The sequence below is a fragment of the Erythranthe guttata genome, chromosome 3, assembly GCF_056151865.1.
Source record: "Erythranthe guttata isolate IM_541 chromosome 3, IM_541, whole genome shotgun sequence".
In the NCBI taxonomy this organism is placed as follows: domain Eukaryota; kingdom Viridiplantae; phylum Streptophyta; class Magnoliopsida; order Lamiales; family Phrymaceae; genus Erythranthe; species Erythranthe guttata.
In genome coordinates, this window is record NC_142535.1 from 8,654,309 (window position 1) to 8,726,397 (window position 72,089).

At 35.9% G+C, this 72,089-nt stretch overlaps 1 protein-coding gene, 1 non-coding gene and 2 pseudogenes across 2 annotated transcripts; 2 read left to right on the top strand and 2 right to left on the bottom strand.

The window, feature by feature from the left end:
* Positions 1–28,504: 28,504 nt before the first annotated feature.
* On the bottom strand, positions 28,505–30,568 carry LOC105953565 (F-box protein At5g03100-like). Its single transcript, XM_088815190.1, has 5 exons — positions 30,545–30,568; positions 29,720–30,014; positions 29,152–29,621; positions 28,918–29,061; positions 28,505–28,843 (listed from the first exon to the last, which is right to left on the bottom strand). The coding sequence occupies exons 1-5, from the start codon at positions 30,566–30,568 to the stop codon at positions 28,505–28,507; spliced, it is 1,272 nt and encodes a 423-aa protein (XP_088671316.1).
* LOC105953564 (pentatricopeptide repeat-containing protein At1g06270) lies at positions 30,307–31,777 on the top strand. Its single transcript, XR_016030281.1, has one exon. It is a non-coding gene; the product is annotated as a pentatricopeptide repeat-containing protein At1g06270 (transcript).
* Positions 31,778–32,169: 392 nt separating this feature from the next.
* On the bottom strand, positions 32,170–33,300 carry LOC148771714 (aluminum-activated malate transporter 8-like; annotated as a pseudogene).
* A 413-nt stretch (positions 33,301–33,713) lies between these two features.
* LOC105953563 (uncharacterized) lies at positions 33,714–38,220 on the top strand (annotated as a pseudogene).
* Positions 38,221–72,089: the final 33,869 nt, after the last annotated feature.

A 72,089-nucleotide genomic window follows, 5' to 3' on the forward strand; every position in this document is an offset into this window, starting at 1 on the left:
GTCAGATGTCCTACTTCAACTACATCTGATATCATACTTCAAGTACATCAGATGTCCTACTTCAACTACATCGGATGTCCTACTTCAAGTACATGAGATGTCTTATAGCCATGAGAGAACTCTCGAGTCGCTACTACGTCGCAGCGGGACAACTCCCCGACGCCTACACTTAACCTCGAGACAGCTCTTGAGTCGTTACCACGTCGCAGCGGGACAACTTCTACGACAATAATATTTAGCCTCGAGACAACTCTCGAGTCGATATAACATCTGGGCGATACAACTCCCCAGTTACTACTTACCCGTGTGACAACTCTCGCGCTTCAACTAAATTGTGGTGAAACATGTCTCAAAATGCTCGGCCCTACCACCTCGCGACGAGACAACTCGTTCGAGGCTACCACGCGCAAACGCGACCTCCAACGCCCAGGCCTTGCGCTGCAATGCCGCGCACGCCCTTGCCGCCGCGCGCGCCCGCCGGCCTTGCGCCCCAACACCGCGCCGCGCGCCCCCTAGCCTTGCGCCTTTAGCAGGCGCTAGCGCCGTGCGCCCTCGCCGACGCGCGCTAGCGCCGCACGCCCTCGCCGACGCGTTCTAGCGCCGCACGCCCTCGGCGAGCGCCTTCGCCGACATGCGCTAGCGCCGCGCGCCTATCCCTCGCGCATCATCGCCTTGTGCTCCCACGCCATGCGTACCATCCCCGCATCACGTAACTCCTCCTGAGCTGGGGGGCTAACACACCCCAAGGGTTGGACATCCCATCCCACAGGCTGGGTATCCCCTCACCTCTCTACATCAATTTCAGCGTATAATCGCGGAAGCTTCAACTTGTGCTACCACTGAAGCAGTGGCACCATACATCGTCATAGCAGGAGCCAACGCTCCTCCTCGTGAGGCCCCACTGGGTCCTCAACATGATCAATTTCTACTTACTTCTCGAACGGTTCAGATAGCCGAAGAAGACCTTCAGTGTATGATCACGGAAGATTCAACTCGTGCTGCCACTGAATCGGGGGCACCATATATCGCCAAGGTTGGGCATCTCACCCCAATGGTTCGTGATCCCTTCATCCTAAATGGGGGGCTATCCCATTCTAAAGTTGGGTATCTCATTTCAAGGGTGGTACATCCACTTACCTTTCAACCCCAAGGGGTTTCACATCCCATCAAGTGTTTCACGTCCCTACTTCAAAAAATAGAAAAAATGGTCTGACGCGCACGCGCGAACCAGCGGCACAACCGTGCACATCCACCTCAGACCATAGGTCTCGAGCGCCTCATCCTACAGTGGGCAGTTATCCCCATCCTAAGGTTGGGCATCACCCTTACCTCTCAACCCCAAGTGGGTTCACATCACATCGCAAGAGACGAGGATAATCTTCCTACTCAAAAAATAGAACATCCCCAAGGGGGTGAATATCAACCACCAAAAAATAGAAGAAAAAAGAAGAAAACGAAAAAAGAGAAGAAGAAAAAAGAGAGTAAAAGAAGAAGAAACAAAAGAAGAAGGAAGAAGATGAAAAACAGAAGAAGAAAGAAAAAATAAGAAGAAAAAGGAGAGCTGCAGCCGAGCCGCGCGCGGGAGCCGAGCAAAGCCGCGCGCGCGCGGCTCCATTCAAAAAAAAAAAAAAAAAAAAAAAAAAAATCTCACACGCGCGCGCGCCTTCCCATGCACGCGCGCGCGCCTCCCAAGGCCACCTTGGAGCGCGCGCTCCCACCTAATTGGGCACAACTTTTTCTACTCTCCACCAAATTGCGCGTAGATTTCACCTCGCTTCACCAAATCGCGCGAGAATTTCAACGCGCTCCACCAAATCGCGCGAACTCTTCAACGCGCCTACCAAATCGCGCTCGCTATCAAACGGATAAATAAAAAAAATATTTTCTCCATGCCATGCCAACGATTAACGCAAGACTACAGCACAGATCTACTCTCAATACGATCCGGTACTCCTTTCTACTTGGCTCCCACATCGTCTCGAGAGTGGGGGGCTTCCGAGTCAACTCCCACGAGGAGCAAACTTGCTCAGTACTACCACCCGCAACGAGACAACTCCCACGAGGAGAGAAATCGCTCAGAGCAACATCAATCCACACACTCGTCAGTCGCGCGTCATCCAATGATTCTACAACTTCGCTGCGAGACAACTCCCATGAGGAAACAACTCGCCCGAACTTCACTATATAATCACAAGCTCAAGTTAGCACGATTACAACCCTAGAAACACTTAGAAATATTATGGGAATCTATATAGCCTGGCCAGCTTGATTACTCAGATTTATCTACTTGTTTTCGATGGGTACTTTATTAAAACGTGGCCACGGTCCAAACATACTTAAGACCCACGAGGTCTAACAAGGGGCACGACCCCCATAAAAAAAAAATCTTGAGAGTCTGATCCCCTCCTCAAGTACATCACGCACAAGGCTATATGTAAACACATATAAGCAACGCGTCAAAACATTGACAATGTCGAAAAATAACAACTCCCACGAGGAGAATACTAGCTCCGTGCTACTACATTATCGTGAGACAACTTCCACGAGGACGTAACTCGATCAACTCGATTACCCCAGAGACAACTCCCACGAGGAGATTACTTGATCCGTGCTACTACATTATCGCGAGACAACTCCCACGAGGAGATAACTCGATCAACACTATTACCCCGCGACAAGACAACTCCCACGAGGAGATAACTCGCTACTACATCGTCGCGGGACAAAACCGACGACTCAATTAACTTACATCGCGACAACCTTGTCGCGCTATGCGCCAACGCGCATTCATGCCCCTCCGACATACGCTCCAACGCGTTTTCGCACACCATTGACTACTACAATTTTTACTCTCGACACGATCCGTCACCCATTTCAACATGGCCCCCACATCGAATCGAGAGTGGGGGGCTTAATGATATGCATAATTGGGCCAACCCAATGGGCCTACAAATTACTTACCTACTGGGCCACGAGCCCAATATCGAAGACCACTATCACCGAGGCCCAATCACCTTCAAGTAAGGTTTGGGCCCGACAATCTCAACTAAACTATAAATAAAGGTTTGAATTCATTCCTTAAGGTACGTCCTATTAACCGAGCAATACGACAACTGTATTCTCTGGACTATTTCTATGATCAGCACGTCTGACTTGAGCGTCGGAGGGGTTTCCGCCGGATCAACCCCCGGCTTAGTTCATGTGTTCTATGATCGCAGGTACCTTAGGATCATCAAGTTGTCAAGCTACTGATCTGCTTTGCTCTCCCAGTTCGTTTTCTACACCACCCTAGGTGAGCTACATATTAGCATCATCAATTATTATTATTATTATTATTATTATTATTATTATTATTATTATTATTATTATTATTATTATTATTATTATTATTATTATTATTATTATTATTATTATTATTATTATTATTATTATTATTATTATTATTATTATTATTATTATTATTATTATTATTATTATTATTATTATTATTATTATTATTATTATTATTATTATTATTATTATTATTATTATTATTATTATTATTATTATTATTATTATTATTATTATTATTATTATTATTATTATTATTATTATTATTATTATTATTATTATTATTATTATTATTATTATTATTATTATTATTATTATTATTATTATTATTATTATTATTATTATTATTATTATTATTATTATTATTATTATTATTATTATTATTATTATTATTATTATTATTATTATTATTATTATTATTATTATTATTATTATTATTATTATTATTATTATTAACTATTAGGTTTAATTCGACGAAAATAATTCGGTTTAATTCGACGAAAATCAATAACTATTTTCTTGAGTGAAGTCGCATTCTCAACCACATACTCAACCAGTTCAACATCAATATCACCGCCTGCAAAACCTTCTATCTGAAGCACTTCAACACCAAGATGTCTATTTTGTGCTTTAACAGTATGAATCGTTCTTCGCATAAATTTTTCAGACCATTGGAGCTATCACCAAAAAAAAAAAATTAAATTAATTATATTTTTTCAGTTTTTTCGTTCGATTCGAAAACTCAACTCACCTTCAATACAAGCTCACGTAATGAAGGTGCAACACTCATTAGGGGAGTAAAACACAGTAGACTTTGATATCCACTTGGGCGCATAATATCGAGTACAAATTTCTTGAGCTTAGGTAAATCTGGACATTTTGCAAGTACATAATCCTGAAACAATAAGTTTAATCTCAACAATTTCAGACAAAAAAAAAAGAATTTATTAAGAAAAGAAAAAGAAAAAAGGATATAATACTAACCTGAAATATAGATGTGTGAAGTGTCAGAGACTCGAGCTGAGAAAGAAAACCCGATAATTGGTTCATATAATCAATTAATATCACAGGACTCATTGCCCCAAGGGATAAATTAATAAGAGACTCGATTATCGTTCTTTTCACGTCTTATCGTTCGCTTTTACCCAGATATTATTTTGATTTAATTTTAATGTCATCTTGATAATATAATTAAATATTAATTTCTAATTTATATCTATATAATCTATATAATCTATATATCTATATAATATATAAAAGTTGAATTCCACACCTAATTGATTGACATTTGTCAATTTCAATTGGTGACATGTATTCAATTTCATCCTATGTGGCAAATTGATTGGTGAAAACAAATCATTAAAAAACATGTCACCATTTTCCAAAATTAAAAAGATATTAAATTATTTTATTATATATTTATATCATACTATTTATAAAATGCTCTAAATATATAAACTTTCTTGGAAATTTTAAATAGTTTTATTTTTAATTTAATTTTAATAGTAATTAATTTAATTTAAATTCGATTTAAAATCTTCACTTATTATAATTGTATGATTAATAGTGTTTCGAAAATTTTGTATTTTAATTCATAAACTTGGATTTATATTAAAAAAAATATTACAGAATAAATTATTTGATATTATACATTTTACATGAACATGACTATTGAATATGCATTTTTTTACTAATTTAATATTATATACTAATATTATCTGTAAAAAAGAAAGATACATGTTTGAATTTACTATCTTGCGAAAATTGACTCTATTTATTATGCCATGTGTAGAGTAATGTACTCCCAATTATCTACCATATTGAAAATTATACTACATGAATTTCATGTTATTATTTAAACAATTATTGTTTCGTGACAATAAATTTTACGATTGATTTAACTTTTTAAATTATATACTAATTAAAATACAAATTTTATCATGATTATACTAATAAACTGAATAATCTAAGTTAAGTTTAATCAATTGATAAAGAAAAACTAATTGATTTTATATATTTCAAAATATAATAATGTTATTCTAAATCTTCGGTATTAAATTCGTTTATCCACTTTATTTAATGCCTAACATTAAGAATATCAATTGTTTTGTTTAAAATGTATAATGGCCGTATATACTATATATTGTATTCCACTTATAAGTATTTCATTATAACTCTAATAAATATAATTAAGTAAATATCTAGAGCAACTCCAACCCAAAAGTATCAAAATGGTTTTGCAAATATTTATGTGCTATTTAATATTTTATTTTGATATTTATCTAAATCATGTATTTGCTCCAACCATAGGTATTAAATAGTAGTTAATTAAATATATAACTCATGTTATTTTCTAAATGGACACAAAGGTGGTTAAATTCATAACTCATGTTTGATATTTTATTTTGCATGATTGCATAATGTATTTTTACATTCTGAAAGGTGAAATATCAAAAGACCTCATTTCATAACTCTATTAAAATTAAAAATTACTATTTTGGAGTATAAAAATGGTGGTTAAATGTTTTGATAGCTCATTTAATAATCCCACTCGAAGTGCTCTTGCCGTAAATAGTTTATATTAATAATTCCCCTAATGTTTGTTTACGTCTTAGATCGACCCCATTGTGGTATGATTTTTCAAGGAATTTTTTTATTACGTGGAATATTCCTCTAATGTTTATTATACCCTTGCACACACGACATTTCTTTATGGTACTTTTTAAAGACAAAAATTACCCTCAGGTGAACTTTACACGAAATCTTTATTCCTCTTAAATAACACTTTCACAAACTTTTATTATTACCATGACCACCCCTGAGGGTAATTTTTTAGTTTAAAAAGTACGATAAAATAAATGTCACGTCTGCAAGGGTAGACTCCATATTTTTTGTGACACTACATGGAATAAAAAAAATTCCGTAAAAAATCACACCATAAGGGGGTCGTGTAAGACAGAAACAAACATTAGGGGGATTTTGGTAATCACCGATAAGTGGGGGTGTTTTCTGTAAATTAGCCTAAGTTCAGGAGGATTTTCATAATTTAACTTATTAACAATGATTACTGTTCTTTTACGTCAACGTTTGCTTATGCCCTTATAATATTATAAATAATTTTAATGTCAGTTTGATAATATAATTAAATATTAATTTCTAATATATTTAATATGTGATTTTTTATGGTTCAGCTACCACACATAAGAAATTTGATATAAAGGTTCGACATTGAATAAACTTGGTTTTTTTATACTAAATAATAGATCATTGCAAAAAAAGTTGTTGCGAACTCAGAAGTTGTGCTTAATATTAGGATTATGATTAACATTAGTATTAGAATTATAATTAAGGTTATGATTATGCTTAGTACGATAATTAGCAATATGCATTAGTATTAGGATTATAATTATCATTAGGATTAGAATTAGAATTAGAATTAAGATTTGAATTAGAATTAACATTAGCGTTATTAGTATTAAAATTATTGGAAAGATGATTAATGTTAGGAATAGGATTATGATTATGATTAGGATTAGAACTATGATTAGTGTTATGAATAGGATCAGGAATACGATAAGGATTTGGATAATATTAGAATTACAATCATAATGAGCATTAACATAATAATTAGCATATCTAGATTAGCATTAGCATCAAAATTAGTATTAGCATTAACATTAACAATATTAACATATTAGTATTAGTGATAGTATTAATAATATTATTAGTATTAATATTAGTATTAGTAATAGTATTAGTATTGATATAGTATTACTATTAGTATTAGTATTAGTATTAATATTAGTATTAATATTAGTATTAGTATTAGTATTAGTATTAGTATAAGTATTAGTAATAGTATTACTATTAGTACAAATATTAGGATTACCATAAGTATAAGTATCCGTATCAGTATTAGTATCGGTATCAGTATAAGTATCAATACCACAATATGTATCAGTACCAATATCAGTATTACTACCAGTATCAGTATCATTATTAGCATCGGTATCAATATCGGTATCAATATCAATATCAGTATCAGTACCAGTACCAGTACCAATACCAATATCAGTATCAATATCAATATCAATATCAATATCAGTATCAGTATCAGTATCAGTATCAATATCAGTATCAGTATCAGTATCAGTATCAATATCGGTATCTGTATCAGTATCAGTATATGTATATGTATCATTAGCATTAAATCATTAGCATTAAAATTAGTTTTATCATTTATATTAGTATTAGTAATAGTATTAGTAATAATATTAGTATCAATATTAGTATTAATATTACTATTAGTAATAGTATTAGTATTAGTACTAATATTAGTATTAATATCAATATAAGTATCCGTATCGGTATTAGTATCGACAATACCAATATCAGTATAAGTATCAGTATTGGTATCAATATAAGTATCAGTATATGTATCAGTATCGGTATTAATTTCAGTATCAATATCAGTATGAGTATCAATATTAGTATCAATTTCAGTATCAATATTAGTATTAATATCAGTATTATTAGTATAATATTAGTATTAGTATTACTATTTTTATCGGCATCAGTATCAGCATGAGTAATAATATTAGTATCAGTATTAGTATGAGTATCAATATTAGTATTAGTATTAGTATTAGTAGTATTAGTATTAGTATTAGTATTGGTATAAGTATTACTATCAGTATTAATATCAATAATAGTATCAATATTGATATCATTAATGGTATTATTATTGGTTTTGGTGTATACATCTTATCTCTTTTGCAATATTTATAGGTTGTGTTGTTGTTTAAGTAATGTGCATTACTAATTGAATGTTGTTAGTGATAAACTTGCAGGTTATTTGAATATCTATTGTGGTACCTCTATGCTACTGTGTTGTTGTTAAGTTAGTTATTTTGCAGAGGATTCACATGGTGTAGTAGATTGCATTCCATGAAATAGATTTATACCATATGTTTTAAATTATTTCACTTAATCTTCATATCGTGCTTTGCGCCATTTGCATATTCTTCTTTGTAATATTTAATTCAATTTCATGTGTTACAACTCTGAATTAAGAGATAGTTTCTTTTATTTCCTTTCATTTTGTTTTACTTGAATTGGTGTTGTTATAAAGACACAATCGTTTGAATATTATTATTTTTTTCATTTTGGAACTGACATCCGTGCAACGCACGGGTGAAGTACTAGTAATATATAAAAGTTGAATTCCATAGCTAATTGATTGACATTTGGCAATTTCAATTGATGACGTGTCATCAATTTCATTCCAATTGGCGAATTGATTGGTGGAAAGAAATCATCAAAAAACATGTCATCATTTTCCAAAATTAGAGGTAATTAAATATATTTAATTATTTTATTAATATATTTATATCTTACCATTTATAAAATGCTCTAAATATATCGACTTTCTTGGAAACCCTAAATAATTTTATTTTTGAATTTCATTTTATAATTAATTTAATTTGAATTTAGTTAAATTCAATTTAAAATCTTCCCTTATCATAATTGCATGATTGGTGGCGTTACGAATTTTTTTTAATTTTAATTCATAAAGTTGGATTTATATTAAAAAAAAATATTGCAGAATAAATTATTTGATATTATACATTTCACATGGGCATGACTAGAGAATATGTATTTTTTTACTAATTTAATATTATTTATTAATATTATCTAAAAAAAAAGAAAGATACATGTTTGAATTTACTATCTTGCGAAAATTGACATTATTTGTTATGCCATGTGTAGAGTAATGTACTCCCAATTATTTATCATATTGAAAATTATTTAATACATGAGTTTCATTTATTATTTAAATAATTTTTTTTTTCACTGAATCCAGTGACAATAAATTTTACGATTGATTTAACTTTTTAAATTATATACTAATTAAAATACAAATTTTATCATGATTATACTAACAAATTGAATAACCTAAGTTAAGTTTAATCAAATCATTTAAAAACGAATTGATTTTATATATTTGAAAATATAATAATTCTAAATCTTTGGAATTAAATTCGTTTATCCACTTTATTTAATGGCTAACATTAAGAATATCAATTGTTTTGTTTAAAATGTATAACGATCGTATATACTATATATTGTATTCCAGTAATAAGTATTTCATTATAACTCTAATAAATATAATTAAGTAAATATATACAGCAACTCCAACCCAAAAGTATCAAAATGAATTTGCAAATATTTATGTGTTATTTAATATTTTATTTTGATATTTATCTAAATGTATTTGCTCCAACCATAGGTATTAAATAGTTGTTAATTAAATATATCTAATTGCCACATGTTATTTTCTAAATGGATACTAAGGTGGTTAAATTCATAACTCATGTTTGATATTTTATTCTGTATGATGCATAATGTATTTTTACATTCTGAAAGACGAAAGATCAAAATACCTCATTTCATAACTCTATTAGAATTAAAAATTACTATTTTGGAGTATAAAAATGGTGGTTAAATTTTTTGATAGCTCATTTAATAATCCCACTTGAAGTGCTCTTGCCGTAAATAGTTTATATTAATAATCCCCCTAATGTTTGTTTTCGTCTTACATCGACCCCCGTATGGGTATGATTTTTCAAGGAATTTTTTTATTACGTGGAATATTTCAATAATGCTTATTATACCATGCACACACGACATTTTTTTATGGTATTTTTTAAAGAAAAAAATTACCATCAGGTAAACTTTACACGAAATCTTTATTCTTCTTAAATAACACTTTCACAAATTTTTATTATTACCATGACCACCCTGAGGGTAATTTTTTAGTTTAAAAAGTACGATAAAATAAATGTCACATTTGCAAGGATAGACTCCATACTTTTTGGGACATTACATGGAATAAAAAAGATTTCGTAAAAAAAACACACCATAAGGGGGTCGTGTAAGACATAGACAAACATCAGGGGGATTTTGGTATAATCTACGATAAGTGGTGGTGTTTACTGTAATTTAGCCTAAGTTCATGAGGATTTTCGTAATTTATCTTATTCACTATGATTATTGTTCTTTACGTCTTAATATGTGCTTATACCCTAATAATATTTTAATTAATTTTAATGTCAGTTTGATAATATAATTAAATATTAATTTCTAATATATTTAATATGTGTTTTTTTATGCTTCAGCTACCACACATAAGAAATTTGATATAAAGGATCGAGATTGAATATAATTGTTTTTTATATTAAATAATAGATCATTGCAAAAAAAATTGTTGCAAAATCAGAATTTGTAATTAATATTAGTATTAGAATTATAATTATAATTAAGATTTTTTGAATTAGTATTAGTATTAATACTAGAAATAGGATTCAAATTGTAATTAGGATTAATATACTATTAGGATTATGATTAATATTAGTATTAGAATTATAATTAAGATTATGATTATGCTTAATACGATAATTAGTGACATGCATTAATATTAGCATTATGATTAGCATTAGGATTGGGATTATAATTATAATTAAGATTATAATTAGAATTAACATTGGCATTATTAGTAGGGTTAATAGCATTTCGCCACCTGGACTTTGCCCGTTTTTGCACTTTACCACTTTAACTAAAAAAAGTTGCACGGGCACACCCAAACTCACTTTTTTGACGCACATAACCACCTACGGGGAATATTCCGGCGAATCTTCTAATATTCCGATGCACGCGCGATGCACATGCTTAATGGAGGGTTTTTTTGGTCATTTCAGCTCAAAAATTTTGTGGGCCTCTTTTTACTCTTTCTTCTCCTTCCTCTCTTATTCTCTCTCTCCCCCCCTCTCTCTCTCACACCCACACACATACAGACATCACCCATTATCATCTTCTTCTTCTCTTCTTTCTTTGTGCCTTTGTCAAGAATCAATATTTTCCAAGAGAAACTCCGGCGACGAAATGGCATTAATTTTTGTTAGGAGATTTTTCTCCAGCAAAGACCTCTGTTTCACGAGGCTATCGTCGTTCTGAACCCGAATCCATTTTCCGCAACGGCCTGGACCCGGTGAACAAAGGGGCGTTGCCGTTGGAGAATTCCGGCGACGAAACGGCGGGGCCGTGAAAAGGTACGTCGGGCGACAAGGAAGAACGGTGGTACATGCGGTACCACAGGCTATCTGGCGAGAATCCGAAATTCGATTCAATCGCTTCCGGAGTTGAGTTTTTCGTCTCTCTCATCCATGGCGAATTTCAGCAGATTGATGTTGTTGTTCTTCTTCATCTCTTGATTGGAGATTTTTATGCTCCATTTTGAAACAGGCGTGCGACGGTGGGTGTTTAGATCCCATTAAAGATGAAGCCACAAAGCTTCAATTAATTTCGAATTTGTGAAAGTTTCAAATTAAGTTCAATTGAGTCCTTGGTACTTTCAATTTCACCCCTTATGATATTTTCAGGTAAAAAGACGAAAAAACCCTTGTATTTTCGCATGTGCATCGCTCGTGGGTCGGAAAATGAGAAGATTCGCTGGAATATTCCTCTTAGGTGGTTATGTGCGTCAAAAAACTGAGTTTGGGTGTGCGCTTGCAACTTTTTTTAGTTAAGGTGGCAAAGTGCAAAAACGAGCAAAGTCTAGGTGGCAAAATGCTATTAAACCTTATTAGTATTAAAGTTATTAGGCTTATGATTAGTGTAAGGAATAGGATTATGATTAGAATTACGATTAGAACTATTATTAGTGTTATGAATAGAGTTAGGAATACGATAAGAATTTGAATAATATTAGAATTACAATCATAATTAGCATTAGCACAATAATTAGCATATCTAGATTAGCATTAGCATCAAAATTAGTATTAGCATTAACATTAACAATATTAACATATTAGTATTAGTAATAGTATTAATAATAGTATTAGTATTAATATTTGTATTAGTAATAGTATTAGTATTGGTATTAATATTAGTGTTAGTATTAGTATTAGTATTAGTATTAGTATTAGTATTAGTATTAGTATCAGTATTAGTAATCGAAAAAAACTAACAATAAGTTTGTGCTGTCTTGTTTTTATCAATAATCGAAAAAAACTAATAATAATATGACTTAAATTTGATTACATGAAATACATAGTAAAATAAATGAGAACTTCAATAATATGATGATTGTAAAATAAATAAGATCGTAAATCATACCTATTTTATTGAAATTATTAATTACACTGTATAACATCATATGACTTATATATGTATAACATCAAGGAGTTCATCACTGGGGTCTAACTCGTTTGATACACTCACAACACCGCCAAGAAGATATGGTAGAGTCGTTCCAATATATTGTATCAAAGAGATACATAAAAAATATGCCTGAACTCCTCGCAATCCACACAACTTATTATGAGAAATTCCTTTAAACCATCCTCAACGCATACGATGCATGGATTGCATCCGTTCGTAGGTACAAAAATACAAAAAATAAAAACAAAAACTTAGAAGTTGATTTATGCTAAATCATATGTATAAAAGATTATTATAAACGCGAATAATATAAAATTAAAGAATAACAAAACCTTGATGAAACGGGACATGCTCAACTTCATTAACATTAATCTCTTGTACCTCACCAATGTGGTTACAATCATCACATGTATAATCTTCAGATTGACTATTAGAATTAATTTTTTTCCACATTCCGTCCATACAATATATGTGGATCATATCCTTGCAATGTATCCAACAACGCAAGCCTACTTTGAAGCCGACGTCGCCGCATATGACACATACCTTGCTATCACTGGATCTATAAAAGTACCGAGTAAACAAACATAATTAATATCGGTATTATTTTGTTTTCCTATAAATTGGAATACAACAACAATGTATAAAACAAGTAAAACAGACACATTATTCCTAAAAAATGATGAAGGCAATTTGATGCGTTTTTCGATATCAGAATTTTTCATGTCTCCTTGTAGTACCACATCTTGCATTCCTTCATAAATTTAGGCAGATAAATCTTTTCGCAAACGACCTGATTCGAACATCTAATAGAAAATAAAATTAACAATTAAGTATGAAAGATAAAGAAAATTGGTAAAAGTTAAACGGAATACCGTACAAAAAAAAATATTTAGGGTATAAACAATAATATATAAAATAATCGAAAATTAACTAAAACAATGAAAGAATGGAATTAGTGTATAAACCTTTTTTCTTGTTGTGTGCTTTGTTATATGAATGAGAAATAATGGATGTGAAATGAGGTATTTATACTTATGTTTTATGCAATAAAAGGTAAATAATATACATCTTTAAGGAAATAAATTATGCACTAAATTGATACAATTAAAATTATTTCATCTTATAGAATGTAAAAATAATAATTCAATATATTATGGATTGAGAAATATATTGTTACTAAAATTGTGTGATGTTTACAAATTAACCATAGTTAAAGAAATGTTATTTAATGATTACCATAAAAAATATATATATCATTACGGAATATGTCATTTATTATGATATATAATTACATATATATATATCACGAATTTTGAGGATTAATTCATTGAAAAATAAAATATTCCATAATTCTAGACCACTTAATATATATATATATATATATATATATATATATATATATATATATATATATATATATATATATATATATTACGTAAAAGACCTACAATTAGACTTAATTAGTTTTAAACTAAATATGATTAATTTCTTTTAATAATTGTTAAATGACATGATTAATGATTACGATAATAATATATATAATATTACGGAAATATGTAAATTTCATAAAAAATGTCATTTATGGCATTATGATATATTCTAATATGTCATTATGGAAAGTTATAATTAAATAGATATTATATATGTAATATATAGTGACACATGGATCATGATTAGGATTCATACGTTGATGGTGATATGGATGACACATGTCGTAATTCTAGATCATGAGGGTTTCAATTTATATATTATATATATTTCCTCCAACGGCTGAGAAATTCTTATGACCTATTTCCTCGAAATCTTCCTATGATCATACTCTGCTATCAAAATTCATTCAACCTTCGCTGGTCGTTCTTCTTAACTTTACGTCACGTGACAATTAAACTAGGCAACAGGCCACACAGCGGCGAAATCAGAAAAGTGTTCAAAATCAAAATTGAGTATTCTAATTATTTTTAAATAATAGTACTTAAGGTTAATTATAACCACCCCTGAGGTATGGTCAAATTACGAAAGCCCCCCTCCTGTTTGGGTAGTTACAACCATCCCTCAACTATAAATCTTCTTACACGTCCACCCTTGCGGTTTCAAATTTAGTGGAAATTTCGAGATTATATGGAATATTATCACTTTTGTACCCATTTTATCCCATTCGAACTCTACTTTTTGAAGCAAGATGATCATAATATGTGTTTTTTGATTTGTACATATCAAATTGTGGTGCATCAAAAGCTGTATTTCAACATAAAATGAATACAAACTAGAGCACATACCACGAAATGTAGATAATTATGTTGAATTTGACACCATGAGGGTGGAGGTGTAAGAAAAAAACATAATTGAGTGAGTGAATGTAATTATCCAAACAAGAGGGGTTTTTTTTCGTAAATTGACCGTACCTCATGGGGTGGTTGTAATTTACCCTAATAAAAATGGTAGACAAAATGTTTACTGTATTTCACGGATAACGCCCCCAAATTGTTTTCTAATACACACATAACAATAATATGTAACAACATCAAAATAAAAAATATAATTTATAAATTTTAGGATAATTTAGAAAATATTTAGATAAAAAAATCGTGAAAAATGTTAAAGAAGTGACAAACAACTAATAGTTGCAAGTAGCAATCGTCAATCGTGTATTTCAGTAGCATATTTGCATTTTTTGAAATATAAAACATACCTACATAGTTGGAAATTTAGAAAACAATTTAAGTATTTGGATGTAACATATACTGTCAAAAAAAATTATATAGTACATATATATATAATAAAAAAATGTATACATTCGATAAAGAAAAGTGATATGTTCCAAAAATTTTAGGAACGAAAATTTAGAGGAAAAAGAAAAAAATACAAGAAAAGATAGACAATCAAAAGATTAAAGAGGATAATTATTTTTGTATTAATTGATGCCCCGTTCCATTCTATTCTCTCTATTGAACTACTACAAATAATAGCAACATAAAATATAGGGCGAATGGTAAAAAGGCCATCCCAATAAATTTAAATGCACATTAGTCAAAAAAAAAAAAAAATAGTCTTTCAAATAAACTCATTTCCATATTTTTAGTTAAAAATATCTTCGATAATATATTTTTTGTCAATTACATCCATTATGCTCTAACTTCCTTAATATTACACATTGACCCCGGATTTAAACAAATATATCACATTAACCCCCATTTCATTAAATTTTTTGAAAAAATAATTTTTTTTCTGAATTTTTTTTTCCGGCCAGATTCCGGCGTTGACCGCCGATCTCGAGTGTTAACTTTTTTTTTTTCTGAAGTTTTTTTCCGGCGGTCAACCACCATTGATCGCCGGTCTCCGGCGTTGACTTTTTTTTTTTTTTTTGAAAATTTGTTTTTTCTTAGAAAAAAATATTTTAATTAATATTTCTGTCTTGGCTGCTAAATTACTGTCTCAGACAGTAATATTATGAATATTATTTTTCCGAACAGTAATATTACTAATATTACTGTCCAACAGTAATATTACTAATATTACTGTCCAACAGTAATATTATTGCATAAGACAGTAATATTAAGGTCAGAGACAGTAATATTACAATCGAAGATAGCAAAAATGCAGGCCAAGACGATAAAATTAAATAATACAGTAATATTACTTTCTCAGACAGTTAAATTACTGTTGGAGGCAGTAATTTAGCAAGACAGTAATATTAATTAAAATATTTTTTTTAAGAAAAAGTAAAATTTCAAAAAAAAAAGTCAATTAACAGTTAAATTACTCTCTCCGACAGTTAAATAACTGATGGAGACAGTAATTTAGCAGCCAAGACAGTAATATTAATTAAAATATTTTTTTTAAGTAAAAACAAAATTATAAAAAAGGAAAAGAAAAAAAGTCAATAGAAAACCGTCTAAACCACAATCGTGGGGCTTGTTTGAGGCCATATAAGAACTTGTATAATTTGCAAACAAAACTTGGTTTGGATTCGTCAGTAGACCCTTTTGGTTGCTCCATGAACACTTCTTCTAGAATACCATGAAGGAAAGCGTTTGATACATTCAACAGCCAAATAGGACAACTAAGTGTAACTACCAATGATAACCAATCGTATAGTAGTCGGCTTTATTACCGGTGAAAAAGTATCATGAGAAATATATACTTGACATGTGTCTGCTTCATCGGAGGGTGCTTCATTGTGCATGGTCAATCTGCACTTCGCGTCTGCTCCAGCTTGACTCGGCTAGTGGTCGTTCTTATGTTCTTGCTGCAAATCGGCAAGGTTCATATACCTCTCTGCGCGAGATAAAAAATTCTTCGAAATCCAACTCGTGTCGTTTAGTAAATACACAATCAGCACACCGGAACGCCGTGGCGAAAGAAGCCATAAACATGTGTGCTACTAGCAAGTATTCGTACATGGGCCAATAAGAGCAACTCCAATGGGACTATCAAATGAATTATCAAATCTACAAACCACCTCTTTGATATCCCAAAATTAAAAATTTCTACTCCAATTGGAGTATCAAAATGGGCAAGTATATTGATATTTTACCTCTTTGAATGTAACAATAGATCATGGAAATTGAGTTATCAAAAAGAAAACTACCTAAACATCCAATCACAAAATGACACCTGATAATTACAAATAAAACCACTAAAAAACTTCCAATTGATTATTAATTTTGATAAAAATGGTTGGAGTTGATAAATTGTAAATAGATATTAAAATATTATCTTAATTATCAAATGAGTTTTTGATAATCCAATTTTGATGTTTAGTATTGGAGTTGCTGTAACATTAGTATTATTTACTATGCTGCCACTACACAACTCATATTTACTAATATAACCAATTCTCTTTTTTTTAGCAGAAACTAATATAACCAACTCAAGCAAACTAAAAAAGAACAAATTAAGAGAGTATGCAGCTACAAGAATTCAAACCCAGACACAGGTGTATAAAAATTTGATTCAAAAATTGCCCTCTAAAAATCAAATTCAACGTATACCCTCTCAAATTTCTTCCTTGCACCAGGCGTCCTCCACCTGGCTTGCACCTTCCTCCGTTTCCCTATCACCAACTCAGCCTGTAATTACCAACGCCGCCGCTGCCGCCGCATTGACGACTGGCGGTGCTTCTTTGACATAAAGAAAGAAACGGGCCGCCAAGATTCGGTTTGAAACAGAGCCCGCCATTGAGGTATGTCCCAAACTTCGAGATTTGATTATTTTTTCCTTATTCATTTTGGATTTTGATATTTTCTTCAAGTATATTGTTTATGAACTTCTTCAAATGCGGCATGGCATCATCACGGTGGATCCTTAGAATATGTTGACATAATCAATAATTTAATTGGTTTATAGAATATATGGGGATGGATCATGGTTATAGAATCGGAAAATATCGGCGTATCGTTTTCCTCCGTGCATCGTATCGTTATCGTAAGATATTTAACCAACTATTAAAAATAATAAAATAGATATATCTACATAATAAAAATACTATATAAAATGTAAAATTTTATTTTTTAAAGTCAAACCACTCATTCCTAATTTCCAATGTTTTGAAAACCGGACCGGACCAGCCGGTCCGACCGGTTGAACCGGGAACCGCTCCCCAGTCCGGTCCGGTTAGACAGCAAAACCCGGAAAATGCCAAAACCGGGGTCTGAAGGATCAAAACCGGGAAACCGGTGGTTTAACCGGAAAACCGGAAACCGGATCGAAAACCGGGTTTTTGAGAAAATTGCTATTTTGTTTCATAAATAGTCATATCTGGTGCAGCAGTGGCCTTTAACAACGAAAATGAAGTTCATGTATTTCTACGAAATCATTAGAGCAAAGAAATTTATTGTTTGTTGAAGATGAGAGATTGGACTTATGGTGTGGTGTGGCAGTGGAAGAAGAAGAGAGTGTTGTTGTTGACGGCGGATGAAAATAGTTGTAGGGTTTACTTTTTCTTTTTTTGTTTGTTTTCTTAAATGAGGATAGAAAAATTAAATGGGAAAAAGTGATTGGCAAAAAAATAGTCACAAATATACACACAACTCAATACAAATTTAGGTGGGTTTTACTGTATATTTATCAATTCTAATTTATTCCATTGGTTCCTCTTAGAAAGAACAAAAAAATTCTTCAAATGGTTAAATTAATTTACGTATAATTAGTTATTTATTTATATTTTCCATATATTCCAGGGTAAATTACAAACACCCCCTGAGGTATGGTCAAATTACAAAAACACCCCTCTTGTTTGGATAATTACAACCACCCCCCTCAACTCCTCAAATTTAGTGGAATTTTCGAGATTATATGTAATATTATCACTTTTGTACCCGTTTTATCCCATTCAAACTCTACATTATGAAGCAAGATGATCATAATATGTGATTTTTAGCTTGTATATATAAGTTTGTGGTGCATCGGAAACTGTATTTTTTACGCAAAACGAGTACGAACTAGAGCACATTTCACGGAATCTAGATGACTATGTTGAATTTGGCACCATAAAGGTGGAGGTCTAAGAAAAAATCATAGTTGAGGGGGGTAGATGTAATTATCCAAACAAGAGGGGGGTTTTTGTAATTTAATCATACCTCAGGGGGTGTTTGTAATTTACCCTATATTCCATGATATTTAGATAATTAATAATTAAATTAAATCTTTTAGATTCATGTTAAAGATAAGTATTTTATTTCTTAAATATGTTTCTAAGATAATCAATTAAAAATTATTTATAAATAATAAAAAATACAAAATAAGTAAAAACCCGGTTGGACCCCGATTGAACCGGTTCAACCGTGACCCAGCTGGCTCTCCGGTTCGATGTCCGGTCCGGTTTAAAAAACATTGCTAATTTCTTAAAAAAAAAACTAATCTATCATAAAATAGATCATAAATAGGACAAAAGTCACTGCTGCTCATAAAAATAACATCAACAAAGTTCAAATTTTGTCATTGATATGATATCTCACGATATATAACGGTATTTATGCATAGCCAATACATATTATGAGTTGTATCATTTTGATTGGGACCATACCGTCTCGCGATATATATATTGCGGTATCTCGCGAGTTTAACTAATATGTTTGCTGTAAAGAAGATTTTTTTTTAATTATTATTATTATTATTATTATTATTATTATTATTATTATTATTATTATTATTATTATTATTATTATTATTATTATTATTATTATTATTATTATTATTATTATTATTATTATTATTATTATTATTATTATTATTATTATTATTATTATTATTATTATTATTATTATTATTATTATTATTATTATTATTATTATTATTATTATTATTATTATTATTATTATTATTATTATTATTATTATTATTATTATTATTATTATTATTATTATTATTATTATTATTATTATTATTATTATTATTATTATTATTATTATTATTATTATTATTATTATTATTGTTATTATTATTATTGTTGTTATTATTATTATTATTATTATTATTATTATTATTATTATTATTATTATTATTATTATTATTATTATTATTATTATTATTATTATTATTATTATTATTATTATAATTATTATAATTATTATTATTATTATTATTATTATTATTATTATTATTATTATTATTATTATTATTATTATTATTATTATTATTATTATTATTATTATTATTATTATTATTATTATTATTATTATTATTATTATTATTATTATTATTATTATTATTATTATTATTATTATTATTATTATTATTATTATTATTATTATTATTATTATTATTATTATTATTATTATTATTATTATTATTATTATTATTATTATTATTATTATTATTATTATTATTATTATTATTATTATTATTATTATTATTATTATTATTATTATTATTATTATTATTATTATTATTATTATTATTATTATTATTATTATTATTATTATTATTATTATAATTATTATTATTATTATTATTATTATTATTATTATTATTATTATTATTATTATTATTATTATTATTATTATTATTATTATTATTATTATTATTATTATTATTATTATTATTATTATTATTATTATTATTATTATTATTATTATTATTATTATTATTATTATTATTATTATTATTATTATTATTATTATTATTATTGATATGCATAATTGGGCCAACCCAATGGGCCTACAAATTACTTTTCTACTGGGCCACGAGCCCAATATCGAAGACCACTATCACCGAGGCCCAATCACCTTCAAGTAAGGTTTGGGCCCGACAATCTCAACTAAACTATAAATAAAGGTTTGAATTCATTCCTTAAGGTACGTCCTATTAACCGAGCAATACGACAACTGTATTCTCTGGACTATTTCTATGATCAGCACGTCTGACTTGAGCGTCGGAGGGGTTTCCGCCGGATCAACCCCCGGCTTAGTTCATGTGTTCTATGATCGCAGGTACCTTAGGATCATCAAGTTGTCAAGCTACTGATCTGCTTTGCTCTCCCAGTTCGTTTTCTACACCACCCTAGGTGAGCTACATATTAGCATCATCATTTTGGCGCCGTCTGTGGGAACGATGCAAACCAGATCACGTAGCCAACAAGATCCTCCTGAGGCGTCTGCTCGGAGAGAAAATGACACAGCTAACGACCTCCCACCTCGTGGAGGCTCTGGCTTGCCACCTCCTCCTCATCCCATGGATCCGCCTCGCGAGGTTCAGGTGATCCCCCCTCGGGACCCACCACTCGCCGATCCATCACTCCCTGCTCCTCGAATGGTTCAAATAACCGAGGATGCGCTTCAACGCATGATAGCAGAAGCTTCAACTCGCGCTGCCACAGAGGCCGTGATCCAATATATCGCCACGATGGGAGCAAATGCTCCCAACACGATACCAGCACCTGCTCCACATGTGGAGCCACCTATGGCACCACCGCCATCGACTCCCTGAGGGCTTACCTCTGCCCCCAAAATATCTCGCTCGCCAAGGGTTATCGACTCCCTGGGGGTTTACATCGCCCCCAAAATATTTTGCTCGCCAAGGGTTATCGACTCCCTGGGGGTTTACATCGCCCCCAAAATATTTCGTTCGCCAAGGTTTATCAACTCCCTGGGGGCTTACAACTGCCCCCAAAACATTTCATTCGCCATGGGTCATCGACTCTCTGGGGGTCTACTTCCGCCCCCTCGAACGGTTCAGATAACCGAAGAGGACCTTCAACATATGATCGCCGAACCTTCAACAAGATCAACTTCTACTTGCTCCTCTAACGGTTCAGATAACCGAGGAGGCCCTTCAACTTATGATTACGGAAGCATCTTCCCGCGTTGCTACTGAAGCAGTAGCACAACGCATCGCCACAACGGAAACCAACGCTCCTCCTGTGGCTCCACCCATAGCACAACCTCAGAACAACAACCAACTTGCCACGTGCAGGTTCAGGTTTGACAACTTCTCAGGGCATCACCTGACGTCGTGACCGGGATCTCCTTCTAGACCATCCTGTGATGATCCTCGAGACATATCTCAGGACGTCACCTGACGTCGTGACCGAGATCCCCTTCTAGACCCCCTCGTGATGATCCTCGAGGCTATCTTCGAGATGACACTTGAGGTCGCGCTCGAGATCCACTTCGAAACCTTCAGCAAGACCCTCATCAACCAGCTCCACCTCACATGGTTCAGATAACCAAAGAAGATATTCGACATATGATCGACTAGGCCATTCAGATGTCCTACTTTAGCTACATCTGATGTCATACCTCAGGTACATCAGATGTCAACTACATCTGATGTCATACTTCGAGTACATCAGATGTCCTACTTCAACTACATCTGATGTCATACCTCAGGTACATCAGATGTCATACTTCAGCTACATCTGATGTCATACCTAAGGTACATCAGATGTCCTACTTCAGCTACATCTGCTGTCATACCTCAGGTACATCAGATGTCAACTACATCTGATGTCATACCTCAGGTACATCAGATGTCATACTTCAGCTACATCTGATGTCATACCTCAGGTACATCAAATGTCAACTACATCTGATGTCATACTTCGAGTACATCAGATGTCCTACTTCAACTACATCTGATGTCCTACCTCAAGTACGTCAGATGTCCTACTTCAACTACATCTGATATCATACTTCAAGTACATCAGATGTCATACCTCAGGTACATCAGATGTCAACTACATCTGATGTCATACTTCGAGTACATCAGATGTCCTACTTCAACTACATCTGATGTCATACCTAAGGTACATCAGATGTCCTACTTTAGCTACATCTGCTGTCATACCTCAGGTACATCAGATGTCAACTACATCTGATGTCATACTTCGAGTACATCAGATGTCCTACTTCAACTACATCTGATGTCATACATCAGGTACATCAGATGTCATACTTCAGCTACATCTGATGTCATACCTAAGGTACATCAGATGTCCTACTTCAGCTACATCTGCTGTCATACCTCAGGTACATCAGATGTCAACTACATCTGATGTCATACCTCAGGTACATCAGATGTCATACTTCAGCTACATCTGATGTCATACCTCAGGTACATCAGATGTCAACTACATCTGATGTCATACTTCGAGTACATCAGATGTCCTACTTCAACTACATCTGATGTCCTACCTCAGGTACATCACATGTCCTACTTCAACTACATCTGATGTCCTACCTCAGGTACATCAGATGTCCTACTTCAACTACATCTGATGCCATACTTCAAGTACGTCAGATGTCCTACTTCAACTACATCTGATATCATACTTCAAGTACATCAGATGTCATACCTCAGGTACATCAGATGTCAACTACATCTGATGTCATATTTCGAGTACATCAGATGTCCTACTTCAACTACATCTGATGTCATACCTAAGGTACATAAGATGTCCTACTTCAGCTACATCTGCTGTCATACCTCAGGTACATCAGATGTCAACTACATCTGATGTCATACCTCAGGTACATCAGATGTCATACTTCAGCTACATCTGATGTCCTACCTCAGGTACATCAGATGTCCTACTTCAACTACATCTGATGTCCTACTTCAACTACGTCAGATGTCCTACTTCAACTACATCTGATATCATACTTCAAGTACATCAGATGTCCTACTTCAACTACATCGGATGTCCTACTTCAAGTACATGAGATGTCTTATAGCCATGAGAGAACTCTCGAGTCGCTACTACGTCGCAGCGGGACAACTCCCCGACGCCTACACTTAACCTCGAGACAGCTCTTGAGTCGTTACCACGTCGCAGCGGGACAACTTCCCCGACAATAATATTTAGCCTCGAGACAACTCTCGAGTCGATATAACATCTGGGCGATACAACTCCCCAGTTACTACTTACCCGTGTGACAACTCTCGCGCTTCAACTAAATTGTGGTGAAACATGTCTCAAAATGCTCGGCCCTACCACCTCGCGACGAGACAACTCGTTCGAGGCTACCACGCGCAAACGCGACCTCCGACGCCCAGGCCTTGCGCTGCAATGCCGCGCACGCCCTTGCCGCCGCGCGCGCCCGCCGGCCTTGCGCCCCAACACCGCGCCGCGCGCCCCCTAGCCTTGCGCCTTTAGCAGGCGCTAGCGCCGTGCGCCCTCGCCGACGCGCGCTAGCGCCGCACGCCCTCGCCGACGCGTTCTAGCGCCGCACGCCCTCGGCGAGCGCCTTCGCCGACATGCGCTAGCGCCGCGCGCCTATCCCTCGCGCATCATCGCCTTGTGCTCCCACGCCATGCGTACTATCCCCGCATCACGTAACTCCTCCTGAGCTGGGGGGCTAACACACCCCAAGGGTTGGACATCCCATCCCACAGGCTGGGTATCCCCTCACCTCTCTACATCAATTTCAGCGTATAATCGCGGAAGCTTCAACTTGTGCTACCACTGAAGCAGTGGCACCATACATCGTCATAGCAGGAGCCAACGCTCCTCCTCGTGAGGCCCCACTAGGTCCTCAACATGATCAATTTCTACTTACTTCTCGAACGGTTCAGATAACCGAAGAAGACCTTCAGTGTATGATCACGGAAGATTCAACTCGTGCTGCCACTGAATCGGGGGCACCATATATCGCCAAGGTTGGGCATCTCACCTCAATGGTTCGTGATCCCTTCATCCTAAATGGGGGGCTATCCCATCCTAAAGTTGGGTATCTCATCTCAAGGGTGGTACATCCACTTACCTTTCAACCCCAAGGGGTTTCACATCCCATCAAGTGTTTCACGTCCCTACTTCAAAAAATAGAAAAAATGGTCTGACGCGCACGCGCGAACCAGCGGCACAACCGTGCACATCCACCTCAGACCATAGGTCTCGAGCGCCTCATCCTACAGTGGGCAGTTATCCCCATCCTAAGGTTGGGCATCACCCTTACCTCTCAACCCCAAGTGGGTTCACATCACATCGCAAGAGACGAGGATAATCTTCCTACTCAAAAAATAGAACATCCCCAAGGGGGTGAATATCAACCACCAAAAAATAGAAGAAAAAAGAAGAAAACGAAAAAAGAGAAGAAGAAAAAAGAGAGTAAAAGAAGAAGAAACAAAAGAAGAAGGAAGAAGATGAAAAACAGAAGAAGAAAGAAAAAATAAGAAGAAAAAGGAGAGCTGCAGCCGAGCCGCGCGCGGGAGCCGAGCCAAGCCGCGCGCGCGCGGCTCCATTCAAAAAAAAAAAAAAAAAAAAAAAAAAAATCTCACACGCGCGCGCGCCTTCCCATGCACGCGCGCGCGCCTCCCAAGGCCACCTTGGAGCGCGCGCTCCCACCTAATTGGGCACAACTTTTTCTACTCTCCACCAAATTGCGCGTAGATTTCACCTCGCTTCACCAAATCGCCCGAGAATTTCAACGCGCTCCACCAAATCGCGCGAACTCTTCAACGCGCCTACCAAATCGCGCTCGCTATCAAACGGATAAATAAAAAAAACATTTTCTCCATGCCATGCCAACGATTAACGCAAGACTACAGCACAGATCTACTCTCAATACGATCCGGTACTCCTTTCTACTTGGCTCCCACATCGTCTCGAGAGTGGGGGGCTTCCGAGTCAACTCCCACGAGGAGCAAACTCGCTCAGTACTACCACCCGCAACGAGACAACTCCCACGAGGAGAGAAATCGCTCAGAGCAACATCAATCCACACACTCGTCAGTCGCGCGTCATCCAATGATTCTACAACTTCGCTGCGAGACAACTCCCATGAGGAAACAACTCGCCCGAACTTCACTATATAATCACAAGCTCAAGTTAGCACGATTACAACCCTAGAAACACTTAGAAATATTATGGGAATTTATATAGCCTGGCCAGCTTGATTACTCAGATTTATCTACTTGTTTTCGATGGGTACTTTATTAAAACGTGGCCACGGTCCAAACATACTTAAGACCCACGAGGTCTAACAAGGGGCACGACCCCCATAAAAAAAAAATCTTGAGAGTCTGATCCCCTCCTCAAGTACATCACGCACAAGGCTATATGTAAACACATATAAGCAACGCGTCAAAACATTGACAATGTCGAAAAATAACAACTCCCACGAGGAGAATACTAGCTCCGTGCTACTACATTATCGTGAGACAACTTCCACGAGGACGTAACTCGATCAACTCGATTACCCCAGAGACAACTCCCACGAGGAGATTACTTGATCCGTGCTACTACATTATCGCGAGACAACTCCCACGAGGAGATAACTCGATCAACACTATTACCCCGCGACAAGACAACTCCCACGAGGAGATAATTCGCTACTACATCGTCGCGGGACAAAACCGACGACTCAATTAACTTACATCGCGACAACCTTGTCGCGCTATGCGCCAACGCGCATTCATGCCCCTCCGACATACGCTCTAACGCGTTTTCGCACACCATTGACTACTACAATTTTTACTCTCGACACGATCCGTCACCCATTTCAACATGGCCCCCACATCGAATCGAGAGTGGGGGGCTTAATGATATGCATAATTGGGCCAACCCAATGGGCCTACAAATTACTTACCTACTGGGCCACGAGCCCAATATCGAAGACCACTATCACCGAGGCCCAATCACCTTCAAGTAAGGTTTGGGCCCGACAATCTCAACTAAACTATAAATAAAGGTTTGAATTCATTCCTTAAGGTACGTCCTATTAACCGAGCAATACGACAACTGTATTCTCTGGACTATTTCTACGATCAGCACGTCTGACTTGAGCGTCGGAGGGGTTTCCGCCGGATCAACCCCCGGCTTAGTTCATGTGTTCTATGATCGCAGGTACCTTAGGATCATCAAGTTGTCAAGCTACTGATCTGCTTTGCTCTCCCAGTTCGTTTTCTACACCACCCTAGGTGAGCTACATATTAGCATCATCAATTATTATTATTATTATTATTATTATTATTATTATTATTATTATTATTATTATTATTATTATTATTATTATTATTATTATTATTATTATTATTATTATTATTATTATTATTATTATTATTATTATTATTATTATTATTATTATTATTATTATTATTATTATTATTATTATTATTATTATTATTATTATTATTATTATTATTATTATTATTATTATTATTATTATTATTATTATTATTATTATTATTATTATTATTATTATTATTATTATTATTATTATTATTATTATTATTATTATTATTATTATTATTATTATTATTATTATTATTATTATTATTATTATTATTATTATTATTATTATTATTATTATTATTATTATTATTATTATTATTATTATTATTATTATTATTATTATTATTATTATTATTATTATTATTATTATTATTATTATTATTATTATTATTATTATTATTATTATTATTATTATTATTATTATTATTATTATTATTATTATTATTATTATTATTATTATTATTATTATTATTATTATTATTATTATTTATTATTATTATTATTATTATTATTATTATTATTATTATTATTATTATTATTATTATTATTATTATTATTATTATTATTATTATTATTATTATTATTATTATTATTATTATTATTATTATTATTATTATTATTATTATTATTATTATTATTATTATTATTATTATTATTATTATTATTATTATTATTATTATTATTATTATTATTATTATTATTATTATTATTATTATTATTATTATTATTATTATTATTATTATTATTATTATTATTATTATTATTATTATTATTATTATTATTATTATTATTATTATTATTATTATTATTATTATTATTATTTATTTAATATGGATGATTTATAATTTGTGGGGGAGTTTTCCATCGATGAGTTTTTGAGTAAAATATTTATTCGTTGTTCATTGTTAGGTGATATGCCTAATTGGGCCAATCCAATGGGCCTACAATCTCTTTACCTATTGGGCCACGAGCCCAATATCGAAGACTATTATCACGGAGGCCCAATCACCTTCAAATAAGGTTTGGGCCCAACAATCTTATCTAAGCTATAAATAAAGGTTTGAACTCATTCCTCAAGGTACGTCCTAATAACTGAGCAATACTACAATACGTATTCTCTGGACTATTTCTATGATCAGCACGTCTAACTTGAGCGTCGGAGGGGTTTCCGCCGGATCAACCCCCGGCGTAGTTCACGTGTGTTCATTTCGCAGGTACCTCAGGATCATCAAGTTGTCAAGCTACTGATCTGCTTTGCTCTCCCAGTTCGTTTTCTACACTACCCCAGATGATCTAAGTATTTAGCATCATCACTTTCTGAGATTTTGTTGCTTGATACAACTTTTCCTGACTTAAATCAAAACTCTGCTGATTTTAGCCATTAAGATGGGTAGGATGGAAATGTAGGAACTTGAGAATTCTTGGGATTTGGCAATTTCATTTTTCCGGTTGACTCTTGACCCATCAGCGCCTCGTGGTCATGTCTAATATAAACATGTTACTTTATGATCCAATAAGCAGTTTAACACCGGCAGCGAGTTTTGCTTTTAGCAAAGCAGCGCCTTCTCTAGCTATTGCCATCCGATCGCTATCCACAATGTCTGCTTCACCTTGTTTAGCCATTACATTCTCGTACTTGCGAAAAACATTAGGTTTAATTCGACGAAAATCAATAACTATTTTCTTGAGTGAAGTAGCATTCTCAACCACATACTCAGCCAGTTCAACATCAATATCACCGCCTGCAAAACCTTCTATCTGAAGCACTTCAACACCAAGATGTCTATTTTGTGCTTTAACAGTATGAATCGTTCTTCGCATAAAATTTTCAGACCATTGGAGCTATCACCAAAAAAAAAAAATTAAATTAATTATATTTTTTTAGTTTTTTCGTTCGATTCGAAAACTCAACTCACCTTCAATACAAGCTCACGTAATGAAGGTGCAACACTCATTAGGGGAGTAAAACACAGTAGACTTTGATATCCACTTGGGCGCATAATATCGAGTACTAATTTCTTGAGCTTAGGTAAATCTGGACATTTTGCAAGTACATAATCCTGAAACAATAAGTTTAATCTCAACAATTTCAGACAAAAAAAAAAAGAATTTATTAAGAAAAGAAAAAGAAAAAAGGATATAATACTAACCTGAAATATAGATGTGTGAAGTGTCAGAGACTCGAGCTGAGAAAGAAAACCCGATAATTGGTTCATATAATCAATTAATATCACAGGACTCATTGCCCCAAGGGATAAATTAATAAGAGACGAAACATTCTTCAAGGCAATGGGAATCCTATAAAACCCACAGAATGCAAACAAACGCAGATTCGGTGCGCAGATCTCGACGCTTTTACAAGCACCTGTGGTGGCTATTTCCAAACGCCTCAGCCGAATCAACGGGGAACTAATTGTCAATTTCTTCAGGTAGCTTGAATATATAATACATAATTCTTCGAGTAACGGACAATTGGATACGAAGAAGTTGAGAGTCTCTTCAGTTACCTCAACTTCAACCAGACTGAGTTTCACTAGCGATTCGCAACATGAAATGCCGAGAGGTAAAATACGCGAGCACTCGACGCTGTCGTACATGTTTGGGAAAGTGTATTGCGCATCTGATAAACCAGTTAGCTTCGAATCAAATTCAATTCTAGCCTTTTAACCTTCTTTTCAAATGCAAATTTTAACCATTTATATATATCATCGGCAGCACTCTTATCTAAATCGAACGATATTCGAAACTCTTGTATGGCTTCGCCAGAATGTAGGCTGACTACTCTGTTCACCCATCTCACAAATTTTGTCCTTTCGGCTTTAAGCGATGTCCTTTCTTGATCCAATTTGAAGAGCACTCTCGAAGCATCAAAGTCAAGAATCGAGCTGAACATCCAAAAGTATCTCCATCTGCGAAAAAGGAGGTTAGTCCTTTCTGCTTCTATCACCGGCAAGCGTGAAACAATCGAAATTAGCAGTTCATCGGGCAGGCGATCGATCGAATCTTGTGTACACTGAATAAATAAATACCAATTTATTTCAAGATATAATTCTCAATGCAGCTAATAATGTTCTATTTTCTTTACCTTGCTTAAAATCTTTTCTATGGGTCGAATAAATACGAGAGCGAGTTAATTATAAATTAGCAACCCCTTTTCAACATATAATCAAAGCAGCTAAAAGATATAATCAAAGCAGCTAAAAGGTTCGATCTGTTTTACCTTGAGGTCAAAATTGCTCGTAATTCTATCTAACTTGACGTAAAATGACATAATTGCCCTGAAAGTTGAAGTACCCACCAATTTTACCCTCTTCTCTCTCATCCAACTTCATCTTCAAACTTCCGCAGAACTGTCAAAAAAAACTTGTGAACGCCGTCGGTTGGAACCAGCTCCTCCGACGATGACCATCAGCAACCTCCCTTCTTCCTCAACTCCCCGCTTCCTTTGACCCATTAAACAACCCGAATCCGTCCCACTTTTCCCTGACCCGGGACGATGACCCACTCGAGCTTAATGAATGCAACTTCGCCTGGTTATTTTACCTTCTCGTATTCGTGCTCAATCATTTTCCCTTCTCTGAATCTTTGATTTGTTCAGTATTCCTTCGCTCACTCCCCATCATCTTCCACACATACATTTTTCTCTAGCGCAACTCACCTGTTCGACAATATGCCTCAATGAAAATTTCCTATTAGTTTTTCGAAATGTCGTTAGCCCATGCAAACTTTTGCTCACTCTTCCGTCCATTGACTCGTGCATTTCTCCACTATTCCTCATCATCCTCACAAGAATCCATACTCGCAGCAATCGAATCTAAGACATACCACAAAATACCCGACCTCCTCCTCAATAATTCCTCCTCTCGAAATCCAAATCCATTTTCATCTCTCTCCACACTTTCCCCAAGCCATAAATCCCTCGTCATAGACGAAATTCTTCAGTCCTTCATCTCCATCCGCCCCCGCTCCCGCCCCAATTCCGCCTACTCCCACCTCCTATCCTACATTCTCAACACCCAAAATCCTCTCCCTCTCGCCCTCGCCGTCATCCAACGCACCCTCCGCTCCGGCTGTCTCCCGGTTCCACAAACTCACCTCCTCCTCTCCAACGCGTGGATCCTACGCCTACACAAATATCAAGACACCGTTCAAACCCTCCTATCGGAAATGCGCTCCATCGGATATTCTCCGGATTGTGGTACCTGCAACTACCTCATTCTCTCTCTCTCCAAAGTCGATTGCCTCGAAGAAGCTCTTGGTGTCTTGCGTGGGATGGGGAAAGTGGGTTGTGTTCCGGATATAGATAGTTTCGGTATTTTGATTAGTAGGATGAGCGAGCTGAGAATGATTCTTGGGGTTGTGGAGATGGTGAAGGAGATGGTGGATGTTCACTTGCTGAGTCCGAGAAAGGAGACAGTTGTGAAAGCAGTGGATGCTATGAGGGCGAATCGGGAAATAACGAGGGCCGTTGAGATGATTGAGTTCTTGGAGGGTAAGGGTGTGGATGTTGGATTTGATGTGTATGAGTTGGCTCTCGAGGGTTGCTTGGAGGTTCAGAGGTTCGTTTTGGCGGGAAAGTTTGCGATTAAAATGACTGACAAAGGGTTCATACCGTATATAAGGGTGAGGCAGAGGGTTTTCGAGCGTTTGGTTGGAGTTGGAGAAACGGGGCTTGCTTCTGCTGTGAGACAGAGGTTTGCAGAGTTGAAATCTTGAGATTTTTGTTTTTTAATTTTTTGGGATTAATTAAGCTCTATGTTGCTTGCTTGATTTTGTATTATATATATATATATATATATATATATATATATATATATATATATATATATATATATATATATATATATATATATATATATATATATATATATATATATGTATATATATATATATATATATATATATCATGTGTCTAAAAAGAAAGGTTGCTAAAAGGAGGTAAGTAATAATTATAAAAGAGAATCATGAGCTAAAATACAAATGAATTAAAGAATGAAGGCAGATTCTATTCTAATTACATGTGATACATGTGATACATGACAACTATAATGTTTCTTGTTTTGCGTCGAGTTCGTCCTTGATGTCTATAACCACATGTACATCATCGAGTTTTTTGTGATCCTTTAAAGAATCGAGTTTTCGGAAAAGGGCTTTTTGGGAAAGTGCATCTACAAAAACCGATATTCTCTCGACGCATTAATCACATCCACAAGTATGGATGTTGTGACAAGAGGTGGCATGATTTTTCCGAGGTCTATTTTGATGGGGGTCAACAGTAACGACGACGAGTTTTCGAGTACGATTTTGAGTTCATCGGCTGCAGATTTCGAATTACATATGTGGATTCGAGCAACCGATAATTGTAGAACGGTCATCTCTTTTGTCGCGGAGGCTAATTCTTTCAGGGCCTTTCCCAATTCCGTGCTCAGTTTCTTGCATGCCGGTTCGATTTCTAGATCGAATTCCGATTCTGATTCCCGAGGTTTGGAGTTGATGCAATATCCAGTGCTAATTAGAGTTTGGATATGATTGGCACATTCTCTTGTAAGAACTCCAATCTCTAAGTAGTGTTTCCATGGATGATGTATCTAAATCCACCATGTGGAGGCTCCCACCATGCAAAATTTGCCTGAAAATATATAATCCATTTTATTAATTCAATATATATATATATATATAAAAATATAGTTACAGGTTTAATTTACTAAGCAAGGATTCCTCAGTTGCTTTTGAGTCTAGAACATTTTTATGGCCTTCCAGATACAACTTGTCAATCTTATCAGTAGAAATTTCACCACCATAGCATGTATTAATATTTAATATATAGTCAATATTAATTAATAAAATACACATTACGAATTTAAAAAAAGTAGTAATAATAATGTATTAATTCGGATCCATACCTAGGAAGAAGGTGGCAAGCTTATCAATATTTCCAGAAACAAGAAGATGCAAATATTGACCCGCCCAAACGGGGCAAACGGATACGGATACTAGGATGCTTATCGCCCCGCCCATGAAAATGGTGCTCAGCCTTTGATGGCCCAATACCGGAATCTCGGTAACACGGTAACCCAATATCGCTACTAAAGTAAATGTGAGTATGAATATAACCACTCCATGATCGTATTTGTTTTTTATGCGTGGGATAAATCACATATATGTTGATGCTGCAGCTGCATATATTTATAAAAAAAATCTTAATAATAACTGAATAAAATTTATTATTTTTAATTTTCAGCAGGAATAGATCGGAAATTCGTTTAATTACCTAAAAGAAAGACCAAAATTCCAAGAATGTTAAATAATCAAGAGAAAGAGATAAGATGCAGAGGATAAGGAAATGTCATCTATGTATTTTTCATTCCAAGTGTTTCAAAAGACTTTACATCATATATATATGGTTACATATGGTAACCCTAATTGACTAGAGAGTGACATGTGTATATTAAGAATTATTCAGTGTATTTGTGCCGTTAGAGTGAGAGTGCTCCTGTGTGGTTGGTGTAATGCTATCACGCCCCCTCGAGCCAAGCTGGGAAGGAACGACGGCGAGGCTCGAACAAAGAAGAATGAACTGAGTTTTTGACAAAGGCTTCGTGATGATATCAACTAATTGGTCTTTGCTGGAAAGAAATGAGACTTCCAGTGCTTTTGCGTGAATCCAATCGCGTACAAAGTGATAATCTATGTCCACATGCTTTGTTGGGGAATGAATGACTGGATTCTTGGAAAGGTAAGTTGTACCCAAATTATCACAAAATAGAATCGGAGATGAAGAAGAAGTAATCCCCAATTCCGTGAGAAGTGATTGCAGCCAAAGTAATTCACAGGTTGCATTGGCAAGGGCCTTGTATTCGGCTTCAGTACTAGATCGGGCAATGGTAGACTGTTTCTTTGAGCTCCAAGAGACGAGACTTGGACCAAAGAATATACAAAAATCACCCGTGGATTTTCTATCATCAGGGGAACCACCCAATCGGCATCCGTATAGGCTGTCAAGGTATGAGTTTGAGACGACTGAAGGTGAAGACCAAGATCGATAGTGTTGGCACCAGATTTCTATTTGTAAAGATTGAAGAAATCCGACATATGTGGAAACTAAAGATTGGCAAAGATTTGTTTTCCATGTTTATTTTGGAATTAATTAGAGTCCTATTCTTGTAATATTTTTATTAGGACTTAGATTTATTTCCATTCTAGTTAGGTATCTCTTGTACTTATCTAGAATAGAAGTAGAAATCGACTAGGATTCTATTACCTAGTTAAATCGATTTCTTAGGGCGCAAGTTAGGTTTAGGGTGGTGATTTCGTGCCTATATAAGGCCCTCAACCTCATATGAGTCCTATGGAGCTTTAATCAGAAAAATCCCAGCATAAAGGCTTTGAAGGGTGCAGCCCGTGCTGCAGCCCCGTCGGCACATCAAGTGTGGCAACATAACAGGTTTCTTCTACCAGACCATAAAGAAGATCGGCGTTTCGAGAGAAGTGCTTAAAAGATCTCGGGAGAGGTCGATCCGCCGTTTGAAGGGAGTTCAACATTGGAGGAAGTCCAAGAGTGCGGAGGAGGAATTGCTTTGATTATCAACAAGTTCGAGTCGTGTGCAAGAACGGCGTATCACATAAAGGGGAGTCTTTAGTGTTTTATTAAGTCCTATTAATGTTCACTTAAATCTGAACTAGTTTTGCAAGTCCTCGTGGATGTAGGGTACATTTGTATCCGAACCACATTAAATTCTTGTGTTCTTTATTCTGCTTTTAGTAGGTTAGTTACTGTGACAACACAAGAATCCCGTTACCACACCTAATGTCGTAACACGTGGTCTGTCTCAACAGATGAGTGGACTTTGATAGGCATTTAAATTCAACAGATAGTTTGTTTCAAATAAAGAAGAATCCGTTTTACAGACTGCCAGTGGGATAGGCGAGGGGAGTGCATGTACTGACATACCCGATTCACCGAAAAGGCAAGATCAGGACGAGTGAATAATAGATATTGCAAACTTCCAACAATACTTCAATATAACGATGGATCTTCAAATGAGGGAGAATCAAAGGCGGATAATTTGGTAGAAGGTGCCATAGGACTGCTTACCCCGTTGCAATTCAACATATTCGCTCTTTGCAGGAGATCAAGAACGTACTTCCTTTGAGATAAAACGAGACCCGAAGAACTAGGGGAACACTCCAAGCCGAGGAAATAATGCAAGTCACCCATATCTTTCACCGGAAAATCATTACTGAGGGATTTGATCAAGTTCGCAACAGCCGACGAGGAAGAAACATTGAAAACTATCATGAACGTAGACAAGGAAATAGAGAACGATGGAATCATTCCGATAAATAAATAGTGAAGCATCAGATTTTGAAGCAATAAATCCCAATTCAAGAAGTTTGGAACTCAACCGAGCAAACCACGCTCGTGGGGCCTGTTTGAGCTCATACAAAGCTCGATTCAACTTGCACACATATTCGTAGGGCCGGTGCTTGCAAGGGGGCATGGGGGGGCTGATGACCCTCAAGAAAAAGATTTTTTTTTTTTAGATATTTGGTATTTTATTTTTTGAATATTACTTTTGGCTCCCCCAAAGTTTTTGTAAATATGTGTCTTAACCCATTATTTGTTTAGTTTCTTCTCCATATCTTATATAAATTATAGATAAATATATCATATTTAATATAAAATATAAAATAAGATGCTTAAAACTTGTATTATTTTAAATAAAATTTATGAATATTACTTATTTTTGAATTTTTTTTATCAATGCCTTGAGATCGTGCCATGAATCTTCGAAATATTAAGTCCAATACATTATTAGAATAATTTGAATTAATTTAGAATTTTCTGTGATGAATAAAATATGATATAATTATAATATATATGATATTTTAATTAAAAATTAGTAATATAAACTTATTTTTGCAATGTTTTGTGAAACTATATTTTTTTTCAGGGCGCTGCCCCGAACCCCAAAATTTTAGTTAGCCCCTCCTACATTTTGATCCTGGTTCCGCCCCTAAATGCACCTGAAAAAAAAACGAAAAAAATGGTATTTAAATTAAAATTAAAAATATATATATATTATATACTAATGAAATTAAAACAAGTTCATGTGTGTATTATTAATAATAAGGTTTAACGGGTTCTTACCAACGCTACTCAATTGAAAAACGACCACAACAGTTAAGATAGCCGACATTGCTGCTTGTCCGAACAATCCATCGTACAACGGTCGTAAGTAGTAGAGGAAAGAGAGGAGCGTGATAGCCAACCCAACTTTAACGGAGTGCATAATTCTTCTCCGGTCTTCATCTCTGATTTTCCCAATTTCCGTAACATTGGATTTATCGAACTTTTCACAAATGCCCTTGAAGAAATTATTAACTCTCTCGCATGCAGATCATATATTTCTCTTGCTTTGCCGAATATTCAATTGTATTATCCATGTGTATACGTAATAATCAAGAAACAAGAAAATTTATGCTCGAATTTAAAAGAAAATTGCAAAGAGTAGTATATACTTTCTGCAGACTAATTCAAAACAGAGCAAATTAAGGTTATTGTGAAATTATGGTGGTAGGCTTGCGAATTTATAATGTGATGAGTTTTGAGTGTTTCCTTTAATTAATGCCAATTTACAAGTATGGTAATTCTTATTTATGGTAATAATATTTAGTTAGAGTTAGAAGCATGAAAATTTGTAAAATATATTTATTTTAATTGTTGTAGGCTTTCCCTGTGCTGTTGTAATTAAGTTGTAAATAAGCGATACAAATCTTTTTTATTTCAAAATTCATAGATCTTATAATTTCACACATATACATATTTTATTAGTTAAATTACCCTCAACCATCTTAATACCCAATTAAAATATCTTGAGGTATTGATAATTCGAAATACCCACTCAAATTAATTGAACGTTAGAAATCCTAACATTAGGGGATGGTTGTAATTTCGAATACTACATGAACTTTAAAGTTATAATATCATATCATGGGTAAATATAACATTTAAATAATTAAAAATTCTAGTTCTTTTTTAGCTTTAATCCCACTTTGCACCCTTAAAATATACTATTTTGGCACTTTACATCCTCGAAATAAATTAATAGCAATTGAATCCAAGACATACCACAAAATACCCGACCTCCTCCTCAATTCTTCCTCTCGAAACCCAAACTCATTCTCTGCTCTCAAGATTTGCACTCTTTGATTAATCAATTGCTGGATGATTACAAATGAATGAGTCTACTCTATTTAAACAAATCCACCTCCTGAATGGATGGTGGTGATCATCTTTCTAAAGGCTACAATTAAGTCCTACGATTAGTTATACGATCTCCTTCCAAATATATATAAATGAAGATTCTCTAAGGATCAGGATCTTCTAGAATCACTCTTGAACTTAATTCGGCTCCGTTCATCTTGGGCTCGCTTGATGGGTCGACTGTAAGTTCCAAGGCAAAATGGACAGCCCGTGACACTCCGCTCCGGCTGTCTCTCTGTCCCACAAACACACCTCCTCCTCTCCAATGCATGGACCCTACGACTACAAATATCAATACACCAGTTCAAACCCTCGTATCGGGAATGAAATCCATCGGATATTCTCTCTCTCTGCAAAGTCGACCGCCTAAAGAAGTTCTCGATGTCTTTTTTTGCGGGAATGGGTAAAGTGCGGTGCGTTCCTGATAGGGATATTTTCGGTACTTTGATATGTAGGATGAACACTTGTTGGATCTGAGAAAGGACGACGGTTGTGAAAGCTGTGGATGCTATGAGGGCGAATCAGGAAATAACAAGGGCCGTTGAAATGATCGAGTTCTTGGAAGGGAAAAATGTTGATGTGGGGTTGGAGGCGTATGAGTAGGCTCTCGAGGGTTGCTTGGAGGTTCGTCGGTTTATTTTGGCGGGAAATTTTGCGGTTAAAATGACTAACCAAGGGTTTATACCGTATATAAGAGTGAGGCAGAGGGTTTTCGAGGGTTTCGTTGGAGTTCGAGAAATCGGTATGCGTATGCTGATTGTCGTTTCAGTTTTATCGGTCGTTCCGATTTCTGATGTGATTTTGACCCTTTCTTCACTCCATATTTGGCAAAACTAAAAACACCATATGTGTAGTTAGACATGGCCACGGGGCGGGTCCGGGTCCGACTTTTAGAGGACCCGAAACCAACCCGTGGGGAGGCGGGTCCGGGTCCCAACCGGTTTTCGGGTTTTTTTTTTTTATAATTTGTTTTTCCAAATAACTACAAGAACGAGAAAAAAAACTTAAAATGAAACTTGAAAAAACTTGAGATTAACTTTAAATTCAAAATTACAAAAGAAAAATAGAATTTAAACACTAAACAATTTTAGAAAATAATAATTTAAAAAATGAAACGATTAGGATCTTGAGACATAAACTAAATAAAAAGAGAGTTGTGAAGATTGGATAGTTAAATTCATATTTATTTAATTATTTTATTTTTACAAACCTATACTTAGTGATCACAATGAAATTGAACCAACAATCAAATTCAACAAAAATACGAGAAAAAACTTTATATTAAAACTTGATGTAAAGTTAAATGATATGCACAGTCATAATTAGTATAAAAAACCAAAAACACATTTACGAATTATAAAAAAAATAATAAAGTGTATTCAAAATTCTATAAAATTAAATGTACCAAAAAAGCATTCTAGAGCCTCCAAACATAAAGTACCTTATCAAACTAAGAGTAACAAATTCACACAACGAGTAATAAAATATAGTTAATTATTATTTTTATTATTGAAAACTATGAAATATTAATTAAAAAGAATGGAAACTACAAAAATGCTTATTTCATTCATCAAATAAAAAAATAATTTGATGGTATATTTTATTTCCTTCCAAAATCGTCCAACTCCTCAGCCACATCATCTAGTTTACTTTTAGGGGCAATTTGGTATAGGTCCCTCTATATTATAATTTATGTGTGTAGATCCAAGTCAAAATTTTCATGTTTTAATAAATTAATAATATTTATTATGGCAAAAATATCCTTAATTAAATCAGATCAAATCTCCAAAAATCTCTCTATCAAAACAAATTCCCAAACATCTCACTTCCAAATATAAACTAAAACGATAAATTAATTCATAAAAAAATATACAATTTATTTTACAAACTCATACTCTAAAAACGCCACCGGCTATGATTCGGGAACTGCGACGCCTATGACTCCGCGAACTGCAAATAGCAAACTGAAAATTAGATTTTATATTATTTAATTGCAAACAACAAAATACCTATGATTTCACCAAATGCAAACAGCAAACTGAAAAAACAAAATCCATAAGTTGTATTATTGAATAGCAAACAAAAAATTACCTATGACTTCGCCAATGCAAACAACAAATTGAAGAAAAACATTCAGCAAAACTTGCATTATTGAATTGCAAGCAATAAAATACCTATGACTTTGCCAAATGCAAACAGCAAAACTGAAAAAATTAAAAAATCAGCGTCATTAAAAACATCAACCAAAAAATTGTTTATGGAACACGTTGCAAACAACAAAAACCATTAAAAAAAATGTTTGTAAAATGTAACTTAAGACATACCTTGCAAATTGTAATCCAGAGAAATCGAATCTCAACATCAAACGCAATTCTTCAAACAAAAAACGAAGTTAAACCAGCCTGCCAACGGAAATTGCTAACAACAAAAACGATGGGAAAGTTCTACATACGGGAGACACAATGTGAATTTTGGCTATGATTTTGGATTTCTGAATTTTTGTTGTCCTCTTTAAACTTTCCACTAAGAAATCATCTCATAATCTAAAAAATCCTTATTTTTTCCTTCTCTATAATAATTCTTCATCAAAAAAATAAAGAAAAGGAGAAAAAAAACAGAGAAGCTCGAGAGAGGGAGAAAGGCGTGAGATACAGAGGGAGAGAGAGAGATGACAGATTAAATATAGAGTGAGATAAACTTGAGATTGGAGAGAGAAGATATATGGGATTTGTTTTCTTATTAATTGAGGGTGTTTATGTCTATACACTAATTATTTTATTTTATTTATATTATTGTTTTGAGTCAAATGACATATGCCTATATTCATTCATCTAGCAACTAGGATCTCTACCTATATAAGTCCAAAATAAGGGGTGTCTAACAAATTTCCCCTTATTTTTAATCTATATTTTTTATAAATTAAATATCAACTGATTCAACCAACCATTGCTTAACATGTAAGAGCAGGTCATAGGACCAAAATTCTCAACTTTTGAAACTTACAGGACTAAAGTTTTGACTTTGACACATAATGGACTAAAACTCCCAACTAGTAAACTTACAGGACTAAAAAACTTATTTTGCCTTTTAATTAAGGTTGAACATTTGCAATTTAATCACTTAACTTTCTTCATTTTTTAGAAAATTCAATTTAGTCACTTAAATTTAAAAGTTACTTGTTTTTGGGTTGGAGATTTTTTTATTGTGAAAAAACCCGACGGTATTTTTGTTTATTCACGGCTGGTCAATGCGTAAATAGGGATGGCAACGGGTCGGTTCTGGGCCGGGTTTGTCTAAACCCAAGACCCGACCCATGAAAAATATATAAACCCAAGACCCGCCCCAACCTGTTTTAGCTTAGACCCAGACCCGCCCCAACCCAGACCCTAATTAAACGGTTCTGACCCGCTAGACCCGTTAACATACAAAAAGTTTAATATTTTTTAACTTTCATAACATTTTGCTTGTATATTTTTACGAAATAATCTCAATACTTAAATACAATATTTTAAAAAATCTCTACAAGTGATATAACATGAACAATACAATTACAAATAATTATATGTAACTTCGATAATAAGTAAAATTCAAAATGCAAGACAATAAGCGGTGGTCGACAAGTCATAATATTAATCATGAGAAATGAGATTCGAAAAATAAAACAGTGAAAATAGGTAAAATGAGAATAGACAAAATGGAAATTGATAGTTTGATAAATGAAATCCGAAATTATATATATATATATATATATATATATATATATATATATATATATATATACGGGTCGGTTCTGGGTCGGTTCCAATAAAACCCGTAACCCGACCCAGAACCATCCGGTTCTAGAAAGTTAAACCCATTACCCGACCCATAACCATTTAGCTGACCCAGACACGCCCCAAACGGGTCGGTTCCGGGTCCAAGACCCGCCAAACCCGTACCCATTGCCATCCCTATGCGTAAAAATATTTTGCTTGTATATTTTTACGAAATAATCTCAATACTTAAGTACAATATTTTAAAAAATCTCTACAAGTGATATAACATGAACAATACAATTACAATTAATTATATGTAACTTCGATAATAAGTAAAATTCAAAATGCAAGACAATAAGCGGTGGTCGACAAGTCAAAATATTAATCATGAAGAATGAGATTCGAAAAATAAAACAGTGAAAATAGGTAAAATGAGAATAGAAAAAATGGAAATTGATAGTTTGATAAATGAAATCCGAAATTATATATATATATATATATATATATATATATATATATATATATATATATATGGGTAATTTTTTATACACCCTCCACTCTAAGATTATATAGGTCCTAGTCCAAGTCATAAGTCCTATTTTTCTAAACCCCCTACTAATATTTTTGGCTGATTTGCCCTTTGCAGCAAAATAGGAAAATTCCCTTTTAAATATAATTATCCAGCAAATCAGTTTTTTAGCTAAAAAATAGGCAACCAAATCTCAAATCGTGAGATTGAAACCGCAAAACCTCACCTCTCGTTTATTTCAATGCACCCTATAGTCATAATTCTCAAATCGACAGAAAGGGTTGTATATCTTCACACCGCCATCGAACGCAAGATACAACGAATGTAATTGTAACCGAAACACGTGCAACAATATCATCTTGATACCTATTTCAGAAGCAAGTCATGTATTTTTTCGTCTAGCGAAGGTGCAAAAACAAGAAACTTGTGCCAGACATAGACGTCACAACATCAAACTTGCATATGTTGCAGACATCTGTTTTTAGTTAAAAAAAAATCCTTGGTTGAATTAGTTTATATGGAAGGATAACCCATTAAGGTACGTATACATGTTTTTTTGAGCTTGGAAGTCGATTTTCTAAAAGAATCTTTTGAAATTCCGTCTCAATTTTTTGACACTTGCATGTCGAATATTTTTATTTTCCGGACATCCACTCGTCGAAAATTTATAAGAAAAAAGAAAGCAACAATGAATTTCGACATGTTGAAATTTCTCAAACATTTGATACGTATACGTCAAAAAAATATTGTTGCTAAAAAAGGGATTCGGCAAGGTGTCCAAAGTTTCGACACATGCATGTCAAAAATTGACAAAAAAATTATCAGCATTTGTCAAAAATATGCGATGGGTTTTAAAGAAAATTAAAATATGGATACATATATTAATAGATTTTTATTCCATGTAAACTAATATTTTGTTGTTTTTTGACTATATTTTGTAAGTTTTGTTAATTTCTTTGAATTTGGAGATTTCTTGTAGGGTTTATGAAGAAGAATGAGGGTGTTTGTGAATAAGAAGAAGATGAAGATAAGTGAGATAGCTTTGTGTGTCTATTAAAGAGAAAAAAATATTACTATGTTTTTGTGGTATTTATTTTTAGGGCACATTACAAATAAACCCTTCAATGAATACTTATTCATAAAGACGTCCAGACAAAAAAACTCTTTTACAAAAAAGTCCATAGATTGTTTAGAGGTTTGTAAGAGACTAAAATAGCCCATCACATTTTAATTTGCTCCAATTTCATCATTTACTTTAATGTAACCTCAATTTGACCCCAAATTTCATATATTATTCAATTTTGACCCAAAATGCAATTTTAAGTACAATTTCGCCCATCAAAGCCGTTGACTTTTTCAATTTTTTATTTAACATCTTTTTGCTTCGTTTAAACAACAATATTATTGTGGTTGACGGTAATATTAACTATATTACTGTTAAACACAGTAATATTAACTATACTACACTTTAACACAATAATATTGCTAAATTAATCTCTAACACAATAATATTAATACAACAAAAATCATTATTATTGTATAATAGAGTAATATTAATATGTTGACTGTTCAACAAAGGTAAACATAATAAAAAACTCAAAATAATTAATATTGATGTGGTTGATAGTAGTATTACTGTCATCCACAATAATATTACTGTAACAACAGTAATATTACCGTCAACACAGTAATATTATTGTGTTTACATTAATATTACAATAGTAGACAATAATATTGTTACGTTAATCCGTCAACAACTCAAACAAAACCAAAAAACCAAAAAAATAAAAATAATATTGATGTGGTTGACAATAACATTATTCTGTTTACAGTTATTTTACCATCAACGGCAATAATAAAATTACGCTGACTTGTCAAGAAATCAAACAAAATAAAAAAAATAAAAAAAAAAACCACAAAAATAATAATATTGTCGCTCACTGTAATTGTACTGTCAATGACAATACAATTACATAAATGTACTGTCAACGACAGTACAATTACATAAATGTACTGTCAACGACAGTACAATTACGTTAATGTACTGTCAACGACAGTACAATTACTGTCCGCGACAGTATCTGTTAATGACAAAAAAAAATTACGGTCAACGATAAGCGGTAGGCGTAAAAAAACGGATAAAAATTTTAGGACAAAAAAAAATATCACTAAAAAAAGTCAACGCCAGAAACCGGCGGCGGAAAAAACAGTTAGAAAAAAAAATCGAAAAAGTGAACGTCGGAAACCAGCGGCAAAAAAATAATTTCATAAAAATAAAGAGTCAAAATTGGATTTTTGAGGTCAAAATTGATTAAATTGGGATTACAATTAAGAATTGGATGTAAAGGGTTGGGGTAATTCTGTCATATACATTAATTTTTCCTGTATTTATAATACATATTAAAGGTATGTGCTTATTGGCGAAATAGATATAACTCCTGAAGCTAGAATAATAAAGAAGGTTGGTAAGGGACATATGCACAAAAACCCCTTATTTTTATGAAGAATATCAACGCCATTACCTAATTATTATATAGGGGTTTTTGTGCATGAGTCCGTGACCAACCATTTTTATTATTATAGGTTCAGTAATTACATCTCTTTCACAAATAAACCCATCTCTTTAATATGTATTATAAATAAACGAAAACTTACCCTCAACCCTTCACACCAAATTCTTAATTGTAACCACAATTAATTTAATCAATTTTGACAATAAAAATTCAATTTTAAATTTTTTTATTAAACTTTTTACTTTATGATTTTTTTTTGCCACTGGTCTCCGTAAAAAGTGTATTCGCAACAACGTTCTTAAAAACACGAACTACAATAAAAGGACTTTAATACGCATCAACAAACAACAGCAAAAACACTAGATAAAAGAGATACACTGGAGTGTAGAAACAACACTCTACGTTTACGTTTACGTGGAATTTTGTTTTGATTAATTTTATTTTTGTTTTAATTGGTGGATTTGGTTCTTATAGGTAAAAAAAGAAAATTAGGTGTCCATGAAACAAAAATGATCAAAGAGTAAGAAAATAGTTGCAATTAAAAAAATAAAATCAAATTAGAACAAAGAATCCCTCAACATCTTTGGTAGTGTCCATTAAGTCGAGCATATCTCTTTCATCCGGACTCCAAATTACCTAGTTCCGGCGGCATTTGAAAGTTATCTGAGGGGTCTACGATTCCTGTCTCACGGCAAATTTCCAAATTCGGACTCCAACATGGTCAAAATTGGATACCATAAGCGATCATGAAAATACGTACTACAATTCTAGGACACGATGCGCATCAAGAAACGTGCACAAAAACACTCGCTAGAACAGATATGCAAATAAGCAAAAATACAAAAGCATACACAGAAGTACTTAGGCATAAGTTTATTCACAAAAAAGATCATGAAAACCCAAACTACAATCCTAGGACATTAATACAAATCAACAAACATGCACAAATAAACTTGCTGAAATGGACATGCACAAAGGTACATGTAAAAAACAATGGCAAAATAGCATTCGTAACAACGTTTTAAAAACACAAACTACAATACGAGGACATTAATACGCATCAACAAACAATAGCAACACCACTAGATAAAAAAGATACATTGTAGTGTAGAAATAACACTCTACGTTAATGGTTACGTGGATTTTTGTTTGGATGAATTTATATTTTTGTTTTAATTGGTGAATTTGCTATCTTCTAGGTACAAATCGAAAATTAGGTGTCCATGAAGCAAAAATGATCCAAGAGTAAGAAAATGGTTGCAATTAAGAAACTAAAATCAAATAAGAAGAGAGAATCCCTCAACATCTTTGGTAGTGTCCATTAAGTCCAGCATATCTCTCTCATCCGGACTTCAAATCACCTCGTTCTGGCGGCATTTGAAAGCTATCTCAGAGGGCTATGATTCCTATCTCACGGCAAATTTCCAAATTCGGACTCCAGCATGGTCAAAATTGGATACCAAAAGCGATCATGAAAATACGTACTACAATTCAAGGACACGATGGGCATCAAGAAACGTGCACGAAAACACTCGCTAGAACAGATACGCTCATAGGTAAAAGTACAAAAGCATGCACAAAAGTACGTAGGCAAGAGTTCATTCGCAAAAAGGATCATGAAAACACAAACTACAATCCTAGGACATGAATACAAATCAACAAACATGCACAAACACACTCGCTCAAATGCACATGCACAAACGTACATGTAAAAAACCATGCGCAAAATTTCATTCGCAACAACGTTCTTAAAAACACGAACTGCAATACTAGGACTTTAATAGGCATGAACAAACAACAGCAAGAACAATAGATAAAAAAGATATAGTGGAGTGTAGAAATAAGACTCCACGTTTACGTTTACATGGATTTTTGTTTGGAATAATATATATTTTAGTTTTAATTGGTGGATTTGGTATCTTATAGGTACAAATCGAAAATTAGGTGTACATGAAGCAAAAATGATCAAAGAGTAAGAAAAGAGTTGCAATTAAGAAAAAAAAATCAAATTAGAAGAGAGAATCCCTCAATATCTTTGGTAGAGTCCATTAAGTCGAGCATATATCTCTCATCCAGACTCCAAATCACCTGGTTTCGGCGGCATTTGAATGCTATAACAGATACACAAATAGGTAAAAATACGAAAGCATGGACAAAAGTACTTAGGCAAAAGTGTATTCGCAAAAAATATAATGAAAACACAAACTACAATCCTAGGACATGAATACAAATCAACAAACATGCACAAACACACTTGCTGAAATGGACATGCACAAAGGTACATTTAAAAAACATGTGCAAAAGTGCATTCGTAACAACGCTCTAAAAAACACGAACTACAATAGTAGGACATTAATACGCATCAACAAACAATTGCAACAACACTAGATAAAAAAGATACACTGTAGTGTAGAAATAACACTCTACGTTTATGGTTACGTGGATTTTTGTTTGGATTAATTTATATTTTTGTTTTAATTGGTGGATTTACCATTTTTAGGTACAAATCGAAAATTAGGTGTCCATGAAGGAAAAATGATGAAAGAGTAAGAAAAGCGTTGCAATTAAGAAAATAAAATCAAATAAGAAGAGAGAAGCCCTCAACATCTTTTATAGTACCCATTAAGTCGAGCATCTCTCTCTCATCCGGACTCCAAATCACCTGGTTCAGGCGGCATTTGAAAGCTCTCTCAAAGGGCTACGATTCCTATCTCACGGCAAATTTCCAAATTCGGACTCCAACATGGTACAACTTGAATACCAAAAGCGATCATGAAAATACGTACTACAATTCAAGCACAAGATGGGCATCAAGAAACAAGCACAAAAACACTCGCTAGAACAGATACGCACATAGGTAAAAGTACAAAAGCATGCACAAAAGTACTCAAGCAAGAGTTCATTTGCAAAAAGGATCATGAAAACACAAACTACAATCATAGGACATGAATACGAATCAACAAACATGCACAAAGACACTTGCTCAAATGGACATGCACAAACGTACATGTAAAAAAGCATGCGCTAAAGTGGATACGCAATAACGTTCTTAAAAACACGAACTACAATACTAGGACTTTAATACGCATCAACACACAACAACAAAAACACTAGATAAAAAAGATACATCGGAGTGTAGTAATAACCCTCTACTTCGTTCGGGTGGCATTTGAAAGCTATCTCAATGGGCTACGATTCCTGTCTCATGGCAAATTTCCGAATTCGGACTCCAACATGGTCTAAATTGGATACCAAAAGCGATCATGAAAATACATACTACAACTAAACAACTAAAGGACACGATGCGCATCAAGAAACGTACACAAAAACACTCGCTATAACAGATACACAAATAGGTAAAAATACAAAAGCATGGACAAAAGTACTTAGGCAAAAGTGTATTCACAAAAAATATAATGAAAACACAAACTACAATCCTAGGACATGAATACAAATCAACAAATATGCACAAACACACTTGCTCAAATGGACATGCACAAAGGTACATGTAAAAAACATGTGCAAAAGTGCCTTCGTAACAACGCTCTAAAAAACACTAACTACAATAGTAGGACATTAATACGCATCAACAAACAATTGCAACAACACTAGATAAAAAAGATACACTGTAGTGTAGAAATAACACTCTACGTTTACGGTTACATGGATTTTTGTTTCGATTAATTTATATTTTTGTTTTAATTGGTGGACTTACTATCTTTTAGGTACAAATCGAAAATTAGGTGTCCATGAAGGAAAAATGATGTAAGAGTAAGAAAAGCGTTGCAATTAAGAAAATAAAATCAAATAAGAAGAGAGAAGACCTCAACATCTTTTGTAGTGTCCATTAAGTCGAGCATCTCTCTCTCATCCGGACTCCAAATCACCTGGTTGGGGCGTTATTTGAAAGCTATCTCAGAGGGCTACGATTCCTGTCTCACGACAAATTTCCAAATTCGGACTCCAACATGGTACAAATTGGATACCAAAAGCGATCATGAAAATACGTACTACAACTAAAGGACACGATGCGCATCAAGAAACGTTCACAAAAACACTCGCTATAACAGATACACAAATAGGTAAAAATACAAAAGCATGCACAAAAGTACTTAGGCAAAAGTGTATTCCCAAAAAATATAATGAAAACACAAACTACAATCCTAGGACATGAATACAAATCAACAAACATGCACAAACACACTTGCTGAAATGGACATGCACAAAGGTACATGTAAAAAACATGTGCAAAAGTGCATTCGTACCAACGCTCTAAGAAACACGAACTACAATAGTAGGACATTAATACCCATCAACAAACAATTGCAACAACACTAGATAAAAAAGATACACTGTAGTGTAGAAATAACACTCTACGTTTACGGTTACGTGGATTTTTGTTTGGATTAATTTATATTTTTGTTTTAATTGGTGGATTTACTATCTTTTAGGTTCAAATCGAAAATTAGGTGTCCATGAAGGAAAAATGATGAAAGAGTAAGAAAAGCGTTGCAATTAAGAAAATAAAATCAAATAAGAAGAGAGAAGCCCTCAACATCTTTTGTAGTGTCCATTAAGTCGAGCATCCCTCTCTCATCCGAACTCCAAATCACCTGGTTCAGGCGGCATTTGAAAGCTATCTTAGAGGGCTACGATTTCTGTCTCACGGCAAATTTCCAAATTCGGACTCCAACATGCTACAAATTGGATACCAAAAGCGATCATACGTACTACAATTCAAGCACACGATGGGCATCAAGAAACGTGCACAAAAACACTCGCTAGAACAGATACGCACATAGGTAAAAGTAAAAAAGCATGCACATAAGTACTCAAGCAAGAGTTCATTCGCAATAAGGATCATGAAAACACAAACTACAATCCTAGGACATGAATACAAATCAACAAACATGCACAAACACACTCGCTGAAATGGGCATGCACAAACATACATCTAAAAAACCATGCGCAAAATTGCATTCGCAACAACGTTCTTAAAAACACGAACTACAATACTAGGACTTTAATACTCATCAACAAACATCAACAAGAACACTAGATAACAAAGTTACAGTGGAGTGTAGAAATAACACTCTACGTTTACGTTTACTTGGATTTTTGTTTGGATTAATTTATATTTTTGTTTTAATTGGTGGATTTGGTATCTTCTAGGTACAAATAAAAAATTAGGTGTCCATGAAGCAAAAATGATCAAAGAGTAAGAAAAGAGTTGCAACTAAGAAAATAAAATCAAATTAGAAGAGAGAATCACTCAACATCTTTGGTAGTGTCCATTATGTCGAGCATATCTCTCTCATCCGTACTCCAAATCACCTAGTTGGGGCATTATTTGAAAGCTATCTCAGTGGGCTACGATCCCTGTCTCACGGCAAATTTCCAAATTCGGACTCCAACATGGTCCAAATTGGATACCAAAAGCGAATATGAAAATACGTACTACAACTAAAGGACACGATGCGCATCAAGAAAAGTACACAAAAACACTCCCTATAACAGATACAAAAATAGGTAAAAATACAAAAACATGGACAAAAGTACTTAGGCAAAAGTGTATTCGCAAAAAATATAATGAAAACACAAACTACAATCCTAGAACATGAATACAAATCAATAAACATGCACAAACACACTTGCTGAAATGGACATGCACAAAGGTACATGTAAAAAACATGTGCAAAAGTGCATTCGTAACAACGCTCTAAAAAACACGAACTACAATAGTAGGACATTAATACGCATCAACAAACAATTGTAACAACACTAGAAAAAAAAGATACACTGTAGTGTAGAAATAACACTCTACGTTTACGGTTATGTGGATTTTTGTTTGGATTAATTTATATTTTTGTTTTAATTGGTCGATTTACTATCTTTTAGGTACAAATCGAAAATTAGGTGTCCATGAAGGAAAAGTGATGAAAGAGTAAGAAAAGCGTTGCAATTAAGAAAATAAAATAAAATAAGAAGAGAGAAGCCCTCAACATCTTTTGTAGTGTCCATTAAGTCGAGCATCCCTCTCTCATCCGGACTCCAAATCACCTGGTTCGGGCGGCATTTGAAAGCTATCTTAGAGGGCTACGATTTCTGTCTCACGGCAAATTTCCAAATTCGGACTCCAACATGCTACAAATTGGATACCAAAAGCGATCATACGTACTACAATTCAAGCACACGATGGGCATCAAGAAACGTGCACAAAAACACTCGCTAGAACAGATACGCACATAGGTAAAAGTAAAAAAGCATGCACAGAAGTACTCAAGCAAGAGTTCATTCGCAATAAGGATCATGAAAACACAAACTACAATCCTAGGACATGAATACAAATCAACAAACATGCACAAACACACTCGCTGAAATGGGCATGCACAAACATACATCTAAAAAACCATGCGCAAAATTGCATTCGCAACAACGTTCTTAAAAACACGAACTACAATACTAGGACTTTAATACTCATCAACAAACATCAACAAGAACACTAGATAACAAAGTTACAGTGGAGTGTAGAAATAACACTCTACGTTTACGTTTACTTGGATTTTTGTTTGGATTAATTTATATTTTTGTTTTAATTGGTGGATTTGGTATCTTCTAGGTACAAATAAAAAATTAGGTGTCCATGAAGCAAAAATGATCAAAGAGTAAGAAAAGAGTTGCAACTAAGAAAATAAAATCAAATTAGAAGAGAGAATCACTCAACATCTTTGGTAGTGTCCATTATGTCGAGCATATCTCTCTCATCCGTACTCCAAATCACCTAGTTGGGGCATTATTTGAAAGCTATCTCAGTGGGCTACGATCCCTGTCTCACGGCAAATTTCCAAATTCGGACTCCAACATGGTCCAAATTGGATACCAAAAGCGAATATGAAAATACGTACTACAACTAAAGGACACGATGCGCATCAAGAAAAGTACACAAAAACACTCCCTATAACAGATACAAAAATAGGTAAAAATACAAAAACATGGACAAAAGTACTTAGGCAAAAGTGTATTCGCAAAAAATATAATGAAAACACAAACTACAATCCTAGAACATGAATACAAATCAATAAACATGCACAAACACACTTGCTGAAATGGACATGCACAAAGGTACATGTAAAAAACATGTGCAAAAGTGCATTCGTAACAACGCTCTAAAAAACACGAACTACAATAGTAGGACATTAATACGCATCAACAAACAATTGTAACAACACTAGAAAAAAAAGATACACTGTAGTGTAGAAATAACACTCTACGTTTACGGTTATGTGGATTTTTGTTTGGATTAATTTATATTTTTGTTTTAATTGGTCGATTTACTATCTTTTAGGTACAAATCGAAAATTAGGTGTCCATGAAGGAAAAGTGATGAAAGAGTAAGAAAAGCGTTGCAATTAAGAAAATAAAATCAAATAAGAAGAGAGAAGCCCTCAACATCTTTTGTAGTGTCCATTAAGTCGAGCATCCCTCTCTCATCCGGACTCCAAATCACCTGGTTCGGGCGGCATTTGAAAGCTATCTCAGAGGGCTACGATTCCTGTCTCACGGCAAATTTCCAAATTCGGACTCCAACATGGTACAAATTGGATACCAAAAGCGATCATACGTACTACAATTCAAGCACACGATGGGCATCAAGAAACGTGCACAAAAACACTCGCTAGAACAGATACGCACATAGGTAAAAGTACAAAAGCATGCACATAAGTACTCAAGCAAGAGTTCATTCGCAATAAGGATCATGAAAACACAAACTACAATCCTAGGACATGAATACAAATCAACAAACATGCACAAACACACTCGCTCAAATGGACATGAACAAACGTACATCTAAAAAACCATGCGCAAAATTTCATTCGCAACAACGTTCTTAAAAACACGAACTACAATAATAGGACTTTAATACTCATCAACAAACAACAACAAGAACACTAGATAAAAAAGTTACAGTGGAGTGTAGAAACAACACTCTACGTTTACGTTTACTTGGATTTATGTTTGGATTAATGTATATTTTTGTTTTAATTGGTGGATTTGGTATCTTCTAGGTACAAATAAAAAAATAGGTGTCCATGAAGCAAAAATGATCAAAGAGTAAGAAAAGAGTTGCAACTAAGAAAATAAAATCAAATTAGAAGAGAGAATCCATCAACATCTTTGGTAGTGTCCATTAAGTCGAGCATATCTCTCTCATCCGTACTCCAAATCACCTAGTTGGGGCGTTATTTGAAAGCTATCTCAGTGGGCTACGTTCCCTGTCTCACGGCAAATTTCCAAATTCCGACTCCAAAATGGTCCAAATTGGATACCAAAAGCGATCATGAAAATATGTACTACAACTAAAGGACACGATGCACATCAAGAAACGTACACAAAAACACTCGCTATAACAGATACACAAATAGGTAAAAATACAAAAGCATGGAAAAAAGTACTTAGGCAAAAGTGTATTCGCAAAAAATATAATGAAAACACAAACTACAATCCTAGGACATGAATACAAATCAACAAACATGCACAAACACACTTGCTGAAATGGACATGCACAAAGGTACATGTAAAAAACATGTGCAAAAGTGCATTCGTAACAACGCTCTAAAAAACACGAACTACAATAGTAGGACATTAATACGCATCAACAAACAATTGCAACAACACTAGATAAAAAAGATACACTGTAGTGTAGAAATAACACTCTACGTTTACGGTTATGTGGATTTTTGTTTGGATTAATTTATATTTTTGTTTTAATTGGTGGATTTACTATCTTTTAGGTACAAATCGAAAATTAGGTGTCCATGAAGGAAAAATGATGAAAGAGTAAGAAAAGTGTTGCAATTAAGAAAATAAAATCAAATAAGAAGAGAGAAGCCCTCAACATCTTTTGTAGTGTCCATTAAGTCGAGCAACTCTCTCGCATCCGGACTCCAAATCACCTGGTTCGGGCGGCATTTGAAAGCTATCTCAGAGGGCTACGATTCCTGTCTCACGGCAAATTTCCAAATTCGGACTCCAACATGGTACAAATTGGATACCAAAAGCGATCATACGTACTACAATTCAAGCACACGATGGGCATCAAGAAACGTGCACAAAAACTTTCGCTAGAACAGATACGCACATAGGTAAAGGTACAAAAGCATGCACAAAAGTACTCAAGCAAGAGTTCTTTCGCAATAAGGATCATGAAAACACAAACTACAATCCTAGGACATGAATACAAATCTACAAACATGCACAAACACACTTGCTCAAATGGACATGCACAAACGTACATCTAAAAAACCATGCGCAAAATTGCATTCGCAACAACGTTCTTAAAAACACGAACTACAATACTAGGACTTTAATACTCATCAACAAACAACAGCAAGAACACTAGATAAAAAAGTTACAGTGGAGTGTAGAAATAACACTCTACGTTTACGTTAACTTGGATTTTTGTTTGGATTAATTTATATTTTTGTTTTAATTGGTGGATTTGGTATCTTCTAGGTACAAATAAAAAAATAGGTGTCCATGAAGCAAAAATGATTAAAGAGTAAGAAAAGAGTTGCAACTAAGAAAATAAAATCAAATTAGAAGAGAGAATCCATCAACATCTTTGGTAGTGTCCATTAAGTCGAGCATATCTCTCTCATCCGTACTCCAAATCACCTAGTTGGGGCGTTATTTGAAAGCTATCTCAGTGGGCTACGATCCCTGTCTCACGGCAAATTTCCAAATTCCGACTCCAACATGGTCCAAATTGGATACCAAAAGCGATCATGAAAATATGTACTACAACTAAAGGACACGATGCGCATCAAGAAACGTACACAAAAACACTCGCTATAACAGATACACAAATAGGTAAAAATACAAAAGCATGGAAAAAAGTACTTAGGCAAAAGTGTATTCGCAAAAAATATAATGAAAACACAAACTACAATCCTAGGACATGAATACAAATCAACAAACATGCACAAACACACTTGCTGAAATGGACATGCACAAAGGTACATGTAAAAAACATGTGCAAAAGTGCATTCGTAACAACGCTCTAAAAAACACGAACTACAATAGTAGGACATAAATACGCATCAACAAACAATTGCAACAACACTAGATAAAAAAGATACACTGTAGTGTAGAAATAACACTCTACGTTTACGGTTATGTGGATTTTTGTTTGGATTAATTTATATTTTTGTTTTAATTGGTGGATTTACTATCTTTTAGGTACAAATCGAAAATTAGGTGTCCATGAAGGAAAAATGATCAAAGAGTAAGAAAAGCGTTGCAATTAAGAAAATAAAATCAAATAAGAAGAGAGAAGCCCTCAACATCTTTTGTAGTGTCCATTAAGTCGAGCATCTCTCTCTCATTCGGACTCCAAATCACTTGGTTCGGGCGGCATTTGAAAGCTATCTCAAAGGGTTACGATACCTGTCTCACGGAAAATTTCCAAATTCGGACTCCAACATGGTACAAATTGGATACCAATAGCGATCATGAAAATACGTACTTCAATTCAACCACACGATGGGCATCAAGAAACGTGCACAAAAACACTCTCTAGAACAGATACGCACATAGGTAAAACCACAAAAGCATGCACAAAAGTACTCAAGCAAGAGTTCATTCGCAATAAGGATCATGAAAACACAAACTACATTCCTAGGACATGACTACAAATCAACAAACATGCACAAACACACTCGCTCAAATGGACAAGCACAAAAGTACATCTAAAAAACCATGCGCAAAATTTCATTCTCAATAACGTTCTTAAAAACACGAACTTCAATACTAGGACTTTAATACTCATCAACAAACAACAACAAGAACACTAGATAAAAAAGTTACAGTGGATTGTAGAAATAACACTCTACGTTTACGTTTACTTGGATTTTTGTTTGGATTAATTTATATTTTTGTTTTAATTGGTGGATTTGGTATCTTCTAGGTACAAATAAAAAATTAGGTGTCCATGAAGCAAAAATGATCAAAGTGTAAGAAAAGAGTTGCAACTAAGAAAATAAAATCAAATTAGAAGAGAGAATCCCTCAACATCTTTGGTAGTGTCCATTAAGTCGAGCATATCTCTCTCATCCGTACTCCAAATCACCTAGTTGGGGCGTTATTTGAAAGCTATCTCAGTGGGCTACGATCCCTGTCTCACGGCAAATTTCCAAATTCGGACTCCAACATGGTCCAAATTGGATACCAAAAGCGATCATAAAAATACGTACTACAATTCAAGGGCACGATGCGCATCAAGAAACGTGCACAAAAACACTCGCTACAACAGATACACACATAGGTAAAAGTACAAAAGGATGCACAAAAGTACTTAGGCAAAAGTGCATTCGCAAAAAGGATCATGAAAACACAAACTACAATCCTAGGACAAGAATACAAATCAACAAACATGCACAAACACACTTGCTGAAATGGACATGCTCAAAGGTACATGTAAAAAACATGTGCAAAAGTGCATTCGTAACAACGTTCTCAAAAACACGAACTACAATAGTTGGACATTAATACGCATCAACAAACAATTGCGACAACACTAGATAAAAAAGATACACTGTAGTGTAGAAATAACACTCTACGTTTACGGTTACGTGGATTTTTGTTTGGATTAATTTATATTTTTGTTTTAATTGGTGGATTCGCTATCTTTTAGGTACAAATCGAAAATTAGGTGTCCATGAAGGAAAAATGATCAAAGAGTAAGAAAAGTGTTGCAATTAAGAAAATAAAGTCAAATAAGAAGAGAGAAGCCCTCAACATCTTTGGTAGTGTCCATTAAGTCAAGCATCTCTCTCTCATCCGGACTCCAAATCACCTGGTTCGGGCGGAATTTGAAAGCCATCTCAGAGGGCTACGATTCCTGTCTGACGGCAAATTTCCAAATTCGGACTCCAACATGGTACAAATTGGATACCAAAAGCGATCATGAAAATACGTACTACAATTCAAGCACACGATGGGCATCAAGAAACGTGACAAAAACACTCGCTAGAACAAATACGCACATAGGTAAAAGTACAAAAGCATGCATAAAATTAATCAAGCAAGAGTTCATTCGCAAAAAGGATCATCAAAACACAAACTACAATCCTAGGACATGAATACGAATCAACAAACATGCACAAACACACTTGCTCAAATGGACATGCAGAAACGTACATGTAAAAAACCATGCGCAAAAGTGGATTCGCAATAACGTTCTTAAAAACACGAACTACAATACTAGGACTTTAATACGCATCAACACACAACAACAAAAACACTAGATAAAAAAGATACACCGGAGTGTAGTAATAACCCTCTACCTCGTTCGGGTGGCATTTGAAAGCTATCTCAATGGGCTACGATTCCTGTCTCACGGCAAATTTCCAAATTCGGACTTCAACATGGTCAAAATTGGATGCCAAAAGCGATCATAAAAATACGTACTTCAATTCAAGGACACGATGCGCATCAAGAAACGTAAAATGGATATACAAAAGTACAAATGGATATACAAAAGTACTCAATCAAAAGTGCATTCGCAAAAAGGATCAGGAAAACACAAACTACAATCCTAGGACATGAATACAAATCAACAAAAATCCACTAACACACTCGCTCAAATGGACATGCACAGACGTACATGTAAAAAACCATGCGCAAAATTTCATTCGCAACAACGTTCTTAAAAACATGAAGTACAATACTAGGACTTTAAATACGCATCAACAAACAACAACAAGAACACTGGATAAAAAAGATACAGTATAGTGTAGAAATAACACTCTACGTTTATGTTTAAGTGGATTTTTGTTTGGATTGATTTATATTTTTCTTTTAATTGGTGGATTTGGTATCTTATCGGTACAAATTGAATATAAGGTCTCCATGAAGCAAAAATGAGTTGCAATTAAGAAAATAAAATCAAATTAGATGAGAGAATCCCTCAACATCTTTGGTAGTGTCCATTAATTCGAGCATATGTCTTTTATCCGGACTCCAAACCACCTGGTTCTGGCGGCATTTGAAAGCTATCTCTGTGGGCTACAATTCCTGTCTCACGGCAAATTTCCCAATTCGGACTCCAAGATGGTCAAAATTGGATACCAAATGCGATCATGATAATACGTACTACAATTCAAGGACACGATGCGCATCAAGAAACGTGCACACAAACACTCGCTATAACAGATACGCACATAGGTAAAAATACAAGAGCATGCACAAAAGCACTCAGGCAAAAGTGCATTCACAAAAAGGATCATGAAAACACAAACTACAATCCAAGGACATGAATACGAATCAACATACATGCACAAACACACTCACTCAAATGGACTTGCACAAACGTACATGTAAAAAACCATGCGCAAAAGTGCATTCCCAACAACATTCATTTAAACACGAACTACAATACTAGGACTTTAACACGCATCAACAAACAACAGAAAAAACACTAGATAAAAAAGATACTGTGGTGTGTAGAAATAACACTCTACGTTTGCGTTAACGTGGATTTTTGTTTGGATTAATGTATATTTCTGTTTCAATTGGTGGATATGGTATCTTATAGGTACAATTCGAAAATTAGGTATCCAGGAAGCAAAAAAGATCAAAGAGTAAGAAAACAGTTGCAATTAAGAAAATAAAATCAAATTAGAAGAGAGAATCCCTCGACATATTTCGTAGTGTCCACGAAGTCGAGCATATCTCTCTCATCCGGACTCCAAATCACCTAGTTCATGCCGCATTAGAAAGCTATTTCAGTGGGGTACAATTCCTGTCACACGGCAAATTTCAAAATTCGGACTCGAACATGGTCAAAAATTGGATACCAAAAGCGATCATGAAAATACGTACTACAATTCAAGGGCATGAATGCACATCAACCAACGTGCACAAAAACACTCGCTAGAAAAGATAAGCACATAAGTAAAAGTACAAAACCATGCACAAAAGTACTCACGCAAAAGTGCAATCGCAAAAAGGATCATGAAATGACAATCCTAGGATATGAATACAAATCAACAAACATGCACAAACACACTCGCTCAAATGGACATGCACAAACGTACATGTAAAAAACCATGAGCAAAACTGCATTCGCAACAACACTATTAAAAACACGAACTACAAAACTAGGACTTTAATACGCATCAACAAACAACAACAAAAACACTAGATAAAAAAGATATTGTAGTGTGTAGAAATAACACTCTAGGTTTACGTTTCCGTGAATTTTTGTTTGGATTAATTTATATTTCTATTTTTAATTTGTGGATTTGGTATCTTATGGGTACAAATCAAAATTTAGGTATCCAGGAAGCAAAAATGATCAACGAGTAAGAAAAGAGTTGTAATTAAGAAAATAAAATAAAATTAGAAGAGAGAATCCCTCAACATCTTTGGTACTCTCCACGAAGTCGAGCATAACTCTCTCATTCGGACTTTAAATCACCTGGTTGCAGCGGAATCGAAAAGCTTTTTTAGTGAGCTGAAATTCCTCTCTCACGGCAAATTTTCAAATTCGGACTCGAACATAGTCAAAACTGGATACCAAAAGCGATTATGAAAATACGTACTACAATTCAAGGACATGAATGCGCATCAAGTAACGTGGTCAAAAACACTCGCTAGAAAAAATACGCACATAAGTAAAAGTACAAAAGCATGCACAGAAGTACTCACGCAAAAGTGCATTCGCAAAAAGGATCATGAAAACACAAACGACAATCCTAGGACATGAAAACAAATCAACAAACATGCACAAATACACTCGCTCAAAATGACATGCATAAACGTACATGTCAAAAACCATGCGCAAAAGTGCATTCGCAACAACGTTCATAAAGACACGAACTACAATACTATGACTTTAACACGCATCAACAACCAACAGAAAAAAACACAAGATAAAAAAGATACAGTGGTGTGTAGAAATAACACTCTACGTTTGCGTTAACGTGGATTTTTGTTTGGATTAATTGATATTTCTGTTTCAATTGGTGGATATGGTATCTTATAGGTACAAATCGAAAATTAGGTATCCAAGAAGCAAAAATGATCAAAGAGTAAGAAAACAGTTACAATTAAGAAAAAAAATCAAATTAGAAGAGGGAATCCCTCAACTTCTTTGGTAGTGTCCACGAAGTCGAGCATAACTCTCTCATCCGGACTCCAAATAACCTGGTTCCGGCGGCATTAGAAAGCTATTTATGTTGGCTACGATTCCTGTCTCACGACAAATTTCAAAATTCGGACTCGGACATGGTTAAAATTGGATACCAAAAGCGATCATGAAAATACGTACTACAATTCAAGGACATGAATGCGGATCAAGAAACGTGCACAAAAACACTCGCTAGAAAAGATACGTACATAATTAAAAGTACAAAAGCATGCACAAAAGTACTCACGAAAAAGTACAATCGCAAAAAGGATCATGAAAACACAAACTACAATCCTAGGACATGAATACAAATCAACAAACATGCACAAACACACCCGCTCAAATGGACATGCACAAACGTACATGTAAAAAACAATGAGCAATAGTGAATTTGCACCAACATTATTAAAAACACGAACTACAAAACTAGGACTTTAATACTGTTGGGAATCGGACACGTGTACGCAGCGGAAAACAAAAATTTTATGCGATTTAAACAACTGTAAAGCGCATAAACACATGCCCGATAAATTAAAACAATTAATCGCGTACCTTTGCGCTTCCAGCGAAATTAAAAACTACATACATGCTTAATTATTTAAACAAATTTAAATCAATTAACATGCTCGCGTTTAAATCAAATAACATGCTCGCAACGATTAAAATGATTTCACTTATTCACATAAAATCATACCAAAGCAAACATGGATATATTGTTTAAACGTAAACGAATCAAGAACATTAAATTCTTGTGTTTACCTCTTGAAGCGTGAGGTAGGAGCGCTAAGAAAGTCGAGATTGCTTCAGAAACCAATCCGTACAATCCGGGGCAGCAGCGGTGAAGCGGCAGCAGCGGCGAGACGGGCACGGCGGCGCGTGTATCACACGCGCGGTCTTCGGGGCGGCGCGTGGTTCGCTTGCGTCGTCGGCTCGAGGGCTGCTCCTCGATTCTTCGATCTTCCTCCTCTCGGATTTCACCTCGTATACTTCGATCTACTAAAACGTGGCACTAGACACGAAGTAGTTAGAATAAAACGGAAGAAACGAAAAAGAGAAAAGAGTACCGAATGTTGGGGATCGTGCATGTATACGCAGCGGAATTTAAAAATTTTAGATCGAACTAGTTTCGATAACATGCATAAACTAATCACATAGTCAACGTACCTTAACGCTTCCGCCATACATATGGTAATTATCGATTTAATTGAAAAACACGTAAAACCGAAAATTACGAAACATGCTTGTTCATCATTCAATAAAATCGAAACACGTAATCACATATTACTCATAATCATAAATTATAATTCATACAAACATGCTCGAATTAATTTACGAAAGTTTCGATTTATTTACCTCTTGTAGCGTGAGATTTCAACGAATCGAAACCTAGAACCAATCACGTACAAGCTGCAAATTACCAATCCTCGGGGCTGCAACTCACGGCTGGAACAAGCTGATCCAGCAAGCGACGAACGGCGGCGCGTGGCAGCAGCAGCGGCGGCGCGTGGATTGCGTAGCAGCGCGTGCGGCGGTGCAGCGGCGGTGCGTGGATTCGTCGGGGCAGCAGCTCCTCTCCAATTAGGTTTCACCTCGTATTTTCGACCCACTTGAACTACAGCACTAGATGTAAACGAGTTAGATAAACAACAAGTAAATGAAGGAGAAGAGAGGAGAAAACCGGCGGTTTTGCGGCGGTGATCGGCGGTGGCGCGGCGGGGCAGCAACGGCCGAAGGGGAGAGCGGCTAGGGCTTGGGCGGCTAGGGTTTGGTGCTGAAAATCTGATCTCAAACTCTTGTTTGAGGTCTATTTATACTTAGGGTTTTCAACCCTAGTGGGTTAAAGTCATTGGGCTTGACCCACTGATGTATTAAGCCCATTCCCTCGTCGGCCTCGTTTCTAATAAACGATCGTTCACAAAATTATAACAAAATTATATTTGTGACGAGCTCAAAGTCCTCCTCGATACGAGTGCCTCTTCGAAATTTCCAATTTCCAAAATTGGAAACTTCCACTTTAGTGGACTTGCTAAATCGGGAAACTTCCCAATTTAGAAAGTTCACTAAATTCCGCATGTCTCTCTTTCTCTACGTTTATTCCGATTCGCAATCCACAATTACGAATCTTGGATTCAATCATATCGACATCCAATCGTTCAAAGATTAACACATTAATCTATGCTTGTTGTTATCAAGGATCTATATTACACGAGAAGTGTGACCCTCAATGGTTCCGGTGGATGCTAGCCGTGGGCTCACAACTCTTTGTGATTCGAACAACACATTGTTCTTATACGAACTCCTCCCAAGAGTCCCGATTAGAGTAAAACTCATTTTACCTAATCCCCATTCAAATCGGTGCCCAACGAATCAAGATTGGCGTCTAGCAACTACGCATCATGATTCCCTAGATACAAGTGAAGTGCCTGCAAGAACCGTATGATATAGTTAGCGTACAGTACGATCCTTTCGCAGCACATGTCCCGATTGAACTAGAGGCATTGGTTCACCAAGACCTCTTATAAAGTTCAATAACCGAGCGAACGTTCTAGGTATTATAAATCCGTTCGTGTGCGACTTAGGGAAACACATTTCCCTAATCACCCCACTATCAACTCTGTCCAGAGATTCCTTGGATTATAAACCGTCAGAACACACAGGACATCCATGACTACTCAAGCGCTCGAATCCCCTACTACAATGCAAAGAGTTCACACTAGATTTCGGATTGCACGAACGTTGGCCCTTGGAGTGGTCCGCGGTGGGACTCAGAGACAGGTCACGATACAATCGGTCCTCTAGTGAAGTCACGGTGATGTCTGGGTCTTAAGGACTAATGGTGTACAACGATATCTTAGAAACCTATTACTCGATGAATGAGAACCACTTATAGATTTCTAGGGCGAGGGAGTTCAGTGAACTCATCTAGTATGAGCACCCACTCAAGTATGCCGATGTCACAACACCGAGGACTGATGAGACGCAGTACACATACACTAAGTGCTAGTCTCAAAAGGGAAAGGCCGGTATCCTCATTATTGGCGTAACCCATCGACTAGGAACAAGGTTTAACAGTTACATTACATTGCTGAGTTATCTCACGATTCTACAAGATCAACTCACAGTAATAGAGTAACTCGTTAGGACTATATCTATGCTACTTGCATGGGATAACAGATATAGAATGCCAAATAAGATATTTTATTATTACGAACGAAAAACGATTGTTTTATTACATGAAATAAGATAAAGACCACAGCCACAAGTTGGCTTGTCGGTCACCTACTCTAACAATCTCCCACTTGACCTAAAGCCAACTACTCATAAATCTAAGTCCCATCGACTCTCGATGTTTCTCGTGGACTGATCCTGACAATGGCTTGGTGAAGGGATCTGCAATATTGTCCTCCGAGGTGACTCTTTCTAGCTTGACTTCACCTCTCTCTATGATCTCTCGGATCACATGGTATTTTCTCAACACGCGCTTCGACTTCTGATGAGCTCTTGGTTCCTTAGCTTGTGCTACGGCTCGTTGTTATCGCAGTACAGCCGTACTGGATCGCTAGCATTCGGAAATACACCCAACTCTTGGATGAATTTCCTAATCCATGACCCTTCCTTTGAAGCATCTGATGCTGCAATATATTCAGCCTCGGTGGTGGAATCAGCCGTCGTGCCTTGTTTGGAACTCTTCCAACACACGACACCCCCGTTCACTTTGAATATATACCCCGAGTTTGACTTTGAGTTATCCACGTCCGATTGAAAACTAGACTCCGTGAAGCCTTCTAATTTCAACTCGATATCCCCATAGACCAAAAACAAATCTCGAGTTCTTCGCAAGTACTTGAGAATGTCCTTCACAGCCTTCCAATGGGCTGGGCCGGGGTCGGACTGTTATCTGCTTGTGACGCTCACAGCATACGCAATATCAGGTCGTGTACACAGCATGCCATACATTATGCTTCCTATAACAGATGCATAAGGTGTCCTTTTCATCTCCTCGATTTCCATTTGCGTTTGAGGACGCATGGATTTCGAGAGACGAACCCCATGGGACATTGGCAAGAATCCCTTCTTGGATTCTTCCATGCTAAACCGTTTAAGAACGGTGTCTCTGTACATGGATTGGGACAAGCCAAGTAATCTCCTCGATCTATCTCTATAGATCCGTATTCCCAATACGTAGGATGCTTCTCCCAAATCCTTCATCGAGAAACGTGTGGATAACCATACTTTAGTTGACTGCAACATCCCTACATCATTCCCAATGAGTAGTATGTCATCAACATAAAGTACAAGGAAAGTCACTGCACTCCCACTAACCTCCTCGTAGACACAAGGTTCCTCCGGGTTTTTCACAAATTCAAACTATTTGATAGTTGTGTCGAACCTTTTGTTCCAACTACGGGATGCTTGTTTCAATCCATAAATGGATCGCTGGAGTTTGCAAACCTTTTGCTCATCTCCAGAAGATATGAAGCCTTCCGGCTGCGCCATGTAAATTTCCTCCTCAATGTCCCCATTAAGGAAAGCGGTCTTCACATCCATTTGCCATATCTCGTGGTCATACCACGCAGAGATGGCCAGCAAAATCCTAATGGAATTAAGCATAGCAACAGGAGAGAAGGTTTCCTCATAGTCAACTCCTTGCTTTTGAGTATAACCCTTCGCCACCAATCTAGCCTTGTAGGTCGATACCTTTCCATCTACTCCAATTTTCTTCTTACAGATCCACTTGTAGCCTATGGGAACAATTCCCTCAGGTGGATCTACCAAGGTCCATACCTTGTTGGAGTACATAGAGTCCATTTCGGATTTCATGGCATTAAGCCAATGTCCCTTGTCTGTATCCGATACAACTTCATTGAAAGTTCTAGGATCACATCCTTGGTCAACTTCATCAACGAGGAATAACCTATCGAGCGCTCTCCGAACTCTTTCGGATCTACGCAGCGACGGTTCAGGAGGTATATTAGTGGTTTGTTGAATTGGTTCATTTTCTGATTGTTGTGCTTGAACTTCAGATTGTGGTTCTCGAACTTCTTCGAGATCAACTACACTGCCCTTTCTATCCGATAGAAATTCCTTCTCAAGGAACACGGCATTTCTCGAGACGAACACCTTTGCCTCGGAAACATAGTAGAATTCGTATCCCATGGAATCCTCGGGATACCCCACAAAATAGCATAGGTCGGATTTTCTATCCAACTTATCTCCCACTAGCCGCTTCACGTAAGCGGGACAACCCCATATCCTAATATGTTTAAACGTTGGTTTCTTGGAGTGCCAAAGTTTATAACGTGTGGAGTTAACTGCTTTGGTATTAACCCTATTCAGCAAATACATGGCACTTCGGAGTGAATGACCCCACAGGTATGCCGGTAGCTCAGTGAACCCCATCATAGATCGAACCATGTCTAACAGTGTTCGATTCCGACGTTCGGAAACTCCATTAAGTTGAGGAGTTCCAGGAGGAGTCCATTGAGACAGAATCCCATTCTCTTTAAGATAGTCTATAAACTCAGTTCTTAAGTATTCGCCACCACGATCGGATCGTAGTTTCTTAATACGTCTACCGAGTTGGTTTTCTACTTGGTGTCTAAAATCTTTGAACTTTTCAAAAGTTTCAGATTTATACTTCATCAAGTACACGAAACCATACCTAGAATAATCATCGGTAAAGGTAACAAAGTAGTTAAAACCACCCCTAGCACTAACGCTTAGTGGACCACACACGTCTGAATGGATCAAATCCAAAAGACCCTCGGCTTGTCCATCTTCCCTTTGAAGGGAGTCTTGGTCATTTTTCCTTTAAGGCAGGATACACAAGTTTGAAGTGATTTCACGTCCTCCAAGGAGAACAATCCTTCACTTACAAATTTGTTCATCCTTCTCAAGGAAATATGACCTAGTCGAGCGTGCCAAAGTTGTGCGGGGTTAAGACTTATATCTTTTCGTTTTGCTGATATAACGTTAATTGGTATTTCACTTGGATTTAGTTTATATAAGTTGTTTATAAGTTGTCCCTTACAAATCATATTTTGATCCTTTTGTATAATGCAAATCGAATTTCCAAAAACAAAAGTAAAACCTTCATTATCCAAAACAGGAATAGAAATAAGGTTTCGAATAAGTGACGGAACAAATAAACAATTGTTCAAAACAATGGAAAAACTAGAATCCAAAACAGAAAGATAAATTGTCCCAATGGCTTCAGCAGCAACCCTTGCTCCGTTGCCCATTCTTAGGTAGGTCTCACCCACATTAAGCTTCCTACTTCTTGTCATGAGCTGCAAATCATTACAAAGATGTGAGCCACAACCAGTATCCAATACCCAAGCAGAAGATTTAACGGACAAATTAACTTCAACTAAATACGTACCCTTTTCAGAACGTTTCTGATCGAGGTAAGCCTTGCAGTTGCGTCGCCAATGGCCCTTCTTTCCACAATGATGGCAAGCGTCATCAACTTGCTTGGTGACCTTGTCATTCTTCACTCCGCTCGACTCGCCCTTCTCAAGTTTCTTGCTCGGGCCGAAACTCCTTTCTTTCCTTTTCTTCTGTAAAGAACCTTTCTTTGCAGAAGGAGCAACTAGGAGAACAGATTTCTCCTTCTTGATCGTGGACTCATAGCTGACCAACATGTTTAACAACTCATCCAATGGTGGATCGAGCTTGTTCATGTTGAAGTTCACTATGAACGATTCATAGGAACTAGGAAGGGACAGTAGGATCAAATCCCCCGAGAGCTCGGCCAGGAGGGTGACATCAAGGCTCACCAACTTCTCAAGGAGAGTGATCATCTTGAGACCGTGCTCGTGGACCGAAGCCCCTTCACGCAGCCTCATGGTGATCAACTCCTTGGTAGCCGAGTACCTCGATGCCCTAGTATTCTCACTGTACAAGCATTCATGATGATGCTTGATATCGTAAGCATGTACGTGAGACTCATACGTCCTCGCGAGCTCTAGCACCATGGATGCTAGCATGTAGCACCTCGCATGGAGGTCGTCCTTCTTCCATGCCTCGAAAGTGGCAGTCTCATCAGCAGTAGCAGTCGCAGGAAGAGCAGCGGGGGGACGTGTTGGGTTTCGGGCACGTGTACGCAGCGGAAAACAAAAATTTAATGTGATTTAAACGACTTTAAAGCACATAAGCTCACGCCCGACAAATTTGAATCAATTAATTGCGTACCTTTGCGCTTCCAGCGAAATTAAAAGCAACATACATGTTAAAATGTTTAACTAAATTTAAACCAATTAACATGCTCGCGTTTAAACCAATTAACATGCTTGCAACGATTAAAACGATTACATATAATCACATAAAATCATACGAAAGCAAACATGAATATTTAGTTTAAACGTAAACGAATCGAAACAAGGGATTCGTGTGTTTACCTCTTGAAGCGTGAGGTAGGAGCGCTAAGCAAGTCGACATTTCTACGGAAACCAATCCGTACAATCGGGGCAGCAGCGGCGAGACGGGCCGTGGCGGTGCGTGTAACTCACGCGCGGTCTTCGGGCGGCGCGTGGGGTTGCGTGCGGCTTCGGCTCGTGTGCTGCTCCTCGATTCTTCGATCTTCGATCTTCCTCCTCTCGGATTTCACCTCGTATACTTTGATCTACTAAACACGTGGCACTAGACACGTAATAGTTAGAAAAACGGAAGAAAAAGAGAAGGAAAGAGACTACCAAGGTAGTCGGCCGATGAAGGGCCGACTCCGGCGAGAATCCGGCGACGGCGCCGGTGAAGGCCGCGGGAGAGAGGCCGAGAGAGAGAGGTGAGCGGCTAGGGTTTTGATTAGGTCTTGTGTGTTTTTGCAAGGCCTATAAATCAAGTATTTATAGTCCCTTGCATAAAACCCTAACGGGCTTAAGTTGGACCGGGCCCAACAGCTTAAGCTCGTTAGTTCCTTTACTTGCTCGTCTCTCTCAATTCAATGATCGGAAAATTGCAACAATTACATTTTCGGAATCATTATAATATTCTCGTCATTACGAGTGCCATCTTTCATATTCCAACTTTCCAAAAGTGGAAACCCTAGTTCAGTGCACTTTCTAAATTTGGAAACTTCCCGATTTAGAAAGTTCACTAACACGTTCGCCTATTCTTTTCCTTTTCTTATTCTCATTCATAATTCCAAATTATGAATGTTGGATCCAATCATATTGACTTCCAATCATGCAAAGATAAACTTACTTTATCGCTGACCGTTTATTCAAAGATCTCATGTGCACGAGCAGTGTGACCCTCGATGGTTCAGGTGTAAGCTAGCCGTGGGCCCACAACCCTTTGTGGTCAAAACTCGTCCCTTAGAGATACGATTAAGATGAAGCTCGTTTCACCTTAATCACCCAACGAATCAAGATTGGCGTCTAGCAACTACGCGTCATGATTCCCTAGATACAAATGAAGTGCCTGCAAGAACCTTCAGATATAGTTAACGTCCAGTACGGTCCCTTCGATTCATATGTCCCGATCGAACTAGAGGCATTGGTTCATCGAGACCTCTTTATATGTTCGATGACGGTGCGATCGTTCCAAGTGTTGTAATCGTCACGTGCATGACTTAGAGAATCGAATTCTCTAATCATCACTTAGTCAGCTCTGGCCAGAGACTTAGAATGATTACAATTTTTCAGAACACACAGGACATCCAAGACTATTCTAGCGATCGAATCCCCGACTACGATGCACAGACCTCCCACTAGATTTCGGACTGCACGAACACTGGCCCTTGGGGCGGTCCTCGATGGAACTCAGGGACATCACGATACAGCTGGTCCTCTAGTGAAGTCACGGTGAAGTCTAGGTCATAAGGACTAATGGTGTACAACTATACCATAGATATCTCTACTCGATTATTGGGAACCACTTAGAGATTTCTAGGGTGAGGGAGTTCAGTGAACTCGTCAACTTACGAGCACCCACTTATGCATGCCGATATCACAATACCGTTTACTGATGAGATGCAGTACACATACAGTAAGTGCTAGTCTTAATGGGAAAGGCCGATATCCTCATTAGTGGCGTAACCCTTCGACTAGGAACACGTTTAACAGTTATAATACTTGAGTAAATATCTCACGATCCTAACGATCAATTACTAGTACTTGTAATAACTGTAAGGACTATATCTATGCTTGTGACAAAGGGACAAAGATATAGAATGCCAAGGTGTTTTACCATTGATACGAATAAAGGTTCGTTTATTACAATAATAAATACGAAAGACCACAGCCATATGTTGGCTTGTTGGTCACCTACTCTAACAATCTCCCACTTGACCTAAAGCCAACTACCCTTAAATCGCAATCCCATCGACTCTCGATGTTTCTCATGGACCGATCTCGGTAAAGGCTTCGTGAAGGGGTCTGCAACGTTCTCTTCCGAGGTGACTCGTTCAACCTTAACTTCACCTCTATCAATGATCTCTCGGATCACGTGATACTTCCTCAGAATATGCTTCGACTTCTGATGAGATCGTGGCTCCTTAGCTTGCGCCACGGCTCCGGTGTTATCACAGTACAACGGTACTGGATCACTAGCATCAGGAATGACACCCAACTCTTGGATGAATTTCCTTATCCAAGTCCCTTCTTTTGCAGCTTCTGACGCTGCAATGTATTCCGCTTCGGTAGTGGAATCGGCTGTCGTGCTTTGCTTGGAACTCTTCCAACACACGGCACCACCATTAAGCGTCAATATAAATCCAGAATTCGACTTTGAGTCGTCCACATCCGATTGAAAACTAGAGTCAGTAAAACCTTCTAATTTCAACTCGGCACCCCCATAGACCAAAATATATCCTTAGTTCTTCCCAAGTACTTGAGGATATCTTTCACGGCTTTCCAGTGAGCCGGGCCGGGATTAGACTGATATCTGCTTGTGACACTCACAGCATACGCAATATCGGGTCTCGTACATAGCATGCCATACATTATGCTTCCTATGGCAGACGCATAAGGCGTCCTTTTCATCTCCTCGATTTCACTAGGTGTTTGCGGACACATAGATTTCGAGAGACGAACCCCATGGGACATTGGCAAGAATCCCTTCTTGGATTCTTCCATGCTAAACCGTTTCATAACGGTGTCTATGTACAGGCTTTGGGATAAGCCAAGCATCTTCCTTTCTCTATCTCTATAGATGCGTATTCCCAATACGTAAGATGCTTCTCCCAAATCCTTCATTGAGAAACGTGTGGACAACCATGCTTTCGTTTGCTGCAACATTCCTACGTCATTCCCAATGAGTAGAATGTCATCAACGTAAAGCACTCAAAATATTACTGCCCTCCCACTAACCTTCTTGTATACACAAGGTTCTTCCGGATTCTTCTCAAAATCAAACTCTTTGATAGTTGAGTCGAACCTAATGTTCCAACTTCGGGATGCATGTTTCAATCCATAAATGGATCGCTGGAGCTTGCAAACCTTTTGCTCACTTCCAGAGGATATGAAGCCTTCCGGCTGCGCCATGTAAATTTCTTTCTCAATATCTCCATTAAGGAAGGCGGTCTTCACATCCATTTGCCATATCTCGTAGTCGTACCACGCAACTATGGCCAGCAAAATCCTAATGGACTTCAGCATCGCGACTGGCGAAAAGGTTTCCTCATAGTCAACACCTTGCCTTTGAGTGTATCCTTTCGCTACCAATCTAGCTTTATAGGTCGATACCTTTCTATCCACTCCAATTTTCTTCTTATAGATCCACTTGCAGCCAAACTTTTTTACACTTACTTACGTGCGTATCTTTCTAGCGAATGTTTTTGTGCATGTTTCTTGATGCGCATTCATGTCCTCGAACTTTAGTACGTATTTTCATGATCGCTTTTGGAATCCAATTTTGACCATGTTCGAGTCCGTATTTGGATTTTTCACGTTAGACAGGAATTGTAGCCAGCTGAAATAGCTTTCTACTGTCGCCAGAACTAGTTGATTTGGAGTTCGGATGAGAAAGTTATGCTCGACTTTGTTAGAGTAGGTGACCAACAAGCCAACTTGTGGCTGTGGTCTTTCTCTTTTCCTTGTAATAAAACAATCGTTTTTCGTTCGTAATAATAAAATATCTTATTTGGCATTCTATATCTGTTATCACATGCAAGCAGCATAGATATAGTCCTAACGAGTTACTCTATTACTGTGAGTTGATCTAGTAGAATCGTGAGATAACTCAGCAATGTAATGTAACTGTTAAACCTTGTTCCTAGTCGATGGGTTACGCCAATAATGAGGATACCGGCCTTTCCCTTTTGAGACTAGCACTTAGTGTATGTGTACTGCGTCTCATCAGTCATCGGTGTTGTGACATCGGCATACTTGAGTGGGTGCTCATATTAGATGAGTTCACTGAACTCCCTCGCCCTAGAAATCTATAAGTGGTTCTCATTCATCGAGTAATAGGTTTCTAAGATATAGTTGTACACCATTAGTCCTTAAGACCCAGACATCACCGTGACTTAACTAGAGGACCGATTGTATCGTGACCTGTCCCTGAGTCCCACCGCGGACCGCTCCAAGGGCCAACGTTCGTGCAATCCGAAATCTAGTGTGAAGTCTGTGCATTGTAGTAGGGGATTCGAGCGCTTGAGTAGTCATGGATGTCCTGTGTGTTCTGACGGTTTATAATCCATGGAATCTCTGGCCAGAGTTGATAGTGGGGTGATTAGGGAAATGTGTTTCTCTAAGTCGCACACGAACGGATTTATAATACCTAGAACGTTTGCACGGTCATAGAACTTTATAAGAGGTCTCGGTGAACCAATGCCTCTAGTTCAATCGGGACATGTGCTACGAAGGGATCGTACTGTACGCTAACTATATCATAAGGTTCTTGCAGGCACTTCATTTGTATCTAGGGAATCATGATGCGTAGTTGCTAGACGCCAATCTTGATTCGTTGGGCACCGATTTGATCGGGGATTAGGTAAAATGAGTTTTACTCTAATCGGGACTCTTGGGAGGAGTTCGTATAAGAACAATGTGTTGTTCGAATCACAAAGAGTTGTGAGCCCACGGCTAGCATACACCTGAACCATTGAGGGTCACACTTCTCGTGTAATATAGATCCTTGATAACAACAAGCATAGATTAATGTGTTAATCTTTGAACGATTGGATGTCGATATGATTGAATCCAAGATTCGTAATTGTGGATTGCGAATCAGAATAAATGTAGAGAAAGAGAGACATGCGGAATTCGGTGAACTTTCCAAATTGGGAAGTTTCCCGATTTAGCAAGCCCACTAAAGTGGAAGTTTCCAATTTTGGAAATTGGAAATTTCGAAGAGGCACTCGTATCGACGAGGACTCTGAGCTCGTCACAAATATAATTTTGTTATAATTTTGTGGACGATCGTTTATTAGAAACGAGGCCGACGAGGGAATGGGCTTAATGCATCAGTGGGTCAAGCCCAATGACTTAAGCCCACTAGGGTTGAAAACCCTAGGTATAAATAGACCTCAAACAAGAGTTTGAGATCAGATTTTTTCAGTACCAAACCCTAGCCGCTCAAGCCCTAGCCGCTCCCCTCTTCGGCCGTTGCTCCACCGGCGCGCCACCGCCGACCACCGCCGGAAAACCGCCGGTTTTCTTCTCTCGTTTCCTTCGTTTTATTCTTGTTGTTATCTAACTCGTTTACATCTAGTGCTGTAGTTTGAGTGGGTCGAAAATACGAGGTGAAACCTAATTGGAGAGGAGCTGCTGCCCCGACGAATCCACGCACCGCCGCACGCGCCGCACCGCCGCTCACGCGCCGTCGCTGCCGCTGCCACGCGCCGCCGCTGCGGCTGCCGTTCGTCGCCGCTCGTTGCTTGCTGGATCAGCT

Excerpts from the sequence above, each read along its gene's own strand:
- LOC105953565 (XM_088815190.1), bottom strand. The coding sequence starts at position 30,568 with ATGATTGAGCACGAATACGAGAAG. Across the intron at positions 29,622-29,719 it reads ATCGTTCGATTTAGATAAGA|ATGCGCAATACACTTTCCCA; the intron begins GTGCTGCCGATG and ends CTGGTTTATCAG. Across the intron at positions 28,844-28,917 it reads TACGTGAGCTTGTATTGAAG|CTCCAATGGTCTGAAAATTT; the intron begins GTGAGTTGAGTT and ends TTTTGGTGATAG.